Source organism: Denticeps clupeoides, chromosome 1 (assembly GCF_900700375.1).
Source record: "Denticeps clupeoides chromosome 1, fDenClu1.1, whole genome shotgun sequence".
Classification (NCBI taxonomy): domain Eukaryota; kingdom Metazoa; phylum Chordata; class Actinopteri; order Clupeiformes; family Denticipitidae; genus Denticeps; species Denticeps clupeoides.
The window spans coordinates 29284950-29356164 of record NC_041707.1 but is presented as its reverse complement, the minus strand read 5'-3'; the positions used below and the strand labels follow the sequence as shown (position 1 = coordinate 29356164).

At 40.4% G+C, this 71215-nt stretch overlaps 5 protein-coding genes across 8 annotated transcripts; 2 read left to right on the top strand and 3 right to left on the bottom strand.

Moving 5' to 3' along the window:
• The first annotated feature begins 34696 nt into the window (after positions 1-34696).
• chrm5a (cholinergic receptor, muscarinic 5a) lies at positions 34697-42006 on the top strand. The gene is made up of 2 exons (XM_028994367.1): positions 34697-35358; positions 39765-42006. Exon 2 carries the CDS (start codon positions 39840-39842, stop codon positions 41451-41453), a length of 1614 nt encoding a protein of 537 aa, XP_028850200.1. The 5' UTR covers positions 34697-35358; positions 39765-39839; the 3' UTR covers positions 41454-42006.
• Positions 42007-42076: 70 nt separating this feature from the next.
• On the bottom strand, positions 42077-44746 carry LOC114798571 (fibrinogen-like protein 1-like protein). The gene is made up of 3 exons (XM_028994377.1): positions 44591-44746; positions 44282-44443; positions 42077-43767 (listed from the first exon to the last, which is right to left on the bottom strand). The coding sequence occupies exons 1-3, from the start codon at positions 44610-44612 to the stop codon at positions 43073-43075; spliced, it is 879 nt and encodes a 292-aa protein (XP_028850210.1). The 5' UTR covers positions 44613-44746; the 3' UTR covers positions 42077-43072.
• Positions 44747-45408: 662 nt separating this feature from the next.
• LOC114787522 (ER membrane protein complex subunit 7-like) lies at positions 45409-47646 on the bottom strand. The gene is made up of 6 exons (XM_028975119.1): positions 47621-47646; positions 47310-47545; positions 46556-46675; positions 46303-46441; positions 46141-46221; positions 45409-46002 (listed from the first exon to the last, which is right to left on the bottom strand). The coding sequence occupies exons 2-6, from the start codon at positions 47531-47533 to the stop codon at positions 45850-45852; spliced, it is 717 nt and encodes a 238-aa protein (XP_028830952.1). The 5' UTR covers positions 47534-47545; positions 47621-47646; the 3' UTR covers positions 45409-45849.
• On the top strand, positions 47533-67946 carry rpap1 (RNA polymerase II associated protein 1). 4 transcript variants are annotated; one of them, XM_028975080.1, is made up of 25 exons: positions 47533-48291; positions 50872-51045; positions 51162-51310; positions 51406-51498; positions 51573-51738; positions 52061-52213; positions 54223-54450; positions 54576-54685; positions 54788-54886; positions 55158-55259; positions 55401-55568; positions 55929-56108; positions 56392-56526; positions 56815-56982; positions 57168-57325; positions 57785-57958; positions 58290-58479; positions 58591-58700; positions 58870-59065; positions 59924-60070; positions 60682-60824; positions 62694-63471; positions 65506-65682; positions 67229-67285; positions 67470-67946. In XM_028975080.1, exons 2-25 carry the CDS (start codon positions 50877-50879, stop codon positions 67638-67640), a joined length of 4221 nt encoding a protein of 1406 aa, XP_028830913.1. In that variant the 5' UTR covers positions 47533-48291; positions 50872-50876; the 3' UTR covers positions 67641-67946. The 4 variants fall into 4 exon arrangements, with proteins under 4 accessions (XP_028830913.1, XP_028830923.1, XP_028830904.1 ...); XM_028975071.1 differs by lacking the exon at positions 47533-48291 and adding an exon at positions 50619-50750; XM_028975090.1 differs by lacking the exon at positions 47533-48291 and having other exon boundaries at positions 50605-51045; positions 51209-51310.
• On the bottom strand, positions 47668-50406 carry LOC114787517 (KATNB1-like protein 1). The gene is made up of 10 exons (XM_028975108.1): positions 50250-50406; positions 50077-50167; positions 49868-49905; positions 49535-49790; positions 49340-49452; positions 49219-49269; positions 49017-49103; positions 48841-48936; positions 48636-48729; positions 47668-48532 (listed from the first exon to the last, which is right to left on the bottom strand). The coding sequence occupies exons 1-10, from the start codon at positions 50300-50302 to the stop codon at positions 48500-48502; spliced, it is 912 nt and encodes a 303-aa protein (XP_028830941.1). The 5' UTR covers positions 50303-50406; the 3' UTR covers positions 47668-48499.
• Positions 67947-71215: the final 3269 nt, after the last annotated feature.

Genomic DNA, 71215 nt, shown 5'->3' with positions numbered 1-71215 from the left:
CTCTACTGTAACAATGCATACTTATTCAGCATAGGAATAGTTTTCAGCTTTTACAAAAAGGACATCAACAAACTGCATGACTATGGTTATTAAACATAAATATCTTATTTAATCTTACTTTAATAAAATAATGACAAAATGCTAAACCATCAAAACTTTGTAATAATTAAATTATTGCTTGAAAATAGAGACCACGAATTCATGAAAAGGTAAGTAGAAGTACCCACACTACACACTGCAGACAGGAAAGGCTTTATTGATCCAACAGACATGACAGTATCTAAAAGAAGTTTTAAGCTTTGAATGAATTAAATGGCTTTCTCTCCCCGCATGACACAGAGTGTTCAGGGCGCTACATGGTCCAAAATATCTGCTGTTTATGGCGTGATTGTGAAGTTGTTTTGGATTTAGTGTAATAGCAGTGATTTTCTCTGGGGCTGTGCTGGGCTGATTGTAACTTTTCTGAGACTCCACGGGGCTTTGACCTCAAAGTGGCCTGCTGATTGGGCAGCAGGCAGTGCCTGTGGTGAGTCTTTCACACTCTTTGAGTCTGAAGAAGCCGGGGAGAAGCAACACACACTGTACAGGGAGCCAGGGGCCAACTGTTCAGTTCAGTCACTGGGGTGCTGTCTGTTATCACAGCACTGTTTCTCCAACTCCCTGGTCACATTTTACTCTGTCACTTCTATGATTACTTATTTTGATAATATAGATGCATATATGTAAATCTTTCTTTTCAGGCGGGCCAGAATATTCCTGTACTGCATTATCATAAAGGACCCAGTGGCAGTAAGCAGTACAGGAAAGAGGGGATAACCACTGCCTGCCAAAAAGTTAAATGAAAAAAAGGTGCTACTGAGGTGCCACTGAGCAAAGCACCGTCCCCACACACTGCTCCCCGGGAATCTGTCATGGCTGCCCACTGCTCACTCATTGTGATGGGTTAAATGCAGAGGACAAATTTCACTGTGTGCACCGTGTGCTGTGCTGCTGTGTATCACATGTGACAATCACTTCACTTTATTATTATTACAATATGTGACTATATGTACCAATGAATGATGTTGTGGGCAACCCGCGCCTCCTGTAATCTCTACTCACACACAAATCGGCACATGTAGATAAGAGGCTAGACGATAAGAGAATCATTTGAGAAAACGTTCTATATATTGAAGAAAACTACATGTATCAGTTATTGGCAAAAGTATCAGAAACTGGTATGAACTCCCCCATCCCCCACACATCCAGGAACAGCAACTGATGAATGTTGATCAGTCCTGTATACTGGATTAGAATAATTTTTTTGTGTGATTATACGTCTATTACTATTAGATTATGGTCAGAACCTTTTCTGCAAAATATTCAGATAATTCCACTTTGTGAGAACATCTTTTGTGCCTTGGGTTGTTGTCTTGCTGTGTGACCCACTTTCTGGACAGATGTCCTGACATTTTCCTTCAAAATTCGCTGATGGCAAACTGTCCTGCACCAGATGCTGCAAAACCAATCACAGATGCAATGTGGTCCTCATGGTGGTCTCCAAAAAAGCGTGCACTTCACATTTAAAATGAGGAGCTCTGTTTTGGTGCTCAAAACATCATTGTAGTGGTCTTCTGGCTGCATATGGAGGCTGTATATGGGGAGCTTGCAAGACTACACACCACACCACTTTACTGTTTTCATGATGATGAAGATGTATATCAGCCAATATGAAGAGAGATCTTTAGTTATTTACAAATTATTCTGAGATTCTTTGTCACTCTGTTAACTATTACACACCTTGTTTTTTTTTAACTCATTTTGTGAGCATGGCTATGTTTTGGCCATGCCATTTGTGCCACATTCTCTAAAATTGTGAAAATGTCATTATGAATGCAGCCTCATGAAATGAAAGTTTTATATAAATTATACTACTCATGAACTAAAGTTCAGATGTGAGGTTTTCAGGTGGTGCTAGAAGCAATGGAACAGACCATTGCTCTCCAACCTTGGAGGACACTAGGCCCTGATACACCACTTGATCCACCACACCGACTCAAAAACTTGGCGTTAACGGGAAGAATGTTGGAACCAGTTGTGTAAAACAAGGGTAAACCTGCTTATACTCGATTGCACTGATCACATTTCTTTTTACAATTTGTTTAGATATTTTATGTTCTGTAATTTAACTGTAATTGTATTTTATGTGATTTTTATCTATTCTTTGAATTGAATTCTGTACAGCACTTTGGTCGACTGTGTTGTTTTTAAAGTGCTTTAGTAATAAAATTGATTGATTGATGGATTGCTCACATTTACAGAAAATACCTTTTGCACCTCCACTGAAGGTAGCTGTCTTATGACACATGATTGCAAATTTAACTCAAAGATACATGGATGGACATCAGAGGTTGTGTTGCCCTTGTTAATCTGACTCCATAAATTTTTTTAGCAACGTATTTAAACTCATTTGGACATACAGAGGCATGGCACAATAGAAGTTTCTAATTTATTAACACAGGTAGATTACTATTACAGTTACATATAAATATTGTATGTAAAATGGTTTCAATGTTACAGAAAACCCCGAACTAAAGGGAAGAATAAAGAGAGCAGGGAGCCACCTTAGAGAAGCATGGAGAAAAGAAGATCCCAAAAACTAGTGTAGAAGCAACTAATCGGAACTCCCGATACAGGAATACAGTGGTAATCCACCCCCAATTTGCTGGTCTTTTGGCACCCTGGTGATACTCCTTGTTTAATAACTCATGAAAAGTCACAGACCTGGAATCTCCCATCTTTCACTGTTTTCAGTTTGCCATATTCCCTAAAGCCTTTAAGGCTTGTGCAGAGTACACTTTTTGTCGTCTCATAATCCTGTTATAGTTTGAGGCCCATTATGCTTTGGCTTTTATGTTGTATGGTTTATCAAATGACCTTGTCACTTAGATCTGCATCCTCCAGTTCCTTTGCATCAGGAAAGAGCACCATGCAGCACTGTGACTGTAATGTTGTGTACTTCACTGCAACACTTGTTATTTTGAGTTTACACTGAAAACGTGCAGTGAGTTCTTGAGTGGCCAGATGGTGCGTTCATAACTGTCAAAAATGTGAGTGTGAAATGCTGGACTTTCATTAACTTGAATGTTCAAGATCTTGATTATGTAGCCAAAAAGGGAAGCCATGTGACGACGAAGCTGCAGATGTCAGCTACACAGATTTTGTGTATTTTTTGTCATATCTTGTGATATTTTTCAGGTAATAATCATGGTAGAATATTTATTTCTGTTAAGTGTATAATTTTGACACAATACTGCTGGAAATATTCAATATTAATAATATGAGAGAAGATAGGGGTGCTGAGGAGACAGGGGGATGTAGACGTGTTTTCCAGCAGCTCCTCAGAAGGGTGACTTTTTATACAATTTTTACTTTTTAAGTGCACTTGATTTACCCTCTTTATCGCACCAGGTTAGTGCCAAAGCTGCTCGCCTATTTGTTTTTAGTGTATGGCACAATGGTTAACCGTGGAAAAACCGAGCAGTCTAAGTGAGGCCGCAGTAAACATCAGTCTTCTCCTGAGCTGGAAGTTACTCCACAGTCGAACGCTAACGAAAGTTTGTTGCTGAGTATGAGACGAATGATGGATCCTTGATAAATTTGATTCCATTATTTCAGAAACTGTCTGAAAGGAGATAACGGTGGCTTTGGAAGTTTTTTACGGCAGGCTAGCTGCACAAGGAAAGACAATTGCTAATCATGATGGAAAGCTAACCGAGGTCCAAGCTAATTTTAGCACGCTAACAGCACAGGTAGATTACCTGTCCAGGAAATGTGAAGACCTGGAAATTCGCTCCAGATTGAATAATGTTCGCTTGGTGGGAGGTTTAGAGGTTTAGAGGGCCCACAACCAACAGAGATTGTAGCTCAATTCCAGCAGGACCTACTTGGACTGGGTGAGAAACCTGTACTGGATTGTGCCCACCACACTTTACATCCCAGACCCAAAAGATGGCGAACCTCTGCATCCACTCATTATTAGAGTGAACATGTTCCAGGTCCGGAACCAGATCCTGCGAAGAGCTGGAGAAATGTCTCCTCTTCTCTACATGGGCAAGACGATTTCTATTTTCCCGTACTTTACAGAAAAGGAGCTCCACTGCTGCCTGAAGCTCCACTGCTGTCTTCTCTACACGGCTACACTGCGTATTACACTGGCCAACAGCCAGACCCACATATTGGAGGATGGTGGTTCCGGACTCCCTCTAGCTAATTAGCTAACTTGCCATTGTTGCTGCAAGTTTACATCGTTGATGCTAATGTTCCCGTTGTTGTACTCAAACTTTCTCACAAGGTGAGCTTTAATTTCTACTTTTAGAAGATCTGAGTATGTACTCTAATAGATCTGTGATGTCGATCTTCTTTTTTCCTTTGTTCTACCTTTAGAAATATAGGATTTTGATTTTGTGTGTAGATATTTTCTATGAAGATATAATGTGCCTCCTTTTAGGTATTGTGAATGTGAATTAATATGGCCGGTGTCTTCAAGCTGTAGGTTTATGTGTCCTTTACTAATCCGTTCTTCCTACTGAGGATTAATCTTAATATATTTATTTTTGTGCAAGGTTATTGTATTTACAATTTGTCACTCTTCATTAGGAACGTCTTGTAGTGGAACGTCTTATGACCAAGGCAAATTCTGTAGGTGGGGGCAACTTTTTATTCACTAGTCTCAATTAGAAGGGACTTAACAATCCTATAAAACGTAGTAAGATTTTTCATTATTTTTACAAGAAACACATCCTAAACTCCAATACTATGTCAAACTTAAGAAGGGTTGGATCAATCAAACCTACCACTCTTCCTTTCCAGGGAAAGCAAGAGGAGTGGCCATACTACTACATAAATCTGTTTTGTACATGTATGTTTAGAATGTGACCCTAATGGGAGATTTGTTATTGTTACTGGCAAAATTCATAATACTTGTGTGGCTCTAATTAATATATGCCCCCAATTACGACGATGAGTGTCCTGGACCTGACAGATTTCCTTGTGAATTCTATAGAAAGTTCTGGGATAAACTGGCCCCATTATTACTAGACATGTATAATGAATCTTTTGAATCTGGTACGTTCCTCAAACCCTTTCACAAGCCGCCATCTCACTGCTTTTAAAAAAGGGGCAAAGATCCTTTGGTTTGTTCATCCCACCACCCAATCAGCTTGTTGAATGCTGATTTTAAACTGTTATCAGAATTGTTGGCTTTAAGACTGGAATCTACCCTTCTGAGCATCATCTCTGCAGACCAAACAGGATTTATCCGAAATACTCTCTTTCTCTATCCTTAGATGTCTGTTTAACATAATTTATAACACTCAGTGGAATGGCCCTATCTTTTTCATATACTGGGGAGGTTTGGCTTTAAAACCAACCTCATTTCTTGGATTAAGATACTTTACTCCTCACCGCAAGCATTTGTTAGAACGAATAGTACTCAATCTGAATATTTCCCCCTCTATTGTTCAACTAGGCAGGGTTGCCCCTTAAGCCCATTATTATTTGCTCTTGCAGTTGAACCTCTTTCAAATGCACTTAGGTCTAACAATCAGATTACTGGAATTGTTAGGAATGGGTGGGAGGTGAGTGTCCCTTTATGCAGATGATCTCTTGTTATATATCTCTAACCTAACTGGTCTCAATCCCTGCTGGTCTTACTACCCTTCAATCATTCTCTCAGATTTCTGGTTATAAATTGAATTTGAATAAAAGTGAATTATTTCCCATTAGTACTGCTGCTAAGAATGTTCAGCCAAGATGGCGCCGGTGAGGTCGGCTGCCGTCGCGACTGCTCCGACCAAGTTTAGTTTGTTTTTGTTTTTTAAACCCTCTTTTAACAACCCTACACCGGCAAATCTACCACCATGCAACGCATTAAATACAGTAGAGACACTCTTGTTTCTATTAGTATACAATGCACTTACAATACGAAGACTTTGACTGCTTTTAAACACTGTAAAAACTGTAACTCATTTGCACACCTTCACCCTACCAGTTACACATATTTTATGTTAAAGACGTAAAAGTGTAATACTTGGTTATGTTTGCAATATTTGCATATTGGTTCACTGTTTACTTGCAACATTTGCAATACTGTGGTCTGTAGCAGTTGCAGAAAGCATTTCACTGCACATCATACCGTGTATGACTGTGTATGTGACAAATAAAATTTGAATTTGAATACCCTCTTTATAGCTTACCCTTCAAAATTGTCCATCATAACTTTACATATCTTGGTGTCTGTCAGGATGGGCAACAGGTGGAGAAATCACCTGTGCCCCATCAAGACAGGAAATAAAGGGTCTCTGCAGCGACGGCATTTTGGTGAACTCTGTTATGAACTTGACCTGGCAACTTTGTTTAGTTTTTGGAGTTCTGGCAATCACTACGCACCTGCTGGCAAGTTTGTGTTTTTCCCTATTTGCACTGTTTATGGCCATTGAGCCTGGTTTTGTTTCAGTTCCTTTATTGTTTTAAATAAAATCCCACAGTGTCTGTGTCACCACGAAATTGGAGGATCTTTTAAAGGCTAATTTCATATCCTTGATGTCTAATGTTCAAGAGGATTGTGAACGGTGGTCCATTCTTAATCTGCACGTGTTAATACGGTGAAAATGAATATTCTACCACATTTTTCTTACTTATTTCAATGCATACCAATATTTCTGCCTCAGTCATTTTTTCAGAAAGTTGACTCTGTGATCTCTGACTCTGTGAGTTTATTTGGAATAAGCAGGTTCCAAGACTACGCAGACAGTACTTACAAAGTGTCAGGATTGACAACAGCTGTGCTAATCACCGGTGGCCAATCCTGACAGCGCTTAAATACCCTAGTTTTCGTGGACTCTCTGCACGAACTTGACCTGGTTTTGTTTCATGTGTGTTTTGAGTTCTGGCAATCGCCACACGCCTGTGGGTTTGTTTAAGTTCTCCATTTAAGTTAAATCATTTTCGGCCACCGCGCCAGTCTTTATTTGTGTTTATTGTTTATTTAATAATAAAAAACCCTTCCCAGCATGTCAGACCTCTGCGCTTCCTTCCCCCGTAAGTCCGTAGTCGTGACACAAAGACCAAGAAAACTTGGTCGGTTAGCCTTACCAATTTTAGGTTTTATTATTGGGCATCTAATATTAAGATCCTCAAATACTGACTTCAGTCTGAAGCATCAGATGCTCAAATCAATTGGTTGGCAATAGAAGCAAATTCGGTCAAACCTGTATTTCGGATGTGCACTTTGTTTTAGATGAACTTCTTAATCCAACTCATCTCTGAAAGGTTCGGTTTCTTATATTTTAATTTATGTGCTAATTCACTAACCCCTCTGAAGACACTTTGGGAGGAGGATTTGGGACAGGAAATTCCTGATGAGATTTGGGAGGAGGTTCAGCTGCGAGTTCATAGATCATCTAGTTGCGCTAAACTTATTACACAAAGTCTGTGAATATTTGTTTACATGTAATTTCTCTCTTTTTTTTTTAATGAAACCTCAAGTAAATGTATTTCTTTTTGTCATTATAGGGTGTTGTGTTTAAAGATCTGAGGGAAAAATACACTTAATCAATTTTGGAATAGGCTGTAACATAACAAAATGTGGAAAAAGTGGTGCACAGTGTATACTGTAGATATAGCCAATTAGTGCATTCACCATAGCAAATACACTTATCAAATAAACATAGGCTCCTTTCATTCATTACAAATAAAATGAAACATTTATGTTTAGGACTCACTGAGCAAGGAGTGTTAAATTCTTCAACTGGCACCCACAAGATAGGTCAGTTTAAATCTGTTTATGTATATATACAGAAAATGCTGCAATTAAGGCAGCACTTTTTATACAGAAGTCTCAACAGAGACTAGCCATGGCTGTTGTGCTTGTGTTAATTCTGAAGCCCTCTGGCCATTTAGCAGCAAGGATAGCATTAGTTTGGAAACGGCTGCCTCACAAATCACATATTCTGAAGACTGCTGAAATACATGCACGGTCTCGGCCACCTGATCCAGCCGTGACAGCCCAATTACTCACGGCAAGCTTCACAAGCGGAGGTAACTCAGCAACCGAAGCAGTGACTCATTAAAGTGTAAACTGCTGCTTAACATTAACCTCATTTGGAAAGGGACAGTGCATGGGCTAAGGCTGTGGTACCAGTCTGCCCTGGGATATTAATGTGCGCTGTGCACGCAACTATGTGGCTGTGCTGATTCCCTGAAGTTTTGCGTGCCAAAGGTGGTCATAAAAATATGCATGGAAGATGTCACTCTCCTCACACTTTGCCAGTACCTTCAGGCAAGGTACAACAAGACTATTAGTGACACATGGTTCAACCAGGTCTTTGCCTTAAAGGTTCTTAAAACCCAATCTTCAGGACTGTGCTGTAAAAAAGTGAAAGTGATTAGTTGTTACACGTGACACACCACAGCACAGCACACAGTGAAATGTGGTCTCTGCATTTAACCCATCCCCTGAGAGAGCAGTGGGCAGCCATGAGAAGCACCTGGGGAGCAGTGTGTGGGGACAGTGCTTTGCTCAGTGGCACCTCAGTGGCACCTTGGCAGCTCGGCAAGCTTCTGATTATGGGTCAGTTTCCTTAGCCGTTAGGCCACCACTGCCCTGAGGTTTGAATGCCGTGTTTTTTGTCCATTAAAAAATAATATCGTATGTGTCCCATTAATGCCACCAAAAAAGCTCTGACACTGTACAACAAGACCTTTGAGAAATGAAATGTTACCAGTAGATCTGGTATAAGTTTAGTAAGTTGCACTTGGTCCACATTTCTAAAATAATTCCTGAGCTAGGTGGATTTTCCAACTACAACCCCAAATCCAATGAAGTTGGGACGTTGTGTAAAATGTAAATAAAAACAGAATACAATGAAACATCCCTCTTCTAACCTGTTTTACATCACCTTTCATTTACAGCATTTATCAGATGCCCTTATCCAGAGCGACCTACAATCAGTAGTTACAGGGACAGTCCCCATGGAGCAATTTAGAGTTAAGTGTCTTGCTCAGGGACACAAAGGTAGTAAGTGGGATTTGAACCTGGGTCTTCTGGTTCATAGGCGAGTGTGTTACCCACTAGGCTACTACCACCTTTCGTTTTAACAACACTCAATAAGCATTTGGGAACTGAGGACACTAATTCTTTCCCATGTTTGCTTGTTGTACAACTTCAGTTGCTCAACAGTCCAGGGTCTCCATTGTCATCCGTTCCCTTCATAATGCGCCAAACATTTGGCCTCTCATTGTCTTGCTGAAATAAGCAGGAACGTCCCTGAAAAAGATGTTGCTTGGATGGCACGTACCTTTACCTGTACCTACCTGTACGTACCTTTCAGGATTAAAATTGCCTTGATAGATGTGCAAGTTACTTATACCATCAGCACAAACAAACCCATATATCATCACAGATCTTGGTTTTGAACCCTGGGAACACAACATCCATGATTTCCAAAAACAATTTGAAATGTGGACTTGTCAGCCCAAAGCACAATTTTCCAGTTTGCATCAGTCCATCTCAGATGATTATTGATATATGGCTTATGCTTTGCATGGTAGAGTTTTAACTTGCACTTGTAGATTGTCACGACAGCAAGTTGATGGGGGTGGGAAGCGCAGAGGCGGGACATAATGGGAAACAAGGATTTATTATTGAACACAAATAAACGCGGTGCGATGGCCGAAAGCAGTTAAACAAAAGATGAAAACACAAACTAGCCCGCAGGCATGTGGCGGTTGCCAGAACTCAAAAGGTTGACAGGTACAAAACGAAGGTCAAGTTCATGACAGCGTTCACTAAACTCAGTTTAGTGAACACATTGTTGATGTTTTGGATGTCATATGTGCCATTCGAGAGTTCTCAGGAACCAAAAAAAAATTCTTACTTGTGACTATAGTCATTCATTCCAACTAATTACAGCTGTTAACAGTTATATAAAATAAACTTCATACGCCATTAATTAACAAACTATATCTACATTATTGTGTATATGCCCATTGCTCGTATCAGTTCTTTTTTTAAAAATGTCAGGCAGACTGATTTGTTTTGAACATGAACTATGGATTTAATAAACTGTGTGTCAGGATTGACGGCAGCTGTGCTCAACACCGGTGGCCAATCCTGACGGCGCATAAATGCCGGATATTTCCGCCCCTTCCAGGTCTCCGGCATTTTCGTGAACTTCATTTGGCAACAGTGTGTATGTTTGTAATTTGAGTTCTGGCAATCGCCACACGCCTACGGGTTAGTTTATGTTCTTTATTTAAGTTAAATCCTTTTTGGCCACCGTGCCATTGTTTCTTTGTGTTTATTGTTTGTGTAGTAATAAAAACCCCTTTCCAACATGTCAAACCTCTGCGCTTCCTTCCCCCGTAAGTCCGTAGTCGTGACACTGTGAAAGTGAGAGAAAGAAGTGAGGCACAGTGGCACCTGGCACTTTCTGCAGTGTATTCGTGTTTTCACCCTATGGATGCTGAATCCTGTCAGTGCTTGGCAGAGAGCTGGGGATAGAAAATGCAGAATTTTATTCTTATACATTATAAAAAACTAATTAGTTAATTAGTTATACATTAATGATAAATGTTTATGTTCTATAGTAGTTAATTTTAGCAACATAATTACCAACCCAATTAAGATGCATTTGAATATCTCAACAATTAGACAAGAGAACCATGTGGTGCACTATCACAGCCTGAGTCATTTACTGGCCTGGAGGCAGTAGAAGTTTGAATACTGATTTTAAAAATTATTCTGGGCAAGCTGTGCCTATAAGACCTGCATTTCTGAATGACCTCTATAAGGCCAGGATTGGTGCATTATCTCTACAATAAGCAAGTGTTCTCAAAGTTCTCTTAGAGGTATGCAATATTTTGACTGGGACTATCTGAGGACATTCTGCTTAGAGATCTGTTACATTTTCAAAGAAAAATGTGAATAATCCATTTTGCTGGAGATAATTTACATGAACATGCCAGACTACATAAAAAGATTTTTAAATTGATTATTCAAATTTTAGTTTTCTAAATAATATATAAACAATTTATTATCTATAGTTTAGTCATATGTAATCTGGACAGTTTGTTGGGGCAGTGGTGGCCTAGAGGTTAAGAAAGTGGCCCTGTAATCGATTTGATTCCTGATCCACTAAGGTGCCACTGAGCAAAGCACCCCAAGGTGATGGTTAAAAGCAGAGGACACATTTCATTAGGTGCTTTAAGTGCTGTGCTGCAGTGTATCACAATGACAATCACTTCACTTTCACTTTATGTTGATTTAGTACATTAAACCATAAAAACTTTGTGTGACAAAATGATGGTAATGGTAGTAGCCTAACACACTTGTTTATGAACCAGAAGACCCAGGTTCAAACTGTGGCTCAACTCCAGAGATTCTCCCTGATTACTGAGCTCCTTATCCTGTCGAGAAAAGTAATTATTGATAGGATGATTCTTTTGGCCATTACCACAGATTCATGATCATAGGTGAAGACAGGGACATTGATTGACTGGTAAATTGAGAGCATTTATTATGTTTCTTGACTCTCTCCTCACTACAACAGACAAGAAGCACCCATGGTGAAGTTCATTGCTTACATTGGTTCTGCATTCATGCAGGCACTGTGCCCCAGGAACCCTGCATTCCTGCAGAACCTCCCCAAGCACATGCTGAGGGACAAGGGGGCATTGTCTATGATGTCTGATTCTAAACATGTCTGATGTCTAAAACATTTAGATTGTCTTTCATCGGAAGCAAAGGGCTTGGATCACAACCTGAAATTGGTCCCAGACTGTTAATCATCCTCCACTGAGCTTCACAGTAGGCCCAGTGAAGTTAGGTAAGGTTCTCCTAGCATTCGTCAAACCCAGACTTGCCCATCTGACTGCCATGGAACAGAAGTCATTCATGTTGTCATTCCTGTTGAAGATACTACTAAATGGAACAGTAAATGCGGTCAGAGGTATCAGATGCAGAGAGAGAATATTGTTACATATGTCAGTACTCAATCTATGACAAAGTTTAGCACATTTCAGAACATATCAGCAAAAATCAGGTCCTCATATTTAAACTGACCGGTTTGAACAAGTCATCATCAGTCCAACAATTATATTTAAAATGGATTTGGTTCTAGAACTTACCTGTTGTGCACCAGGCTTTCAATAAAATTGCAAGCAACCACAGCCACTTCTGTCCTGTCAGAAGTAGAACAATGGCAGTCAGACTGATTTGTTTTTACAACATGAAAAATGGATTTAATAAACTGTGAAAAAAAAAAAAAAACAGATTAGAGTAACAAATGGCTTGTTTGTTTTATCTATTGTCCTCCTGTCACCCATGCCTGGCTTTTGCCCACCTGCTCCCACAATTTAAACAAGGAGAGTTTGTTCCATGTCAAACATCTTTGCGCTGCTTCCCATTGTTTTGAAGACCTTTATTATACCACCATTCTATGAGCCAAAAGTGTATCTCTAATGAGTGTGCATGTTTTGTGTCTTTTCAGAAAGAATCCATGTTTTAAAGGAACAGGTGGAGATATACACTAGCTCTCCTTTACAAGAAACACTGGTTAATTGTCATTTCCTGCTGCAGAATCACTGCATTCAGCATGCCTTGGGCAATGCCTCCGGCACTCACCTTCTGCACCTAATAAATATGTAAAAGAAAACCTGTTAGCACCAGAACTCAGACATGTTCACTTGATGGCCTCTTTCACAACTTCCTAACTGAGAATCTCACAATCAAGTGCCGCCAGTTTCGAACGACACAGAATTTGGCTGCAGACAAAGGAACTACATCATACTTATTTACATCATAATCCATTAGCATTTGTCATGGCCTTGTCCTGGTCTGTGCAGTCTTTGTGTGTGCTTTTGTCTCATCTCTTCCTATTAGGCATTGGATGAACTAGGTGGAGACTAAAAAAGTTGCTTTCCCGACTGCCCTTCCCACAGCAAAGACTGTAATACACTTGACACTGACAGCTGATCTTTAACTTTTATAAATACCTTTCTTATCCACACATGCTCTGCCATCCTTTGATGATCTAGGCTTGTAACATTTTTTTAACATGCTGTAAATAGTAAGAATAACCGTGTCGAATAATGTTCTGTGTTTTGGGGTTTTTTGCAATTTACAAGATTTTGCTGTGACCCTCACTTTCACCCACACTCCCTCTGTGGCTTTGGATTTTAAAGCATGTATACACTTTGAATGGAAACCTGAGGGAAACAGTGAGCTGCAGTGTAAGCTTCTACAATGATGAAGTGATTTGATGTATTTGGCAATAATAAGTTACATATAAGAAAAATTGCTGCTAGTTACAGATAAAAATCTGCATAAATTAACTATATGACTTCAGAACTTATACAGACATTAATTAATGTCTGTTCAAAGCCCATGAAACTTAATAAAAGCCAATTATTTTCATAAAAGCAACTTTTAAATTCAATTTATTAAAAATGTATTTAAATAAAAATCATGTTTCCCCTGATCACCATCTTCTGAACCAGAAAAAAAAGAACTAATATTCATTCCAGTAGATTCTTCCCCACAGCTCTCTCCTTCTACAACAGCCCGCAACCTTGGAGTAACAATAGACAACCATCCGTCCTTATCTGTCAACACAGGCCACCCAGTTACTGGTTCTGTCCTTTGTAATCTCATGACTGGATTACTGTAACTCCCTTCTAGCTGGTCTACCTCTTGCTAACAATTATAAATTATTGAAAAATATTTCACTGAACAATGCTTGAAAAATTAACACATTTGTAATGCTGTTGTAGAATCTTTTTTGCCATTTCCAGAGGTAGATGCCTCTGAACTTTAACTTGTGATAAATCAAATGGCTCCATTATGTTGTTGTTTGTTCAACATGGTGCTGCTCAATAATGCATGATCTTTAAAAGGCCATGAAGGCAAGAGATGCCTTTGAACACTCATTCATTCAGCTCACATTCAATTCATGAGACATTGGTGCCGTTGTAGTGCAGCCTTGAATGAAGTCCCTCCCATGGCTGGGTTGAAATGCCAGTTAAATGAACCCTGTAAAAGTTGTTTTTTCCACTTATCAACAAATTCAGGATGGGCTAAATGTACTGGTGTAACCTCAGATATGATCCCAATGGCTTTCCTGCTGAAATCTTTGTGCTTGCTGCTCTTTAGAAGAATTTGATATCAACTTTGAAAAGAAACCCCCAGAGAACAAAACAACCTATGGACAGTAATCTAGATTTAAAGTGCAAAAAAAATGTTATTGGTACGGAAGAGAGAGATAGAGAAAATCCAAGCCTTTCTTCTTGTGTGATCATCTGTTACAGATGCATACATTTAGAATGAAAATTACACTTAAGCCATAACAAAAACAAATTAATCAGTCATTCATTCAGTCATCAATCACTGGGAAAAAAAAGTATTTTAATGAGTACAATTGTCAGGATTGACTGCAGCTGTGCTTATCACCGGTGGCCAATCCTGACGGCGCATAAAGGCCGGACCTTTCCGCCCCTTCAGAAGGGACGGCATTTTCGTGGACTCTACACGAACTTGACTTTATGTGTTATGTTGTGAGTTCTGGCAATCGCCACACGCCTGTGGATTTGTTTAAGCTTATTCCCCTTTATTTCCCGTTTTGGCGCCGTTCTTTATTTGTGTTTATTGTTTAATAATAAAAACCCTTCCCAGCATGTCAAACCTCTGCGCTTCCTTCCCCCGTAAGTCCGTAGGCGTGACAACAATATCATACTGAAGGTAAAAAATATTTAAAATCACCGTTAACTCAACAGAGAAATACTGTTTGTAAAAATACAGGATAATTTCATACATTTAACTTAAATTCGAATTGTCATAAATGCAGAAACCTGGCAAATTAAAGTTAGATTAACGATAATTGCTAAAGAGTAAGTCTACATATTATTTGCAGAAAAAGGATCTAAAACAACCTACAGTTCAAAACATTAAATTATTTACATGTATTATATTGTATAAATGACTCTTAAAAGCTATCATTTGGTAAACATATTTGCACCGTGTAAATTAACGTGTATTACTATTAAGCAAAATTTTTTTGCAAGTATAAAATTTCATTCATGCATTATTAGCAGTCAAGTTCCGCATTTATAAAATAACTAAATCATAAAATGTATGGAATAATCCTGTAGTTTAAACACAGTATATCACTATTGGTTTAAACACTATTTCACAATTAAAAACACAGTGCAGTACCATAATAATAGTACCATCATTCTTTGTACATACTACAAGCACTAGACTAAGAGGGAAAGTAAATTGGATGTTAATAGTTGAACGTTGCATCATGAGCTGTTTGTTACATGTTGAAACGTGTGTTAGATGGGACATTAAATACAGTTTAATGTAGATGGATGGTTAGGTTTCATCACCGTTGTACAGTGCTAAAGAATATGAGCAACAGTGGTCTTGCTAGTGTTACGTCCTGGTGATTTTGGCGTGTTTTTTTATGTGGTTGTGTTGTGAGGCAGGATGCCTGCTGATTGTAAAGCCCACCTGTTCCTGCTGTAGACAGCTGGTATAAAATTGGCTCAGTTTTTCTTTTTTTGTACTTGCCGTGCCATCCACCCCACCCGCCTTGCTAGCCTTTTCTGATTGTTTATTTTTGTCTTTTTTTCCAGTTTTTGTTTGTCGTTATTCATTGTATTTCATTGTTTCATAGTTAATCATTGTAACTCAATGTATATTGTATATTGTGGTGTTAAGTGTACAGAATATAACTATATACCATGGTTATAAATGTATGTTTAACAATTATTACATGTGTAGAGGACACTAATAATTTATAATTGCTTTAGTTGTATGGCCATTGTTACTTACAACATGATTGGCGGCGCGGGAAAAGAACGGAAGTAGAATGGTAGTGTAGGCTGAGGCAGTGTTTCCAGATAATTATCGTATTTGTACAAAATTTTTACCCGCTGTACAATGTACAATCAATAATTACAAGTTACTATTGTAAATTATTATTACCCTATTATAATTTTTTCTCTTCGTTCTTCATTTATTTCATTAGCACCACCACAGATCTCGGTCTTCATCTGGACATACCTACATTTACATTTACATTTATGGTATTTGGCAGACGCCCTTATCCAGAGCGACTTACAACGTGCTTAAGTTACCATCGATGAAGAGATCAATTCTGGTTCACTAGGACCCCAACAATGAACACATCTATTTTATTCACTCTGTTGTAGTTTCTGAGGAAGGTCTTGAGCTGTCGTTTGAAGGTGCTCAGTGACTGAGCTGTTCTGACCTCGAGGGGAAGTTCATTCCACCACCGAGGGGCCAAGACGGAGAAGAGTCTAGATTAATGATTTCCTTTTACCTTCAGAGATGGAGGGACCAGGCGAGAAGTACTGGAGGCTCGGAGTAAACGAGGTGCAGTGCGAGGTGTAATAAGGGCTGTGAGGTAGGATGGTGCTACTCCATGTTTGGCTTTGTAGGCCAGCATCAGTATTTTGAACCTAATGCGTGCAGCTACTGGGAGCCAGTGGAGGGAGCGTAGCAGAGGGGTGGTGTGGGAGAATTTGGGAAGGTTGAAGATTAGTCGTGCTGCTGCATTTTGTATTAGTTGTAGAGGTCGGATGGTACACAGTGGTAGACCAGCTAGAAGGGAGTTACAGTAGTCCAGTCGTGAGATTACTAAGGACTGAACCAGTAGTTGGGTGGCCTGGGTTGACAGATAAGGGTGGATTTGTCTAATATTGTAGAGAAGGAATCTACATGAGCAGGAAAGATTGCTGATGTGAGTTGAGAAGGAGAGTTGGTTGTCTATTGTTACACCAAGGTTGCGGGCTGTTGCAGAAGGAGAGAGCTGCGAATTGTCCAGGTAAATAGCAAGATCCTGATGTGGTGAAGAATCTGCTGGAATTAATATTAGTTCAGTTTTGGTGGGATTGAGTTGGAGTGATGGGCTGCCATCCAAGACGAGATGTCGGTTAGACATGCAGAGATTTCGGAAGCAGCATTTAGGTCAGAGGGAGGAAAGGAGAAGAGGAGTTGTGTGTCGTCAGCATAGCAGTGGTAGGTCACTTGGCTTGGTCATCACATTATGGCCAATCAATGCATGTAACAAGTGGTGATGCAAGTAAACAACAATGAGTAGTTTAACACGGATTTGCATGGTGGAGTTGCAATTATGAAAGAGTAAGCACTCACAACATTGCCATCAGATTTATAGAAATGAATGAGAGAAAGACCCCAGTTTTACTGGGGGGGTTAAAACCTGTAGCTATCGCTAACAACAAAGCTTTCTGTCGTTATCATAACATGCAAATGATAACAAAAACTGGAAATTGCGTATGTATGATAATGGATGATCTGGCAAACTGGACAATAGCTGCTCTCTGTAATTCGATTGGTGCACTTCTCCATCATTTCCTTCTGAGGCACCCTGGGAGACATGGAACACATATGTTTTTCCCATGCCTTGTGTTTCTAAACATAAAAATGAACAACTGCCTTTAGAAAAAGTAGTTAAGTAAAAAGTACAATTTAAGTGTACTGGAATCAATTTTTTATCTTATTTTTTGTGCTGCTATTACCTCTGTTTTTTTCTGCTATTACCTTCTGCCTCTATCCACTTTCTGCCGTGACAAGTGCTGTGGGACTAATAAAGGTTGATCTTATCTTATCTTAAAAGTCTCCACAAAAGTGTTGTGAATACAGAGGGCCCTACTGATCTAATCTAGTACCACTGCCACTACTGTTTTAAAAATTTTATTATGCTGGGGAGGTCCAAGGTCCTAACTAATGATGAAGTGCTTCAAGAATCTGGTCATGAAACACATAAAAACCCTGGTGCCTACTGCAATTCATCTATCCAGACTGCTCCACGGACGATGCCATCGCCACCACCCTGCATCTTACCCTTTCCCATCTGGACAATATGGACACATACGCACAAATGCTGTTCATAGACTTCAGTTCAACACCAACATTCAACACCATCATTCCTCAGCACCTGGTTTGCGAAGCTGATTATGCTGGGCCTGAACACTTCCCTCTGCAACTGGATCTTGGACTTCCTGACTGAGACACTTTGGTTTGTCCAGATCGGGAACAGCATCCCCAGCACCACCACATGGGAGCACTGAAGCTCCTCAGGGATGTGTACTCAGTCCAATGCTGTTTACCCTGCTGACCCATGACTATGCAGCGATGCACAGCTCCAACCACATCATCAAGTTCGCAATGACACAACTGTGGTGGATCTCATCACAAGAACGATGAGTCAGTGTACAGAGAGGAGGTGCAATGACTGACAGACTGGAGTAAGGTCAACATGCTATTCCTGAACGTGGAGAAAATGAAGGAGATGATTGTTGACCTCAGAAGACAATGGAGGGACCACTCTCCAGTCAACACCAGTTCAACAGCTAAGAAAGCCCAGCACCATCCTGTCTCCTACCACCCATCCTCACCACCTTCTATAGAGGGACCATTCTAACCAGCTGCATCACTGTCTGGTTTGGGAACTGCACGTTATTGGAAAGCAAGACCCTACAGCAGATAGTGAGGACAGCTGAGAAGATTGTCTGAGTCTCTCTTCCCTCCATATTGAACATTTACCACACACAGTGTAACAGGAAAGCCTACAGCCTCTACACACCCCTGACATGCACTCTTCACCATCTGGAAAAAGGTAATGAAGCATTCGGGCCCTTACAACCAGACTACAACCGGACTCATGTAAGACAATATATTGGAGTTTACAATTTAGACATGGTGTAGTTAGGACTCGAAGGATTCGTGACTCATGAGTCATTTAAAGGATCTGGGCAATTAACCCGGGTGAGTCATGAATCGCACAGCTCTAGAAATGACCACATCATGTGTCGTGGAAACATGGATGCAGCTATGAAGCTGCCGAGTTTGCTTCAGGGAAAATGTATTTTTAAGATTAATCTAGATTGCTATAGATTAATCTAGATTAAGAAAATTAATCTATGCCCACCTCTACTTTTTAAGCAATTTGGTATACACCAAAAGGTTAATATAAGACACAGCAATTTAAAAATTGAATCACCCACACATTCCTAGCTCACACTGCAACCTCCATTGATGCTTCTGCTTGGGCTCCGTGGATCTAGCCCATGGAGGGGGGCTCTCTCATGGCTGGGTGAAGATGAGGCCACAACCTGGCAGCAGACTGATGCTACTGCATTAATGTGGACTCTAAACCTTATCTTGTGTATGTTTTCAGTTCCTGGTAATTGCCATATGCCTGCGGGTTAGTTTATGTCTGTTCCTTTTTTGGCCCTGTTCCTGTTTTGGCCCGTGTACCATTTTTCCTTTGTTGTTATTAATAAATTCCTTTTACCCAGATGTCCCATCTTTTTACTTCCCTCCCCGTCAGCCTGTGGTTGGGACAAATAAAGGCTAGTCCAGACAGGAAAGCAAGGCTAGAAACAAAAGCAATATAGACATTAATACAATGAAGCTTGAGTAAAGCAAATTAGATTTTCTGAAAATTTTGTGGATCCACTGGAATATTTTTGACCTTTAAATTCACTTCCCATGCATGAATTAAAATCGATGTCTAATTGGATTAACTATTTTTCAATACATTCACTGTTGAATGTTACAATGCAATAACTACACTGCAAACTTTGTTAAATCTCACTGCATTCATGTAAGTACTCTTGTACACAAAACACAAGAAAATACTACAAATATGATATTGCAGAGGATGGGTGCAACAGGAAGAAATAGAAGCAATTTACTCACAATACACGAGACAATAATAACTCACATATGTATACATGTATTCTCATAGTCTTATATCGCCCTCCAGGGCCACTTGGGCCCTTTATAAATGAATTGGACACTCTCCTCAGCACTTTCTCTTTAGAAACCCCTCTCTTTAGAAACTCTCCTTGGTGACTTCAACCTTCCATCAGCCCAGCTCCAATCATCCTGCCTTCTTCCCCTTCTCCACTCTTTTTCCTTGACCAACAGCAACATCTCTCCCACACACAAAGGAGGGAATGTCTTGGACCTGGTTTTCAGTCGTCCTTCTCCAACTTCTGACCTTTCTTCCACTCCCCTTCACATCTCTCACCACCACTTCCTGACCTTTACACTCACTGTACCTACAGGATCCACAACTGTCCCCCATCCATCCTTCATTAGACAAAACCTTCACACTGTCTCACCTTCATCTGTATCTTCCTGCATTCTTTCACATCTCCCAACCTCTGACTCATTCCTCCCCTTACCACTAGAGACCGCTACTAACTCTCTCCTCACCTCACTTTCCCTTTCCATTGATCAACTCTGTCCTCTATCAACTAAACCCAAAAGGACTTCTCTCCCTGCGCCCTGGCTCTCCGATACATTGCGTAGCAATCGAAGAGTTCTTTGAGCAGCGGAGAGAAAATACAAGAAATCTCAACTTGACTCAGACCTACTGTATTACCAGAATCTTATGCGCAAATTTTCCACTAACCTCACTGCTGCTAAACTGCTTTCTACAAAGCAAAACTAGAAGCCTCTGCCCACAACCCTCAAAAACTCCACAACATCTTCTTATCCCTACTCAACCCTCCGAATCCCCCTGCCCCAACTTCCTTAACAGCTGATGATTTTGCCAACTTCTTCACAGGGAAGATTGAAAAAATCTGTGAGACATTCCCCACCACTAATCCTACTCTTCCTTCTGAAAATTCGACAACTACTCTAAATCAATTTTCTAAGCTCACATCTGATGAAATCATTCAGATTATATCCACAGGCAACCCAACCACCTGTCCACTAGATCCAATACCTTCTGCAATGTTTCAAACTATCTCCCCTGACCTCATCCCTTTCATTTCTTATATCATAAACAGCTCAATCTCATCTGGCCACGTACCATCCGCCTTTAAAACAGCCAGGGTTCTTCCAATCCTAAAGAAACCCACTGCTGATCCTACAGACATTAACAATTACAGACCAGTTTCCCTCCTTTCATTTCTATCCAAAATCCTTGAGCGCTGTGTCTACAACCAGCTATCACTCCATTTATCACAGAACAACCTCCTGGATCCTAACCAGTCTGGCTTCAGAACAGCTCATTCCACCGAGACTGCCCTTTTGGCGGTTACCGAGCAGCTACATGCAGCCAGATTGGCAAAATTGTCATCAGTTCTTATTCTCCTCGACCTATCTGCTGCATTTGACATCTGCATTGACAGACTGATAACCACAAGACTCTCTTGTCAATCCTGAAGAGGCTTGGAATTCGGGGCTCAGCATGGCAGTGGTTTGCTTCCTACCTTGATGAGCGATCTTAGCAAGTGACTTGGAAAGGATCCACCTCTACCTCACGTAGACTCTCCACTGGTGTCCCTCAAGGCTCGGTGCTAGGTCCTCTCCTTTTCTCCCTCTACACGAGATCACTTGGTGAGGTCATTTCCTCACATGGATTATCCTACCACTGCTATGCTGACGACACACAACTCCTCTTCTCCTTTCCTCCCTCTGATCTACATGCTACTTCCAAAATCTCTGCATGTCTAACCGACATCTCGTTTTGGATGGCACCAAAACTGAACTAATATTCATTCCAGCAGATTCTTCACCACATCAAGATCTTGCTATTTACCTAGACAACTCGCAGCTCTCTGCTTCTGCAACAGCCCGCAACCTTGGCGTAACAATAGACAACCAACTCTCCTTCTCAACTCACATCAGCAATCTTTCCCGCTCATGTAGATTCCTTCTCTACAATATCAGACGAATCCGCCCTTATCTGTCAACCCAGGCCACCCAACTACTGGTTCAGTCCTTAGTAATCTCACGACTGGACTACTGTAACTCCCTTCTAGCTGGTCTACCATTATGTACCATCCGACCTCTACAACTACTATAAAATGCAGCAGCATGACTAATCTTCAACCTTCACAAATTCTCCCACACCACCCCTCTGCTACGCTCCCTCCACTGGCTCCCAGTAGCTGCACGCATCAGGTTCAAAATACTGATGCTGGCCTACAAAGCCAAACATGGAGTAGCACCATCCTACCTCACAGCCCTTATTACACCTCGCACTGCACCTTGTTTACTCCGAGCCTCCAGTACTGCTCACCTGGTCCCTCCATCTCTGAAGGTAAAAGGAAATCATTAATCTAGACTCTTCTCCGTCTTGGCCCCTCGGTGGTGGAATGAACTTCCCCTCGAGGTCAGAACAGCTCAGTCACTGAGCACCTTCAAACGACAGCTCAAGACCTTCCTCTTTAAAGAATATTTAGATTAAATTGTAATTTTCTTGTTGTCAAACTTTGTGTACAGAATCTACAACAGAGTGAATAAAACAGATGTATTCATAGTTGGGGTCCTAGTGAACCGGAATTGATCTCTTCATCGATGGTAACTTAAGCACGTTGTAAATCGCTCTGGATAAGGGCGTCTGCCAAATGCCGTAAATGTAATGTAAATGTATACAAGACACAGATACAAAAAAGCACAGTTACCAGCTGGGGACAGGACACAAAAAGGATACACATTTTCTAAACATAACACGTGTACACAACAGGAAATTAGGAAGGCACACACTGATCTCTGGCTGGATGTACTATGCTCCTTTCCATAGATGCAAATCCACAGTTATGAATCAGGTATGTGTGACTCTGTAATTCAAATTACAAGTAGAACACGCTTCTACCACCAGAAACAATGTGAACAAATCAAGATAGTTATTAAAGCCCCACTATTATCAAAATTTCACTTTGTGATTTTATATAACATTAATTCTCCACTAGCCTATGTCACAACCATTTGGCATGTGAACTGAGATGATGATGAGATGACAAGGAAGAAGCACGCATTTGCACGACGTCACGAAACCGCGTTGCTGTCTTCTTCCTCCTCACTGCTCACCTGTTCACAGACCCGGAAAGGACTTTTTGCACATGGTTGGTCTTGACAAACAATTTTAAAGTGTACCCCCCTCCCCTGTAAATACTGATTGTAAGTCGCTCTGGATAAGGGCATCTGATAAAAAAAAAAAAAAAGTGAAGTGATTGTCACATGTGATACACATGCACACAGTGAAATTTGTCCTCTGCATTTATCCCATCACCCTGAGTGAGCAGTGGGCAGCCATGACAGGCGTCCGGGGAGCAGTGTGTGGGGACGGTGCTTTGCTCAGTGGCACCTCAGTGGCACCTTGGCGGATAGGGATTCGAACCTGCAACCTTCTGATTACGGGGCCGCTTCCTTAAACGCTAGGCCACCACTGCCCCTAGGCACGACACCCGCCAATGCAGTCCACGAAGGGGGGAAGGAAGTCCATACACAGAGTCTTTATGAATAGAGTGGACGATGAGATGAGTAGAGTTGAGTCAAGAAGACATAAGAAGAGATGAACAGCTGAGATGAATGGTAAATGAATGATGACTGGTCCGGTATTCATGATGGGCGGTAGTCCTGAGCAGACGGCTTCAGGCCAGTTTGGTACCGGCACCTTGTCCTCAGGCGCCCGCCGCTTCAGTCAATTTCTGGCTCGCCCCACTGAAAGGCCGCTTCTCACCTTCAACACCACCAGACGGGGGACTGTGAGGCAGGGGTCAAGAGCCTGCGGAAGATGAAGCCAAGGCTGGTCAGGGACAATGCGGTCGGGTCTTTCTGTCACAACCATTTGGCATGACAAGGTGAACGGAGATGATGATGAGATGACGAGGAAGAAGGACGCATTCGCACGACGTCACGAAACCGGGATTAAATTGGAATAAACAGGACAGGGGAGACATCCGATAACATTTTGAACATGTAACAAAACAAAGACCTGACGGCGATCAGAAACAAACAGGGCAGCTTTATACATTAGACACAGGTGAAAACGATTAGGGAACATTACACATGACAAACATGAAACTCCGGTCCGGATCATGACAGCCTGTCTATGGTACTGCAGTGGATAGAAATGGTGATATGTATAAAGAGTGGTTATTCTGCTTCGCCATTCAGAAAGTGGCAGCTTTGACGGTCTGATTTGGATTGTCTCCTCTTATATCATCATAAGGGGAAAGGTTACCTCCCCTTTCTCCACTGACTGCAATGGCTTGCAAACAAGCAAAGCATTGTGTTTGCTCGGTGATTGGATGAAAAAATAGCACAAATGTATTTGTTCAGTGGTAGTAGCCTAGTGGGTAACACATTATGAACCAGAAGACCCAGGTTCAAATCCCGCTTACTACCATTGTGTCCCTGAGTAAGATACTTAACCTAAGTTGCTCCAGGGGGACTGTCCCCTGTAAATACTGATTGTAAGTCGCTCTGGATAAGGGCATCTGATAAATGCCATAAATGTAAATGTTCAGTTTCGTCATGTAAGCCTCTGAAGAACCAGTGGGTTATATTTTATATAAAAAAAACAGTGGGTTATGTTATATAAAACACTGACACGACTTTCTGTTTGCACAAAACATTGTGGTTGATGAATGGTGTTGATGTCATTTCCGGGAATGCCTGCTTACTCCTATGGGCTGCTCACCTCCTAGTCCTGTCTCTCTCATCCTTATTTGCAAAAAGTTTTGAGAATGACACAAATTATAGTTTTCACAAAGTTTACTGCTTCCATTTTTATTATGACAATTTGCATGGACTCCAGAATGTATGTGTTTGAAAATAAAGTTAATCCCCAAAAAAACATTTCCCCTACATTTCAGCTCTGCCACAAAAGGACCTGCTTACATCCTTTCAGTAATCCTCTTTTTAACACAAGTGTTATTGTTGACAAGCACAAGACATTCTGATCATTCTGTCATGCTGATTGAGTTAGAAGGCTTCAGGATGCCCAAGAAAGTCCAGCAAGTGTCAGGACCGTCTTCAAAGGGTGATTCAGCTGTGGGATCGGGGTGCCACCAGTGCAGAGCTTGCTTAGGAATGGCAGCTGGCAGGTGTGAGGTGAAGACTTTTGAAGGATTGCCTTGTGTCAAGAAGGGCAGCAAATAAGCCACTTCTCTCCAAGAAAAATATCTTAGACAGACTGATATTCTGCAAAATGTACAGGGATTGGACTGTTGAGGACTTGGATAAAGTCATTTTCTCTGATGAAGCCCCTTTCTGATTGTTTGGGGCATCTGGAAAATGATTGTCCAGAGAAGAAAAGGTGAATGCTACCATCGGTCTTGTCTTGTGCCAACAGTAAAGCATCCTGAGACCATTCATGTGTGGGGCTACTGGTCATCCAAGGGAGTGGGCTCACTCACAATTCTGCCTAAGAACACAGCCAAGAATAAAGAATTGTACCAAAACATCCTCCAACAGCAACTTCTCCAAACCATCCAAGAACAGTTTGGTGAAGAACAATGACTTTTCCAGCATAATGGAGCACCGTGCCATAAGGCCAAAGTGATAAATAAGTAGCTCAGGGAACAAAACATTGACATTTTGGGTCCATGACCAGGAAACTCAATTGAGAATTAGGACCTCAAAAGGCAGTTGGACAAACTAAATCCCCAAAATAGGGGACCTTTAAAAAAAAAAAAAGACCAAGTTCCACAGACATTTTCTTGTGAAGTAAGGCATTGTGTTTGTGTAACAAGACACAAACAAAATAATGACTTGTGGAAGAGGAATCCTGTGCAGTACATGAATCTGATGTCAAGTTAGGAGGACTTGGGTTAATCAAAAAAGGCAAAGAAAATAAATTATAAATTGGGTCAACAGACTTTCTGAAATCCCTTTCCATCAAGAAACACACAAAAAAAACAATACTTTATTAGTGCGGCCTCAGGCCTTTGCAGGCCTTTGAGATGTGTTTATTGTTGGAGGTTTCTCTAGGGAGTCACTTAAAAGTCTTGCTTTGTGAAGTTGGGTCCCTAGTGCAGGGATAAGCTGCTGTAATTTGTGGGCTCTGTGGACTGTGTCGATGCTGCCTCACTGTTTCGGATGTCCTTTTATACACTGAACACAGGAAAGTAATGAGTCACATTCATTCACAATCACACGCATATACTTGCTAACAGACACACACAAACCCCTGAGCTACAGCACTTGTTTGCTGTACCTCAAATACATGCACAATAAAACAGTAAAACTAAATAATATGTGTTATTGCACTAGGGATTGCTAGATTTTCTTTCACTGATTTTCTTTTTGATCTGATACCAAGTAAAATTCTGGTTGGTATGGGCAATACTGATACCTCATACAAAACCTAAATGTGTTTGGAAAATCTAAATAATCTTGTGGCATTTTCGAAGAGGGCGAGGGGTCAGCTGCTCTCTGTGTGCATCTGCAAGAAAGTGAGGACTTTCTTGAATACTAGCCATGACAAATGCCAATGTATTGGTGTATTTAAATGTAGTGTAGTTAATATTGCAATACAGTTGATATATTAATATCCTCATCAAACGTTAATAAATAATTAGGAATAAAAAAGGTAAAAACTCTCCATTATAATGGCTGTATTCAGAAATCCAAATATTTTGGAGGCGATACTCATGCTCTACCTGTGTTGTTGAAGGTTTCCAAAGGCCTGAACATAGACAAATTGGCAACTGCCCGTAGGTGTGAGGTGTGTGTGCTGTTCAGGAATCTTTCTATTGTAATGATTCAGTGAACATAATAATTTCATTAGAGTGTAATTAATACTGGCCTCATATCTGTGCTTTAATCCTAACATCATCCTCTATGGTGATCTCCTTCAGCTCCAAAATCATGCATTTTTGGTGAATTTGTAATGGTAAATTGCATTTCAGATTTGTCTGCCCACTAGTGACTCTTACTTCCTTGTGCAAAAAAAGTTCCTGGCTTATAAATGGTTGTATAGAGTTGGACAGATGGATGCATTCAAGGATTCAAAGCATTTATTGTCATGTATACGGATGAAATTGCGTTTCTCTGTACAATTAAATTTTTTCTTTGCTGTACAAATGCAGAGTTAGGTTAAGTTTAATATAAATAAAATAAAATAAGTTGGTGAGGACTAAAGTGTTGTGCAGATATAAATAAATATTAACTTTAATACAGTGATAAGGAAATTACAGTATGATGTGAAGATGTGCAAGAAATGGAAGGTTTGTGTAAATTTGAATTATGTCAACACAAATAAGTTTTCAGTATTTTTTCGCTTGTAATGCTTAAGATGTTTCATAAACACGTTTAATCTTTTGCAACATGCAAAACCTGTCCAAGAATCTACTCTTTGATTTTTTGATAATATATATTGTGTATGTATAAGTAAGAGACCTGGTATGTAAGAGTTTAGAGGTCTTGTTACGAATGTAAATATGTATTTATTATACATATGTTTTTACCCTAGGTCTTCAGAAAGGTATGAAAGCTCACATGTTTGTGTGAACAAGGGAACAGCAGATGTGATGTACTCTGACAGCTCAGCTGCAGCGTTGCTGGATCACAAATGTCAAGAGCCAGGCTCCACATGCAGGGGATGAGGGAGAGAGAAGAAGAGTAAGGGGAGGTGTTTGGATGAAAGGCACTTCATTGAGTGCTCCATCGTACCATGTGTTAACATCCCTGTAGCATTTTGAGGAGCAGTGGTCAGGGATGTTCTAAGCACTCTGGCACTGACACACTCAGTCCCCAGGTACGTGCCTGGAACATGGGCACTTTTAAATGGCTGTCACTCAAAGGAATTTGGCTTGTGTAGACGACCCTTGAGTCAATCTGCCATTAGATGATGTTTTGGTGATGCTGAGGATATGAAAGATTTCAGAGAATCCCAACCTAAATAAATAGAAAAACACATATTCCACAAACTTTTTCCTGAACTCAAAGTCAAACTCTGTAACTTTGACTCATTCACAGTCACACCAATGGACAATTCAAAGCCACCAATTCATGATCATAGTGTACATGTCTTTGGATGCAGGGAGGAAAACCTGGACAACCACAGGGAGAGCATGCAAACTCCACGCATACATGCTAGAGGTGTGAGGCCATGTTGCTAATAGTCACGCATGTTTGCTCAAATTGAATATTCAAACATGGGCAAAATAGAAGTGCAGTTGTATTGTTTACAACATATATTGCCATCTTTGCAACTTACCTTTGATTAAGGGAATGAAACGTATCATAGGGATTTTGAGTCCATGCCAATCATACAATTCTACACATTCTACACATAAATGTTTGGAACCTCTTCTTACAGTTTGTGGATTGAAATCCAGGGAATGCATTGGTGATTGAACTGGTGAAGGTAAACATTATACTCTAGCAATGTCCACACATAGTGTAAATCAAGTTTAGAGCTCGAATAATAAAATATGATTGTAAAAGTATGAATATAATCTAATTTGCTAACTGTCAGTAATTTCTTAATCCACATCATGGTCCACATCATGGCCACAACGGACACATCATGGTCACACAGAGACCATGTCCACGCCAGGGTCATAGAGCAAATAGTTGATATAAAATATACACGCACATACAGAATACATAAAGTAAGTTTCACCAAGTATATACAAATGCATGCTTTGTTGTACTCTTTGTATTGTACTATGCAGAGTGGTTCTATAATCATTTGTGTCATTCATGTCAGCTAATTCATCATTTGTGGCCCTTCTCCCCTGACCTCCCGCATTAGCGAGAGTGGATGCTTACAAGATGCAAATGACCTCACCTACCACACTCATTCCACTCTGTACAGCTTAGACATCTTAGAAATAATGGATTTTCATGACTGAGTTCTATCTGCAGACTCCCATTCCATGCCTTTGGTTCATGTTATTAATGATGAGCTGTTCATGGTGTTTTTAATGGAGTTGTGAAGAAGCTCTGTGTGTGATTCACTTTGACTGCAGTCACCAGTAGTGGTGTATAACATTAAAAGACCTCAGACTCACACTAAAGTGTTTTTTCCTCAGAGATTAGCCGTTGTGAGGAAAATGGATTTGCAGTGTTTATTATTCATGTTGGAGTCACAATGGGAACGATAGTCCATGGGCCGGAGTTGAAGGCTTATGGCGCAATGAGCTCTGCACTCTGTACAGACAATTAGAGAGAGACATCTGTCTCACCATTATTTTCCTGGGTGTGTGGCGACTTAACCCTGATGAGATTTAGGCTACTGGATTTGCTGTGATAAGCAATGACAGAGACAGAGCGTGATCAATCTGTCTGTCTATCATAAGGCTGTGTTGGTTATTAAGATTATTGAGTTAATGTGACAAAGTGAATGGGTCAGACAATGAGGGAGAGAGTGACAGCAGCAGAGGGAGAAACCAAGTAAAAAAAGCAAACACGTTTCAGTGCAGCTGATGAGTAATTTTAGAGGTCTGCGGTTTCTAAATTAAAAATGGCCAAAAGGCAGCCGAAACAGTCAGGCAAGGCTATTTTAGGTTGCAATGAGAAGAACTCTGCCTTTACTCTGGAGGTTGGCCTGCTCTGTACTTGTACTTGTCAGTGCTCTCTGTGTTCTTTAAAAATCAGTGACATTTTTATTTTAGCCAAGGGCAAAATAAAAATGTCACCAAAAAAAAAAATTTGCCAATCGTTTACATATATCATGCTAAATACACATGGTAACTTGTGTTTATTGCATTGCATTTCAAATGTTCTGTTCCAATTTCTTCTCCTGTTTCTGTATTCAAATAAACTGTCAGCCAACATATGGTACAATATGTTGCATCTTTGCATGAACCACATATCAGTATGCCTTCCTATTCCTTATCAAAATGTATCAAATGTGTGAAATGTCTGCATATGTATTTGTCATTTGATTGACTGTGAGATTGAGTGACTCCTGGCAACACCATATGCTCTTGACTTCACATTTCTTTGGTGAAATATGTGGTTTACATAATTAATTGCCTTGAATACATTTGAAAATAACTGATATGACGTCCATGAGGTCTTGTAAAGGTCTTGTACAGCAGATCTGGAGCCAGCACATATCCTGTGTGAAACGTACAGGGGGTCTCTGTTGCCAAAATGTACTCATCTTGCCTGTCAAGCATTTTATAATGCTTTCATAACCAGGCATATGATGTACAACTGCCAATATCCAATGATGTGTCCTGTGAATGATTTGGGGTTTTTCCAAAACCCGCAGCAAACCCAGAAGAGGGTCATGTCATGCCTTACATGTTTTCAGAATGAAAAATTATGTAGCATAGTAAACCAGGGCATGCAGAAAACATAATGCTATTTTTGGAAATATTTTGCTTGAAATCAACTGCTTGAAAGGGAACGTTTTTGTATCACCATAGTTCCGACTGCTAACCCTAACAATTCCTATGGAATTTATATATGTATTAATATGGAAAGGTTATGCAATGTTCTGGAAATGTTCAATGGTTAGAGGCAGAACAAGCAGATGGAAGAGCCCTGTGGGCGGTCCAATTACCCAGACGGGACCGGCGTTCGAACGCAAAGGCTAACTGACTCAGCCACCATTATCAAGTTCTCAAATAAGATACATTTGGAATCTTATGTAACATAGCTTACTCTGTGGAAGGTGTGTAGAAGCAATTGCAGAGACTATCCAAAGCCCCTGCCACAGTGTGGGAGCCATAATTCAGACAGATGCTGGGTGGACAGAAGTTTAAAAACCACAATGCTGAATGTGTTGCCACTGATTGCATGCAGTTCTGGATAGTCACATGCCCTGGATTAAAACAAGACTTCATTGTTATTATTTTATCCTTCTTTACCTGCTGAGCTTATAGATTATGAAATTCACCAAGTACCAAGCTGGGAATAGAAAGTATGGCTATGCTGAGAGACAGGCACCCGTCATGAGTGCAAGTACAAGCCTATATCCTGCATCTCCTTCTTCAATCTCCCTCTGTATCCCACAGCATCTAACGAACAATTCATTTAAATCATTTATGAATGTGCATATATGTAAAATAACTGGGACTTAGCACAAACATTTTAAATCTACAGCTAAACTTAGATAACATATAGCAACTTGGCTTTTAAAAAACAAGCACACATTGTCTTCAAGGTCAGAACAGTGGTGTCCGGTGTCCTCTGAGCAAAGCTCTGCTCTAATCACAGTCCGCCCTGATCCAATATCTTTTGTCAGGTGTTCATCAAAGTTTCATTGGTGTCGTGGGAGAGGGGGTGTATGCTGTCTGGACAAGTGGATGCATACTTAAGGCTTGTTGAGTTATGGCACCATGCTGTATTTGAGACTGTTAGCATGACAAAAAAATGCACAAACCTTACTATCTTCATTTTATATGTACAAAATATTCTACATATACTATGATTAATAGATTATTTTTTTTCTCCAATCATTTATTTAGAAGTGGTGGGTGAGTTTTTTACAATGACCCAAAGGGAAAGCTTGTTTGCTAATTTAAGGTTAAAAGTGACCTCAGAATGAAATTAATAGATAAAACAAGAACACGATCTTTAATGATATTTGCACATATCTCTCATAAAGCATCATTATAGATTTGCTTCTGGAATAAATAAATAAATACATGTCAACAAAAAAGATTGGTTAATTTCTCTTCTTCAAGATTCAGATAACTACAAACTACTACCTCAAAAAGCAGGCACCAGTCTGAAAATTGTGCCCTATATATCTAATTATTGTAAGTCACTCTGATTATGAGTTTCATTTATGTTGTTTGGATAAATTCTAAATGAACATAACATAACAAAATGTCATGATAGCACTTGTTCAAGATTGTGAGATTTGGAAGAATATATTATCTTCAGTGATGGATTTATTCAGGCAGCAAGATTTGCCCTTCAGCAAAAAAAGTGCAGAAATTAGCTAACCAGGAACAGTCTGTTTCTTGCTCATCACTTTTTAAAGATAAAGTGCTTCAACTTTTTGGTGAATCACTGACCCACATGACATTAATAATAAATCAATTTATCCAAACACAGAATTTTTACCCTTTTCATTAATATTTAAAACCCAGTATGAAATTCTCTAGGTCACTCCAATGTTTACTGTGGCCCTGAGTTAAAAAAAAAAAAAAAAGTGAAGTGATTGTCACATGTGATACACAGCACACGGTGCACACAGTGAAATTTGTCCTCTGCATTTAACCCATGACCCTGAGTGAACAGTGGGCAGCCATGAGAGGCGCCCGGGGAGCAGTGTGTGGGGGCGGTGCTTTGCACAGTGGCACCTCAGTGGCACCTTGGCGGATCGGGATTCGAACCGGCAGCCTTCTGATTATGGGGTCGCTTCATTAACCGCTAGGCCACCACTGCCCCAGTTAGTTTTCCTATTGGATCTACATATCAGATGATCAAAGAGGTAAAATTATTTAGAATAAAATCAATGGCATATAAATCGATCTGTTTGTCATAAATTTACCTTTTAAGCAAGGTCTGTGTATGTCCGTGTATTTTAAGGGTATTTTTCCTTTTTAAGAATATTGCCTTTAATTTGTAGAACCATTACTATAAATTATTTGTTTTACAATGTACATTTGATAGCCATAACATTAAAACCAGTCATAGGTGAAGTGAATAATATTGGTCAAGGTGTGTGTTATAATAAGCAGTGAGTGAACTAACTGTCAAGGACCAAGTATGATGCTCAGACCATCTCCAAAACAAACAGCTTGAGTGGTATTCGTGTTATGCAGTTGTTAGCACTCTGAGATGAAGTCAGAGTGATGTAGATGTTACTTGCCCCATTCCACCTTTTGATTTTATGGCAGTTCCTTCTTTGAAAGTTTATATTTTTTGTGTCCAGTAGACTAGGAAATGCACAGTGTGAGATTGAGACAGAGTCAATGAGGTTAGGTTTAAATTATAATATAATTTAATAATATATCTTACTCCTTGAGCATCTTAAAATACCTGCTGCTAACCATATACTAGAGGTCAGAGCAGTTTCATTTGCACTAGGGGAACATTCTAACACCGGGCAGATTTTATTGGACATTCTTTAATTATCTTGAACATTAATTTGTTACAGCAGTTTTCCAAAAGAGCCAAAACATTCGCCTCTTAAACATTTTGCTGTTTTCTTCACTACATAGTCACAAATAGAAATAATCAGAAAAGAGCCAGGAGTCAGCATGTGTGTTGAAACTTTTGGCTTGTAGCACAGTTCTGAAAACATTCTCTGTTCGATGTCTGAGCCCAATTGCAAACTCACATAACAGAGATATGTCCCCCTCCATCAGAAGGTGTGTTCTGAGTCACTGCCTTGGGGTCCAATCTCCTCAACCTGACTCACAAGTGCCTTTTTGGCATGACCATTGATCCGTCCTGCATTTATTGGCAAAGTTAATAAAGCATTTGACACTGATATGCAATGGATGGTGGTGGTGGGAGCCCATGGCGGTTAACTGTCAGGCCACCTGAAACTGATCAGATGTTACAGAGTCTTCTACAGATGGCAAACAGAGGTCAGGACTGAGAAAGGGAACACAGGGTCGGGGGAAAGCCAATTGGCTGTCCCAGTGCCATGCTGGGCATGTGCTGGGGTATTAGTGGACAATGGAGACAAGGGATTTTGGAGGAGACCAGATGTGCAGGTTCAGTCTGTCATTCCTCCCTGGACGGGCTTACTCGGATCTGAGAGTGCCGGACGGATTAATGCGCTAATTATGTCCTCCCATGGACCCCCTCACCCGCCTGGTTGCCAGCAGGCTGGGTGCTGGCAGTAGGCGGTTTGGATGAAATCAGGTCTGTCATTGGGGGGTTTCTCTGTCTGAGCCACTGGCATACTGTGACTTCACACAGAGCACTTCACATATTTTTGTCTCTGTGGGGAACAGGCACCACGTGGTTTGAAGCGTTAGCCCAGGCAATGTCCCACTTTGCTTAAAATGGTCATGTGATTATTAAGATTAAGCCCAAAACCATGTACTTTTTTATGTGTCTTGCAAACACTGAACTGAATGAATGACAAGAGTGCTTTACCAGCACTTCAATCAATTCACTTTCATTTGTGTAGCATTATTTACAATGTACATTGGCACAAAGCAGCTCACATTTAAAATCCGTGCCGAACCGTGCATAGTGAGTCAAGTCGTACTGTTTGCCTCATCCACTCTGCAATATCTAGTAAGCTTCAGCCATTGAGGTAAAATGAGAATGGATTCTGATTTTGTGCATCCACTAATACAGATACACCTGCTGCAAATCTGTGAACAACAATCAAATAGCAACCTATACTTTTTTTTTAAATAATTAAACGAACACTTAATTCAAAATATATGAAGTATGAAGTGAAATAACATGTAAATAAATACATGAAAATAAAAGTAAAATAAAAAAGACAAATAGCTGTTCAGGTTTTGCTTGAAAGGTTTGTTTTATTTTGCCAGTAGATGTAATATCCCCATCCGCTGATTCATCCGGGCGAAAGATCAGCTGCCATCATCTGGATTAGAGACGTAAGGGGTTTACTGCGATAAAACCCTCACAACAGCCCTCCACGCTAATGGCCCATAAACATTTACAGCAGGGGCCACATCTTGGCCCTTATCGTGCAGGGCCAGGTCAAACAGCCTCTCTTCACCGGACCACTGATGTGCAGTCAAGCACAAAGATACCACAGTGGTTTGCCCAAAGCTGTTCAAATATGTGGATATTAATCAGCCTCGGCTGACGAGCTCTGTCTCTGAAGACATGGGTACAATGGTGGCTCAGCGGGAAAGGTAATTAAAATGTTTTTTTAGACAGAGAAGGTGTCAACTCACCAAAACACTGCCAAGCATAGTGGCCAGCCTGCCTCCCGTCCTCTTCCCCTGTCCCAGCCCTCCTTCTCTCTCTGTCTCTCCTCTATCCCTCCTGTTCTTCCTCCCTCCCTCCCTTTCTGCGAGCTCGCTGTCCTGAAACGTGATGAGGCGTGCAGCCCTATGGGAATTTCCTCCTCTCCAGCGTCAGCTACATCTGTGTCTGTCAGATGAGGCAGCGGATGCAGCACGAGAGCTGTGGCAGTGGTTGGGGATCGCAGGGCTCTGGCTCGCTGTTCTCCTCCCCCCTCCCGTGGGCTGTGAGGGTCGGCTGCATCACTCTGAAACCAGGCCAGAAGGGGGAAAGTTCTACAGTCACTCCAGTGCTGAACATCACAACCTGTATTTTCACTTGGAAGCTTGTGGATAATTCTATGGGTTTTTTTTTTCAAACAAAAGTCTAGATGTCCATTGCTTCATAAAAGGACCCCATTGTTTTTCCAGGACCTGCTTGACTTGCTTGTTCATGGCTTGTTTCTGAGGAAGATGGAATTGAAATCTACTGAACATATGGATTCTGGAATTTCCAGCCACACCTGCTAAGACTCCGAATTGTACTTTTTTTAAAATCACAGAAGTCCAATGGGAAAAGTAATGGATCTACCCGAGCCCCCTACACTCTGCAGAGTGATTCTGTGTGTGCACAGAAGCTGGACCTTTTCTTTTGGAGCGTAATCTGTGAGTATGCGTCTCACTTCGACACAATCATGCTGTCTCTGCTGGGAGATGGCGCTTCACACGATGTACATGATGGTGACCTGGATTTGGCCACATTCACCTTGCTCCATTCCTGCAATACGATGTGTCTGAGAGGTCTGGACATGTATATTTAATACCGACCTTTTAAATTAGTGAGCAGAAGGCTTCTAAAATGCTTAAGGAAGGCAAAAGAGGGAAGAGTTGCCATAGTATTGTTTTTATTTTTATTCAGACATTATATACATTTTCCTTCTGAGATTTTTATTTCCTCACAAAGTGTAATTCTAATTTTTTTTCTTTCAGCCTTTACAGAGCCTCATTACACTCTCATGTGTAAGTTAGTTATTTAAGTTCCCAATGGCACCTTTATTCTTCACTGGTTCTGTTTTCCTTCATTCTTACTTGATTATTTTTCTGTTATTTCTCAGATTATTCTCTCTGTAACTGATTTTGTCTCCCCAAAGCAACAGTGCCTCAGGGCTTGTACAATATGCATGACATGATCCTGTCTTTCTCCAAGGCTCCCCTGCCCCTGTAGAGTGAAAATGGGGTTATGGGGACTTCCACTACCTCAGACAGCCATGACCTTTTTCACACTTCCAGAGTCTTTGGGCTAGGATGCATTTGGTCCAGTCAGAAATATACATCAGACTGTTTTCTATAATGGGTCAGGAGCTTTCTTCTTATAATTTTTTTTTTCTTTTTGAGAATGGGTTAATATTTAACACTAAAATCCAAACGATTGTGCAAATATGTGATCACCGTAGAATAAGGACAGGCAATGGTCTTTTCTGCCATGGCATAACGGTGTTTGTCCCATTGAAAGCCATTTTTAAAATGTGTGTCGCTCCTACTCAAAACGCTAAATTTGTATCTGATGATGTTGATTTAAAACGAGACAACCAGACTCGAACGACTCGGAAAAGTCTGCAGTGGCTACCGATCAGAGGCCAGCCACCCCAGCCGGGGCTCTGGCACAAATCTGGGGCTTGAATTTAACATCTGACTGCACCTCACCCATGATTCCCACATCAGTTTAATAGGGTCAGCGGAGGCAAGGGTGGAGTGTGTGGAACATTTCAGATGTCCATTTGAATCTGTCGGCTTAATGCTGAGTGTGAAATGTGGGACCAACAAAACAGGGCCAAGACACAAAGAAGACTTCTTATTCTCTGTGTTTGCTATCTAGCTCAGGTTCGGACAGTTTAATCCACATCAGGGAGGCAGAAGGGATGGTGGGCACATCAGCCTAAATTGGATGTGTTTCAGTTCTTGCAAATTTGTTCATTTGCTCAGCACAGTAACTTGCATCATTTTCATGAAATAGCAGTAGGTCACTGTCATTATATGCTGCAAATATAATGAAATACAAAACCTCATGCTGATCCTCCCACTGATGGCTCCCCAGAAGCTCAAAATGTTGTCTCCATCAGGAGCTACAACAGACTATTATCACTGTCATTAATCTGATTGGAATATTTCCCATCAGAAAAGACCCTTTATGGTACTTATGGTACTTCTTAAATAAAGTTACATATATACACTTAATAAGAAAAAATATGATCCTTCAGGTCGAGTAATTAGCCCAAGGGGGTAGATTCTTCTAGATTGTAGAGTTTTACTCTTATTACTAAAAGTGAATTACTTATTACTGTAATAATTTTTTTTTAATGAACAGACCCTGGTACTTTTAAAAAACATTTTAAACTTAAAAAATCATTCACAGAACTGTGAATTTGAGACCCAAAGATCCAAAGACCCATTCTTCACTCAAACTGAATGATATAGGTGCGGAAATGTGTGTAATGTCTGAAACTGAATGATATAGGTTCATAAACCACACGCTCTGTGTCCATTAGCTGAACTCTTACTGCACACACAAGCAGAGCTACCATGATGTTCACCCACTATCTGCATCACACTCATTGCTATCATTCCAAGCAGGTTTTGGGATGACTGGATCATTACTGCTGGGAAAGGCGGTAATATACAGCAGCTGAAATGTAATCTTCGCAATAGTCTTTAATTTTCCAAGATCCCTGCTGTTTAATGGCAAATAATTCTTGATAATAGGCTGTTCATTATGTGGTGACATTTTCACTTTTATCTCTGAGATACATCAATGGAAATCAATAGGAACCTTTTGTACACTGGTAGGTAAGATTTATAATGAGTATTTGCAGCTACTGATTCACTCTTCTGCTATCAAGGATTTAGAAAAAAAAAATGTCACCAAATAGGCAGAAGTAAAAAATAAAAAAAAGATTGATATAAACAAAGGGCAAAGTTTGCTCATGTGGTGCCAAGGGAGGTGAACGTAGAGGGAGAGGATGAGCATAATCTGTGGTGATGGATGAAAAGATGAAAAGGAAAAGGGACTGGACAGCTGTGTAAGTGTATGTCTGTGTGTATGCGGTACAGGTTCTGGTGACTCACATCAATAGAATACCTCATTACTTGTCATGGGTCAGGGCCGGACAGTCATCATTAATTCATTTCCTTCCTAAATTGCTGCACACGGCCCACAGCGCATACGGCACTTTCAGAGCTTATGGGAGCAGTCCAACTTCTGCAATTAAGCATCATGGAAAAACATTCTAATATTCTTTGACAAAGATATTAAAGAATATTAAAGTAATAAAAAAAAAAGTCATCTTAAAATCTGTTCTTCTTCACAGCCAACAATTTAAAACCACAAGATATGATTATTTTTTTTCAAGAAAATAAAACAGTTCAGGTTCCACGAATCAGTGCAATAGTCCATTAAAAGAACAGAGAAATGTACAGTGTGGTTGTGGTTGTGAACAGTGTCATGACATCCAGTCTCAAAAGTCAGCTCACCCGTCAAACAAACCAAAAGCTATAAAATTGCTTCCATAGATACAAAAGACTTTTTAAAGCTTATAATGAGGGAGAGGGGTAAAATGGGGGAAAGAAAGAGATTGCGGAAAGGGAGAGAACTGCATCAAGCCCTACCTGTACTCAATGGTCTTCTGCAGCTGATTTAGCTGCTTATCAAAAATGTCATGGAGATCAGTTGAAGGTCAGTGCTGACAGTACCTTTTTGTTGCCCCCATTGTATTGTTTTTGCTTGGGCCATGCAAAGTCTCAGAATGTAAATGATACATATGTTTGATGTCCTGAAAAAGCCATTAGTCTGAAGAGGTGATCACAGATGAGTCTATCAGCATGGACAGCACAACAGTGACTCAGTGGATTATGGAGAAAATCCAAAACAAGTAAACATCAGACACACAATAATAATAATAATTATTATTCTATTAAATACATGCATCAGTATTAAACACACATACCTGCAAAAAGACTAAGCATAAGTAAAAAAAAAATGTTGGTGGTAGTTAATTTAGTCTCATTGAAAATCAGTTCTGTCTGGGAACATTGAGTACTCTGTGGAAAACATTGATTTAAAGTGGTTATGCCTGTCAGGTTTTAGGATTTGGTGCACCTTTATCTTACTTTGTACCAAAACAAAAATCTGTTCATGTATCAGATGAGTCATTTTCCATAGTCACACACCTGTTCAGCTGTGTGGGGTACAGTTCAAAGATGACACAGCCACCTTTATGTTTGTGTGCTTTTATTTATTTAGAATTTTCTGAAATTTTCCTTTTCCCCACATATGACATCTTCACTTCTCATTCTACTGGCAGTCACTCGGCTGTCTCCCTGGAAACAAAGGGCCACGGAGACTATTTTGTACCATGACTGTTCTCCTCTATACACACATAGCTTTCACATGTCTCATGTCAGAATGTAACGGGCAGTGAAATGGAGCAGCAGGAGAGGAAATTAGCTTGTCCACTCAGCAGCCATGGAAACGTTATGCTTCTTGGTTACTCAAAAATGTAATATTAAGGCAGAGATACAATTTTAGAAAAATGATAGTTCTGAAGAAAAATTATGGAGAGAGAAAGATTATTTGTCATTACAAAGTAAACCAATTTAGATTTTGGGAACCCCACTGATTACAGAATGTGTATGACAAAAATGCCTTTTATTTTAGTTTAATTTTTAGGTTACAAAAATAAACTTTGCAGATTAGGTACCCCATAGGAGTAAGACCCCCTCAAAATATTTAGTATTAAATATTATCACAACATATGATACCCCTGTAAACATTATTTAGAATGTAAAAATTAGATTATATTTGATGTTCTTCCAAACTGGCCTCATTCGCTGGATAAATCCAAGGGGTTTTCTGTAAATAATTCTTTGCAGACCCCTTGCCCCTGTCGTAGAGCCACCACTTTTTTGCTTTACCATTGCAACATTGATCAATGGCGCCCTCTTGTGGCAGACATAGACAATAATTTAATGAATTATAAATTTCTTTCTTCCCTTTTTTCTTCCATTCTTTCTTTCAGGAAAAAAACAACAAAATGGACGACAACACACAACACATCCTGCGATGAGTCTTTCAAAAATAAAACACTGATAACATGGAGGCCAGTAATATTGGAAACTCCTCCAGTGGTAATGCATCTGACATCCACCTGGTCACACACAGTTTGTGGGAAGTCATCACCATAGCAACAGTGTCGGCCATTGTAAGCCTGATAACTATCATTGGGAATGTTCTTGTTATGTTGTCATTTAAAGTCAACAGTCAGCTGAAGACAGTGAATAACTACTACTTGCTCAGTCTGGCTTTTGCTGACCTCATCATTGGGGTGTTTTCAATGAATTTATACACGTCCTACATACTCATGGGCTACTGGTCACTGGGGAGTCTGGCTTGTGACTTGTGGTTAGCACTGGACTATGTGGCTAGTAATGCATCAGTGATGAACCTTCTGGTCATCAGCTTCGACAGGTACTTCTCCATTACGCGACCCTTGACCTACAGAGCAAAACGAACACCCAGACGGGCAGGGATTATGATTGGCCTGGCTTGGCTGGTGTCCTTCATACTATGGGCACCCCCCATCCTTTGCTGGCAGTATTTTGTTGGTAAAAGGACGGTGCCAGAAAGACAATGTCAGATCCAGTTCTTTTCTGAACCAGTGATCACATTTGGTACAGCAATTGCAGCATTCTACATCCCTGTCTCAGTCATGACCATCCTCTACTGCCGCATCTACAAGGAAACTGAGCGACGTACCAAGGACCTGGCTGAACTCCAGGGCATGAACTATTCAACAGAATCTGGAAACAGCACCAAGACACAAAAGACCTCAATCAGGTCCTGCTTTAGCTGTAAGCAGCACAACAGCACAAACAGAGACAGAACCCAAGTGTCCTGGTCCTCCTCAAATCGCAGCAATGCCAACAAATCAGCAGCCACTTCAAATGATGAGTGGTCCAAAACTGACCAGCAGACCACCTTCAATAGCTACGCCTCATCAGAGGATGAGGAGCAACCGGTTTCACCAAGTGTGTTCCAGTCTACATACAGAAACCAGGCCTGCGCTGAGGTCAAAACCTCAGGGGCCACAGACAATGAGCATCTCAGCAGCTGTGAGGATGAAAACTTCTTCCCCCTTCCATTCAAAAGCAGCTCCCAAAAGACCAAAAAATGCGTCTCCTACAAGTTCAAGCATGTTGCCAAAGACAGTGAGACTAGTGCTGGCAGCATTGATAGCAGCCCCCAGCAGCTGCAAAACAAAAATGGGGACACCAAGATGGCAGCATCTACATTCTCCTCCGCTGAATCCATGAGTGTCCCTTCCACCTCCTCCTCTTCCAAACCAATGGACTCCACACTGAAAATTCAGATAACCAAGAGGAAGAGGATGGTGCTGATCAAGGAACGGAAGGCTGCCCAAACACTCAGTGCCATTCTGCTGGCGTTCATTCTCACATGGACACCATACAACATCATGGTGCTCATCTCCACGTTCTGCTCCGACTGCATCCCTCTCTCCCTCTGGCATTTGGGCTATTGGCTATGCTACGTCAACAGCACCGTCAACCCCATGTGCTACGCGCTCTGCAACAAGACCTTCCAGAAGACCTTCCGTATGCTGCTGCTTTGCCAGTGGAGGAAGAAGAGGGTTGAAGAAAAGCTCTACTGGTGCGGCCAGAACCCTGCGATAGGCACAAAGCTGACATGAACAAACATCCCTAATCCAGAATGAAAGAAACATTTCTTGTAAAAGAGAATGAAATCATTCTAGTAATGAACATACCTTAACCACTGGAAGTCAGGAATGCACAATACATTTTTAAAATGTAAAGGGATATTGGTCATGTGTGAAATTTGTAAAACACAAATGTATTGTTGGTGCTCTCCACAGTAGATTCAATTTCCCATGATTTTGAACAACAGGATCAACCACACTATTCATGGTTCACCTTATTCATGGTCTTCATCAGCTATGGTTCAAGGGCTACCATGTGCGTACATAGTTTAAAACATCCAGCTGATCATATGATTGTAGAGACTCATTTAAGGCCTTCTGCAACTGTGCCATTCTCAGCACTGAGCAAGAAAAAGAGGAGAAGATAGGAGAGATTCCTCATGCCATCTCACAAAAGAGATAAATGAAACAAAAGATGTCAGTATTTAATGTGTAGAATGTGTGTGTTGGTTATGAAGATTATGCTGTGTACCTTTTAAAAAATGTGAATTAAATTATTAATTTCAGTTCCATCAGACTAGGTTAATACCACCTTGTCCTGTCCTGATACACACACACACACACACACACACATGCATATATACGTGTGTGTGCGTGTGTATGTGTGTGTGTGTGTGTGTGTGTGTCTGAGTGTGTGAGTGTGTGTGTTTGTATATATATTAGGACATCCGATCAAACTTTATAATCAGGGATTAAAAAAAAATGTTTTTCATTGCATTTTGTTCAGAAAAGAAGCGGTTGGGCTATTTCACCCAACAGATATTGACATCATACCAGCAAAATATCATACAACTTTTTGAATGTCTGTCAAACTGTATAGTATTTTTTTTAGACATTTTATTTATTTATATTTTAACCATTGAAGCAGTCGTGTTTTGTTTTTCCTTCAACCCTAATATTTAAATATAAATCCTGGGCATGCTCAGTAGGTTATTTCTCAAAAAACTTTATAATAAGGAAAAAGTAAGGATAGGTAATGTTAGATAGACAATCTATTTTACCACTTCAGGGTTGTGTTTTCCTGGTTGTTTTTATTACATTATCAATAAAAAAATATCAATAATATTTGAAAAATTAATTGGCATTAACACTAAAGGTAATTGTTGATTATCTAGAATTTAACATTTATTTCACCCCACAATAAAAATCATTTATGTCCCAAAATGTTCTAATTTTATGGTTCTTGTTTTTGTTATTTGAACCATTTTTAATCCCTGGTTACAATTAATTTAACTAAAGTCCATTCTGGACAGTCCCCTTTGCTTAGAAAAAGAAACACATCCCTGTGATTTTAATATACAGTTGTTGAATGTTTTTGTTCGTTTAATTTTGTTCTTATAAGAACAGATAATAATAAAAAAAAATATCTGCAAAGCAAGAGATCTTCAGTCTCATATAAAGTACTAATGCCTTCTAACTGAAGATTTCAATCAAAAGGAACATTCCACTCAAATTTTCCATCACAGCAGGATTGCGGAATTAAGCGAAATGAAATCAGCATCACTTAACTCTGGTGCATGGTCTGGCCACAGCCAACTGATCTGCTCTCGTGATTAGATTTGATTCAGACAGCTTCAGCTGATGTGAAGCGCTCACAGCTCGTCCCTGTTACAATTCCCAGTGCGAATGACTTTCACCAACTCCGACGGTTTCACCATCATCCAGGCATATTTACACAAGTGCTCCTTATTGCAGTCCTTTTGCCAGTAGATAACATTTCGTCGGTTCAGGTTGGCGCCTGCACACGCGTCATACCACCAGCCTCCACCTGCCACACCCTGGAACTCCAGTTTGGCACAGTTCTGGAAGTAGTTGTCATTGTCACGGTCCCTGGTAGTGAACTTCTGGTTGTCGTGGAGGTAGTTTTCGGTATCTTGTGTGAGGGCATCCCCAGCAGAACCCTCATACAGACCCAGTCTCAGACGATATTGAGATTCCTCTCCTTCCACCAGGACAGGATCGTACTCGCCGAACTTTGTCACTGCATCTTTGTCCACCAGTTTGATCCCGAGCTTGAAGCGACTGGCCCCTCGTGTCAGCTGGTGCATGTATTCATTGCCCAGCCAGTGATTGTCTGTGACTAAACCAAACCCTTTTTTATATTCCTCCCATGTCTGGTCGAAGTTCACACTACTGTTGACTGTGATGTGCTGAACAACAGTCCAACCACCTTCCTGCATGGCACAGTACACCACTATGGGCGAGGGGCCAGGCTGGATCAGATACACTCCATCCCTCGCCTGACCTCCAGAGCTCGCCCACAAAGTATGGCAGTCTCTGGGCAGCACTGCAGAGAAAACCAATCATAGAACTGGTCAGCACATTTTATGTCAGTTATTAAAATGTCATAATTGGCAGGGATAAGGAACTTTGACAGATATCTATGGAACATAAGTGAAGTTAAGCTTACTGCATGGGATGATTTCTATTTGCAGCATTCACCAGCAGACAACATTATTCAGTAAGTAATGGGAAGGTCAGCCGTTTCAAAATATGATGATTAATTTCCATAGTTTCATCTAAGGTTCATTTCCAAATATTAATTTAAGCTAAATTAACTTAAACTAAATTAATTTAAATGAAAAAGATATATGCTCTTCTGGGTCAATGAAAGGGTGTGTTGGATTCTAACTAATTAAGCTGATAATTTTACGGAATCCTTTTACAAGAATGAAGAATATTTACAGCTTATTGAGTGTTCAGGTATTATTTCATTTGGCAGTGAAATCAAATGCATGCGAACAGCATGTCTTGGAACAAGAATAAAACCACTGAGACCTCCTTGAGTTCTTGTGACTTACCTTTTTGACCCAGGTTGAGAATGACCTTGTGTCCCTCTGAAGAGAGCAGATGGACGTTCTCAGCGGGGACTGAGTCAGATAGTCCTGTGCCTACATAGAGTCCACACACCCCAACTAGCAGCAGCCTGAGCTGCAAACACTGCATTTTCCTTGGGATCATTCCTTTGCCAGGTTAGCAGAAGAAACACATGAAATAAGGCAAAAAAAAACCTTCTCTCTGTTAATAAGCAATAGATCAATATGTTACAAGCCACTCCATTCAATAACAATTATATGCATTTACATGTAGAGACAGTTTCTCGTGTTTACCTCCGTCTGTTCCTGGCTGCATGTAGGAGCCGATGCCTGCTGGGGTGAGAGCACACAGCCAGAGATACACAGTCAGGCTCTCAGGTGCCGCCACATGGCCCACAGACCTCTATCAGTCCTGGACTTCAGACCCTAGCGTCACGTCATTAAGGGACACATCAGGGGTTAAAGCTGCTTCATCTGAAAGGGACAAGAGTCCCCTGTGTGTCTCCTTTTATTGGACACGCTTTTCCTTGGTTCTGGGCAGAGTGTCAGACCTTTGCCTTTGTGAAGCAATACATTTTATTGTTTTTGGACACCATGTACTGGATATGCTTAGACGTTTCATTCAAATATGTGTGAAGTCTGAGGTAAGTGTTTATTCTCTAGACATTCTCGTCCAATCTACTTAGAATATTTAGAATATAAAATCACATCCTGTAAGTGCAAACATATATACTGTAAATGTATATATTTTTTCATGTACCTCATACAAGTGTAAATTTTGGAAATCAAACCAGTGGTTTTCCACAAATCCATATATGACATAGATTCAGTCATAGCGGTAGTGGACTATTACATTGTCTTTGGCATACATTTCAATGTTTTATCACAAATGTTGATTGACCTTTGTCTTGCATGGTGCCTCATATAACATACCTGCACTGGCAAAACGATTGTGTATTATCCTGAGAGATAATGTCTGAATCTCAAAAAGGGTATCAATAGCAAAACTGCAGCAGGTATATAGTTACTTTCCTAATATGTAAGTTGACTTGTTGAATTGGCTGTAAATCGTGGCTGAACAACAGAACATGAACAACAGAAGACACCCCATGCATAATTTGAATAATTTATTAAGCATTAGAATTAAAATATGTTACCTGGCATCAGAGCACAGTATCAATAAATAAAGGTTTTTGCCACCTGCAAAGCATGAAAAAGGCACAAGTAGTGTTCAACTGAGCCACAACATTAATTCACACAAAAAAAAGCAAAAATACCTTCATTCCATCAATTGGCTGACCATACAGACTGAGTAATCGTGATGAGTTTAGACTCAGTACAGGTGCAAATAAGGAATAAAAGGCATCATTTGAAATTATTGTATTTCACAAATCAAGGTCACCCCAAATGATATGCAGCACAACAGTGAAAGATGTCTACATATACACACATGTGATACAGGTGTGGACAGGAAGCTCATGTTTCATCAGCAATCTACAACCAGAGGTCTGGTGTTCATCTCTGTGACCTGGAGAAGGAGTGGGATGCTTCTGCTACCTCCTTTTCATTGCAGCCCCCCTTGGACCACGCCCGACACTACCTCCATGCTTGGGTGAAGGCTTGGAGGAGAAGAGTTTGGTCATGAACTCAGATACGTCTGGCAACTCATGGTTGGGGTTCAGCATGTGCATTGACTGCTCCATTTCCTGAAATAAATGTAATCATAATCAGTGTTAATTTTGCAAAGCACAATTGCATATGTTTACACTTTTTTTTCAGAAATCCTACTTTTATTCATTTCAATATGCAGAGCATACGTCAGACAAATAAGTTGGTAAACTTACCCTTCTCGTTTCTGGACCGTTTGTGTTGATAACTTTAGGCAAAAGCAAAATTACCACTAAAGGAAGCACCATAAACAAAACCTGCAAACGCACAAAAATACGCCAATAAACCTTAGTATGCACTGCTACCATAAGCTAATCATCAATAAAAGTGTCATTTACCATAGGGTTCATCAGAAAGTCAGCCCAGCCCCAACTCTGTCGTATTGTAAAGTACAAGTGGTGCCCTGTAGACTTCATCTGGAGAGGGTAAGGCAGACATTCAACCACTGCTGTCTTTATGTAATTGACCACACGTGCTCTGTACAAAACAACATACAAAGACTTCATTATATAATGACAGTTCTATTAATGTAAGAAGTATGTTAAGAAGTCCGCCTTTGAATTTAGACTTTACATTTACATCAGTCCTTACCTCATTTTACCTTTCGATGTAATATCCACACGAATGGGTTCAAACCTGTAGGACGGCGACACTATCTGTATCACGTACGATCCTGAAGGGATGTCATTTACCACAAAGCTTCCATCAGTTCTGCAAGAGAACCCATTTAATACCAAGGGGTGACCAGGCGGAGGTTCTATCAAACTGAATTTTATGGAGTGCTGCCACCTGAACATGTGACACATACGGAAGCGCCAGGTAGAAAGAGAATTGTGAAAATTGTCTTGCTCATTTATGTGCAATGCAATATAATAGTGCTTCCTTGTAATAATCTATTTAACAAAATGCAGGCTGTTAAAAATTACTGTTGTTTTTCCATAGTTTTTTATTACTTTTTTAGACATTGTATGACTGTCCATGTAACAGGAATGAATAACTATGCATAACTACGTATAACTATAACTATGCATAACCCTCATATTTCATTTGAAGAAAAAATTATATTCTTTGTATACATTATGCATTTTTGTTACTTGCTTATTTTTATACATCTGTGTTTAAAAATTAATTCATGTGTGGTAGCGGCTAGTGCATTCTGTGTAGATTATATCCAAATATAATCGATTAAATCCATATTTAAGAGTATTTTTCTTTTAGCAACTTAACGTAAATCAGTCTGTTATTTTCAGGGTTTGCAAGATTTGCGATGAGGCAACTTCCTAAAAGGGGACCAGCGATGAAAACCTCTAGACAGACAGACCGGAACACTACGCCCTGACTTCACCTAAAAAATCCGATGTGCTCCTCCCCATCGACCAGGACCCGGGCTGCAGAGATCCAGTCGTGAGGCTGCACCGCAGGCACCACCGCGCGGCCCTCGATCCTAAAGCTGTCCCTGTCTGTCTGCGTCTCGGGGTCCGTGTCGCTGAAAGCGGCGCACGCTGCAAACCAGACGGTGCAAAGCTGCCACCATGATAGGACACGTTCCGTCGAAGTCATATTAACCATCGACAGGTTGTTCTAAAATGTATAAAATGTAAATTAGCAATATATAAGGCTTATTTATTAAGAAATGGCAATAAAATTATATCCGACCGACACCGCAGCGCGGACGCCCAGTAATGACGTCAGACGACAACAAGTGAGGCAAATAAAAACTTTATTGACGCCTTTCACAAAGTACAGAATCTGCATTTAACACACGGAATAAGTCAACGTAAAATGTTTACTTGTTTGTTAATCATCCTTATTTGAGATTGTATTTGTACAATAAATAATAATAATGACAAAAGAATAACAGACAGACTCTTAAGGTTTAGCTAGTAACCTATTGTAAGCCTTTTCCTGTTGAATCTTTTAAATATTATGATTGATATTAATTTTTTGTTCACTCTAAAGTATATTTAATGAAATGAGAACAACTGAAATGTCATAAAATGTCATGGTAGTAACAGGTCTCTCAAGTTCTGAAGTTTGTTTTACGTGAGATTATTGGCGGCGGGGGAAGAGCAACGCATGCGCGGTGGTGGCAGCGCGGAGTGCGCATGCGGCTAAGAACCTCTGGCTGCAGCCACTGTAAGGTTGTGGCTCCATGACGCCAGGCTTGACATCAGCCTAACCCTAACCATGGATAGAGCTCGCTTATGGTGGAGATAACGTGTTTCCGCCTACTGTGGAGCTCCACACCACACAGTACACAGCAGCTGCAGCCAGACCGCAGAGGGGGGAGTGCGCATGCGCGCCGACAAGAGAGTCCATTCCCTCCGGTACGCAATCATGGAACGCGTTCTTGAAGGTTTCAGAAACACGCTGTAGAAGTTTATAATTTGTGTGAACGTGTTGAAATCCGTGGAAGCCCTGTAGTAATCATGGTTTTAAAAAGTGTGTACTCTTTCTTGTCTCTTCGTTGGATCATTTTGGAGAAATTACTTCAGCCTCAATCCACAGGGTGTGACATATATTATCCATTTTGTGTTACTGAAGCTGAATCAAACAGGACTCTATACACTGAAAAAAAGGTTAATTGGTAAGAAGTAGTAAGACTTAGATCAGAATCAGAAATCTTCAGTATATAAACAATACATTTGGTATGTGTATTGGAACAGGTTACCTTTGTTATTTCAGATGTGCTTTCTAGAAGAAAACAAAACTGAGGCACTTGTTCCCACATATCTTGAAGCTGATGCTTTAAAATTAGTAGATTTCTGTAAAGTTACAATTTAGTGAGACATGACAGAATATCTGACTGCTGACTTAAAATATAAAAAAATAACCCTATTTTTATTTCATTTGTCTTATTAGCCTAAGAGGTATACCTATCAGGTAAATAATGGCATTCCTCATTTCCAGTGAACTGAGGCCACCATTTCTTCAGAACTGACTGCATCCAGCGCAAAGCAACGCACAGGTAGCTGAAAGGTGATGCGTGGATTGGTTTTAACTTCTTCATTGAATATTTTAATTCTGTACTATTGCAGATACTGGTACTTACTCTTCAAATGTGCTCTTGAAAAGATTCTGTACCAGTGGCACGAGATCTACGCAAAATCCAATGGTTATGTTTGAAGTCTCTTCAAGACTAAAACAAATAAACACCTAGATAAATCGATTGATAGACTGATATCTCTTTGCTTGTGTATGTGTGTGTGTGTGTGTGTGTGGGGGGGGGGGGCAATACACAGGAATTTGATTACCTTTTGGTTATCACAGGTAGACAGTCCACTAGCAAGCTTGTGTCCTGCATTCTACAAAAGAGTCAACCATTAATGAATCTATTTAACAACTTGCAAAACATTCTATATGTAAGTAACATGCCTGATGTACTTGAGCAGTTCTCCCACAGTTCTTTTCCACAGGGTCAGTGCTATTTTCAGTCTAAGATGTCTCCCTGAAAGCACTTGAATCATCAGCCTGTGATCTCTGGAAACCTGGATAAATGTAACAAAACAACGAATACCTTAAATAGCAACAGCAGAGATAGCTTTAATTCTTGTTTGTATTACATGTCACCTCTTCAGTGTGGTCAGTGTTTTTGCCACCCATCTGTCCAACGTTATTGTTACTCGGTGAAAAACTTGAGCTGTTACTGTCGAACATGTCCGACGTGAATAGTTGGTTTTCCACCCCGGTCAATTCACAGGTTTTAGTAATAAGGGCTGGTCTCCTCCGACCCCCAAAACTGACAGTCAAGTGACGGGTCTTCCTCTTGCTTGACAACACCCGTTTCACCTTGCCAGGGTTGTTCCCCCGACAACTTGCTGGATTTCTAAAGGAGAAATTAAGCCCTCTTTTCTGTTTGTGAAACTGTCTTCTGTTTTCTTAGCTTAGTATTGTGATAGTTACCTCTTCTTAATTATTTCCTCTTGATTGCATAATGCTCCCTTGAAATTGAAAGTTCAAAAAAGTACATTTGATTCTTTTAGACTTTTTCAACATTTGAATAGTTTAATAACAAAAGTACATTAAGTGATATTTCAATGCATTATATAAATATTGAAACTTAATCTGCATAAACATTTCTTTCCGTATTTTTGGCAGGAAATTTATTTTACCAAACAGCAATGATCTTCAACTGTTAAGGTTTCTTCAGAACTGTTATAGTTGAGTTCATCATCGTGGTCTCCAGAAAACATAATAGGCAGACTAAAACACAGTATAGCAATGTTAATGAAATATTATCAATGTAGAAAGTTAGAATACTGCATATATGATCAAAAGTTTTTACCTGATATCCTCTCCCTGAACGTGCACAGGACTTGTAATGGGTTCTTTAAACATCTGAAAAATTGCCCTAGTACAAAAAGCCACAGAAGTAAATTTGTTTTTTTAGGTCACTGGACTTGCTGCACTTATTTTCTGTCCTGCCTGTTTAGTGGCTTATCCTGCGTTCACAGAACAATGATCACATTAAGCATGGATTAGATTTTTTTTTTTTTTAACCATTAAGAATTAGTAGGCCAGACGATGTTTTTTTAAACATCAGTTTCAGTTATATTAAAGACAAAGATTAATTGTTGCAATTACTATATAGTAATTGCATATATATATAAAAATTACAAAAATTAGAAACTTTTCCCGTAATAATTCTTCTCTCGAAGGACTTTTGGTTTGAAAAGACCTTTATTGTGACTTACAAATTAAACCGGAAGTAATTATCTGCCGTCAACACGCTTCGGAAGTGTCGTACGTTCAGTAGTTTCATGAAGCTCTCGTGTTTTCAGTGAAGGTAACTGTAGTAATGCGTCATGTAATAAAGTGATTTTATTGAGTGAGTTACACGTGTAGCGTGTTTGTAACCTTTTTCCTGCGACCACCGCTGTTCCCGTCGCTCTCATCGCACCTGACAGGTGGGATGCTGCGACGCCCTAAACCGACTGACTCGGAGGAGGACCTCCTCCGCGAGCAGCAGCGCTTTCTTTCGTCCAGTGCGCTGAAGAGACCGGACAAGCGCAGAGGCGAGGAGGGGACCGGCGACCATGAAGACCCCCAGGAGGACCCAAGAGATGTGGTCAAAATGTCAGGTAATGACGCAAACAGTACCAACGTTTTATAATATAACTTGACTAATCAGGCTGCAGTAAAAAGCGAAACTTGCGCACAACAGAAATGTTTTGAGTGTCTTGAGGTTTTTCTGAAGATCTTCCAGATGAAATTCCTTCCCTAACCCCTGCACCTCCCAAAAAGTCCCGTTTTAAGAAGGAGCATGTGCGTTTTGAGGATGATGACCCTGAGGATCATTTGAACAGACATGACATGCACATTAGTGCTGTTCTCTCCAGGATCATTGTGAGTGACATCTGCTTCACCTTTCAATGATCTCTCCCTGTCCCAATGTCTCTCTTTCCCTTTTCACACCGGTCTGACATTTAATCCCTCTGTAGGAGAGGGACACAAGTACAGTACCTGTCTGTCTTCCTGTGCTCACCGGGACTGCCTTCCCTAAAGTAATGCGCCGTTCTCATGCAGCTGAGCAGGTATCTGAGAAATATATACAGATCTTACCAAATAAGCTCTTTGGCTGAGATGCTGAATGGGAATTTGTGTTTAGGAAAAAGATTCCAGTTCAGGAAGCAAGAAGAGTATTTTTGCTCGTCAGATTGAAGCACAGAGAGTCAAAGCCGGGCTATCGTCTTTACAGACTGTCCAAAAAAACATAGCTTTTGCTTCAGCTGCCAAAACATCCTCCATCACAAATCAGCCTTCTGGTTTGAGAAGTAAGTAATCCAATATTGTATTCTTGAGGAGAGTATTTACACATAATATCTATATGAGATATTTATATTTTGTTTAAGTCATGCATTACACTATTTCAAGGTGTTCAGTATTTCATATGGGTCTTTCGTTCCATTTAAATATATCTCTATATTAGGTACATCTCCATGCGCAGTTTAGTCCAGGTATAGCTATTGTTTGTCAATTGATTGATTGACTGCTGTATGTCTGATTCAGCTATGATAGATGCAATTTCATGTTGTTGGGCTTTTTCCAATGTCACATAAACAAAGTGACTCCAACCATTGTGTTTTTTTTTTATAGTGGGTGGTCCTCTGCTGGTCTCAGGTCAGGGCCTGGGTAGCAGTGATGCTGCGCAAGAGACGATGAAGATCCACCAGGAGAACCAGGCCCGACTGCAGGAGATGAGCCAAGAGGAAATCCTAGAGGAACAGAGAAAACTGCTGCACCAGCTCGGTAAACAACAGTGGTTCACTCTGTAGACACAGACACAGAAATCACAGGAACAGTAAAAGCATAGGACCGTTAAAGCCAGTATACAGCTATAGAGGATTTGTAGAAATTGCATTTATCAAACAAAAAGAATCCATTAGTCCATCATTTATTATGTTAAACATTACGTACAAGATTTTTTCACATTAAATGGGCAGATATTGACTCAGATATTGACTTGGATTAGTCCAGTGTCTATACCATACAGGGAGTGCAGAATTATTAGGCAAATGAGTATTTTGTTTACATCATCCTCTTCATGCATGTTGTCTTACTCCAAGCTGTATAGGCTCGAAAGCCTACCAATTAAGCATATTAGGTGATGTGCATCTCTGGAATGAGAAGGGGTGTGGTCTAATGACATCAACACCCTATATCAGGTGTGCATAATTATTAGGCAACTTCCTTTCCTTTGGCAAAATGGGTCAAAAGAAGGACTTGACAGGCTCAGAAAAGTCAAAAATAGTGAGATCTTGCAGAGGGATGCAGCACTCTTAAAATTGCAAAGCTTCTGAAGCGTGATCATCGAACATTCAAGCGTTTCATTCAAAATAGTCAACAGGGTCGCAAGAAGCGTGTGGAAAAACCAAGGCACAAAATAACTGCCCATGAACTGAGAAAAGTCAAGCGTGCAGCTGCCAAGATGCCACTTGCCACCAGTTTGGCCATATTTCAGAGCTGCAACATCACTGGAGTGCCCAAAAGCACAAGGTGTGCAATACTCAGAGACATGGCCAAGGTAAGAAAGGCTGAAAGACGACCACCACTGAACAAGACACACAAGCTGAAACGTCAAGACTGGGCCAAGAAATATCTCAAGACTGATTTTTCTAAGGTTTTATGGACTGATGAAATGAGAGTGAGACTTGATGGGCCAGATGGATGGGCCCGTGGCTGGATTGGTAAAGGGCAGAGAGCTCCGGTCCGACTCAGACGCCAGCAAGGTGGAGGTGGAGTACTAGTTTGGGCTGGTATCATCAAAGATGAGCTTGTGGGGCCTTATCGGGTTGAGGATGGAGTCAAGCTCAACTCCCAGTCATACTGCCAGTTTCTGGAAGACACCTTCTTCAAGCAGTGGTACAGGAAGAAGTCTGCATCCTTCAAGAAAAACATGATTTTCATGCAGGACAATGCTCCATCACACGCGTCCAAGTACTCCACAGCGTGGCTGGCAAGAAAGGGTATAAAAGAAGAAAAACGAATGACATGGCCTCCTTGTTCACCTGATCTGAACCCCATTGAGAACCTGTGGTCCATCATCAAATGTGAGATTTACAAGGAGGGAAAACAGTACACCTCTCTGAACAGTGTCTGGGAGGCTGTGGTTGCTGCTGCACGCAATGTTGATGGTGAACAGATCAAAACACTGACAGAATCCATGGATGGCAGGCTTTTGAGTGTCCTTACAAAGAAAGGTGGCTATATTTGTCGCTGATTTGTTTTTTTGTTTTGTTTTTGAATGTCAGAAATGTATATTTGTGAATGTGGAGATGTTATATTGGTTTCACTGGTAAAAATAAATAATTGAAAAGGGTATATATTTGTTTTTTGTTAAGTTGCCTAATAATTATGCACTGTAATAGTCACCTGCACACACAGATATCCCCCTAAAATAGCTAAAAATATAAACAAACTAAAAACTACTTCTAAAAACATTCAGCTTTGATACGAATGAGTTTTTTGGGTTCATTGAGAACATGGTTGTTGTTCAATAATAAAATTATTCCTCAAAAATACAACTTGCCTAATAATTCTGCACTCCCTGTATTTGTTAGGAGCTGCAGCGGGTTGTATAGTTTTCCTCAGCTGCAGTATCTTCTAGGTTCATTTCCTGCCATGTATGAGTTGCCAGTTTTGAATATTTTTGATTGACTTAATCTGAATAGGACAACATTTTGTCCATTTGTATTTTCACAACAGTCTATTGAGTGTCATTAAGACTTTTTGTGCTATTAAGTCTTTTTGTGATTCAGACCCCATGTTGGTGGACTTTGTGAGGTCACAAAAGACCAGGAAACTCTGTGGGTCTCCAGCTGGGTCTTCTAGCACACGTAACAGGAGAGTTGAAGATCAGGGTGCCTCCCAAAAAAATGCTGCGCATGACCAGTGTGCGGTAGACACAGCACCTGTAGAAAAGGAAATGGACGTGGACATGGAGGAAGATGTGGAGACTGAAGAGACCACACCTCAGCTAATTACAGGTCAACACACTTCTCACATGTACAACATGTTTACAGCATTGCATAAGTTTATTTAGCAATATGGTGAATTCTTGAGTTACAGCGACTGTTGAGCGTAGGGTATAATGTATGATTCCCTCTCCCAGATCCAAATCTGCCTATTAAAGTAGAAAAGAAATGGGTGCATATGGACAAGTTAGAGCCTGATAAACTGGAGTGGACCAGAGACCTTCCCAGACGGAAAGGTGCAAAGAAGGTGAGGGATTGAGGAAATGCTAGAGGTGAGAATAATGCATGGCAATATTTCTTAACACTTCATACATGTGTGTGTTTGTGTTTGCGCACACGTGTGAGATAGACCATGCAGGCTCGTTTTGGCTTTGATGGCACCCTCATCCCACCATCTGAAGACCTGCCCACACATTTAGGTCTACATCATCATGGTGAGGATCCTGAGGTGGGTGAAGTGTTTACTCTCATGTACATTATGTTTTATTAAAAGACCAGGAAACAAGTGCATGATTTTACACACACAGTATATTACAATTAAGAGTAAACTTATAGTTGCTGATTGTATTTTATTTCAACCTAAGTACCTTTAAGACACTTCTCTCAAAAGATTTTGTACCTGGTTCATCATGTGTATTGTGCCCAGGCCTCATTGTTTGGTTAGGATTAAGGATCTAATAGTTCAGGATGAGAACAGTGAGAGTTTCTCTCCCTCTCAGCTGGCAGGGTATTCGTTGCAGGAGCTCTTCTTGCTCTCTCGCAGTCAGGTGACCCAGCAGCGTGTCCTGGCCCTCAGCATTCTGGCCAACATCATCACAAAGGTCAGTACCTATGACTAAGGATTCACACTGCTATTTCGTAATCTTTTATGTTGAACGGTGAACACTTCACATAAGGTCTTTACCCCAAGTCATATCTTCAGTTTGAAACCATATAAAATATGGTCTTCACTCACATTCCAGGCACATGCAGGGGCCTTTGCATCAGATCTTAAAGGGAGCATCCTGCTGACTCTGCTAGATGCCGGACTGCTCTTCTTGCTGCGTTTTTCTCTGGATGACTCTGTGGAGGGGGTCATGTCAGCTGCTATCCAGGCCATGCGAGCCTTGCTGGTGTCACCTGGAGATGAGGTGAGAGTTTCAGGGGAGTATTTTTGATCTGGCACTATGTACTAAGCATGGGGCTCGTCTGCTAGTTGGAAATAGCTTGGAAAATGTTACACTGTATAAAAGTTTTTGCTGGTGTGTAATTATTTCTGTCAATGAGAACACAATATTCAATGATGCTTTTAAACAGTCTAAAATGAGAGTAGCCTGATGATTGACAGGTCTCAAGAAATGACCTAAGGGCAAGAAGACATTTTTGAGCATAAAACTAATCCAGGTCTAACAGCTAGAGTGAAGTGAAGTGATTGTCACTTACGTAGAGTAACGTAGAGCCTGAGTTGTGTTGGCTCTAGATTAATCTGGGCTTTACTTTGTGCTGCTCAGGATGCTCTGAACACCACCTTTCCATGGTTTCTGGGGATGTACTGCTTTCCTCTGTTGCCCACTACAAAAGAGGAGGAGGATGAGGAGGATGAAGGGATTGGAGAGTTTACGAAGGAAACGGCAAATGAGAAAGAAGAGAGAAAGTCTGATCATGATGTAGCTCGGCAGGATATGGTGAAGGTGACCCCTGCCTCATTTTATTGTCTTGCACTGTTTTTCACATTCTGTTTCCCCTTTTTCTCCATGTTTGTGCTGAAATGTGTGTGGCCATAATATAAAAGGCGGCAGACTGATGTCCAGTCATCTATCTCGGACTGACGTCATACTTCCTCTCAAATTGTCTACAGACGCAGCCAATAACTGTGGCCACTTTGAACATTTTGAACCTCCTTTTTTTCTATTTTGGATTTTATTATATGTGATATTATCCTTGTTAAAGTTTGTATTTCTCTGTGACTTTCAGGGCCTATTGAAGATGAAGTTGCTGCCACGATTACGCTACATCCTGGAGGTCGTGCGTCCTTCTCCACGTGTGGTGTTGGACATGCTGGAATTGCTGGTTCGCATTGCTCGCCACTCCACCTCAACAGCCACACAGGTACACACACACCTCCCAGCAGACAGGGAAGCACACACTTATTGCATTTACTAGGGTGGTAGTAGGTTAGTGGGTAACACACTCGCCTATGAACCAGAAGACCCAGGTTCAAATCCCACTTACTACCATTGTGTCCCTGAGCAAGACACTTAACCCTAAATTGCTCCAGGGGGACTGTCCCTGTAACTACTGATTATAAGATGCTCTGGATAAGGGCGTCTGATAAATGCTGTAAAATGTAAACTGTAAAATGTAAATGTGATTCTTTGATATGTGGGTTACACTTAGATCCTCGACTGCCCAGGCTTGATGGAGACAGTGATGGCAGAATTCCTGCCTATCAGTTGGGCTCCACCCTCATCTGCTGTACCTTCTCTGTATGAGCGGCCCGTTGCCATGGCGATTAAGCTTCTCCGAGTGCTGGGTACAGCAGGGCGGCACATTTGTGCACGACTGGTGCGTATGCCACTACTGTTTCACAATGATTGTGACATATGTCCTCATACAAGTACAGTCTGTACTGTTTGCTTTTTGTATTTGTATAACATTTTATGAAGTACAGTAAAATATTCATACTTTTGTCTTAGTTGCCAGTAAATAAGTAAAAAAAATAAAATAATTTGACTTGTCTCTGGTCTTAGCTTAACTCCCTTGGTGGTAAGGAACGCTTGTCCCGCCTGCTTGTGGTGGAACCTCAGGAACTGATGCTGGAAACAGAGGAAGCTTTTCAGTGCAGCACAGAGGCCTTTCGGCTGTGGGCTGTGGCAGCCAGTTATGGTCAGTCCTGCAGCCTTTATGGGTGAGCATGTGCAAAGTTCTAAAGAAATTTTTTTTCTCGTTGTTCCTTCACAGCTCAGATTGGGAAACTTCATCTCTGCTAGACATTATAGAGTCAACAGAACACTGAACACAAGAGAAACTGCCATGCATGTAAACTGAAGTCACAGATTTGCTGTATTAACGTTGTCAGTGCTCTGTAGACCTCATAATTGAGTTAGCAGAGAGATTATAACGGGAGCCTCAAGGAATTGGCTTTCATGGCTGAGCTGCTACAATAAAACCTTAATTCAGCCTCCGCAATGTACTAATGAAGCAGAATGCATCTATTGTTTCCTTAAGCTTGAAGTGAATAATTATTTTTTGTCATTGGGGAAAAGGAGATAAAATAAAATCTAGTGAAATTTCATGATGTAAAATTGAATCTAATACCATGTTGTGCTTGATGCTATCTCTTCTTCTCACCTACATCTTTATTTAGAGACCTGTACCCAGTTCTGGTGAATGCTCTGCAGTCTGTTAACCAATCCCAGATGTCAACAGACCATGCCCTACTCTCCCTGATGCTCCAGCGGGCTCAGGCTATTCTGGTTCTGCTCACTCAGGTCACACACACTGCTGGCTGCCATGAGGAGCTGCAGGCTGGCCTGGTCAGGTGAGACTGCAGGAGTCTCTTTTCTGTCAACCTGACAGGAGGGAGGGTCTGATGCTGCCAGTCTCTTATGGTGTTTCATATTCACTCCATCCTGTGCCTAACGTGGCTGGATAAGGTGATTTTGTCAGATGCAACATGACTCTGAATTGGTCCATTTTGGGACAATATAGCCACCACAATATACCAGAATAATGTGTGTATTTGTCCTTCATTATTAGGTATATTACATTATTTCCAACCTTTCTAACCTTTGATTTGCTCCTGTAGAATTAATGGGTAATTTTCATATATATATATATATATATTTTTTTTTATTTATACCTCAATGTAGGTCTCAGGGAGCTGAGTCCCTTCCACCTCCTCCAGTGACGTGGGCTCATGTGGCGGGGCTGCAGCCCACTGTAAAAGGTCTGCTGAAGGCATCACAAAAGAGGCTTGGTGATGCAGGGCAGACAGAGGCATCCATACTGCCCTCATACCTGCTATACCTGGGAGCATTTTACTCGCAGCTTTATGTGCAGGTAGTCATGGCAGCAATGATATAAAAAGTGTGTTGTTGGCGAAATTAGCATCAAACATTGAGATACTTGGTATTTTTTGGACTTTTGACTCAGCGCTGTTCTTTGTCTCAGAGCTCATTTAAGCCAATTGAATGTCTGCAAGAACTGGAGTCTCTAACATCAGAGGTGCTCCTACCACTGCAGTCCCATCAGGTTGTGCAAAAAATGATGTACAGCCTCAGGTATGGTGTGAATATTAGTCAGCATTCCTGTATCTATTGTTATAAAATACAAATTCATTTGATGAATATTGATCATGGGTCAGGCTATGCTTATTTTTTCTTAAATGAATCTGGGGACATGCAGGAAATCTGTCAGCTCTGGGTTCTCACATTCCTGATTTGTCTGCAGGACATACTCGGCTATATGTAACTCTCATTCGTGCATTCCTGGGTCAGAGTTGGTGCCCAGTCTTCCTGGGTTGGGATTCTTTGGGGAGAAGACTCATCCGAGCCTGTCTGACCCAGCCTCTCCATTCCCCCTTCTGACAGCCCTGTGTTACCTGCTCAACTCTGTCATTGCCATCCACAGAGGCCTAATCACTAAGGTACTCTGCTTTACACTATGGTTGCAGTTTAAATTGATCATTAGGCTTTGTTGCAGGAATAAGGAGTAAAGTAAAATTTTTAATAATTAATTCCAACAGTCCCACACAGGGTGGTAGTAGCCTAGTGGGTAACACACTCGCCTATGAACCAGAAGACCCGGGTTCGAATCCCACTTACTACCATTGTGTCCCTGAGCAAGACACTTAACCCTAAGTTGCTCCAGGGAGACTGTCCCTGTAACTACTGATTGTAAGTCGCTCTGGATAAGGGCGTCTGCTAAATGTAAATGTAGGTATAAGTGTTGTTGATCAACACGTCCTGTTTGCCATAAACTGGAAGTCGTGTCACTGTTTTTCCAGGAAAAAATTTAATTAACTTACTGGTTCTCGCATGACTGAACTAAAAAATAAATTTGTGCTCATTTTCACATCTAATCTCTGAGCAACTTTACACGTTAATGCTTTACACGTTTGGATGCCATAATGGTCAGCTGAGTACCTTTTTTAGGGGAGGGGTGGGGAATATAAAAAATATTTACGTACAAACAGTTTTTTGGTCATTCCGCTTCCCCGTTCAGAGGGTGGCAGCTCAGACGGTCGGATCTGGAATTTGGCCCCTTATGTTATCACAAGGGGGAAGGTTACCTCCCATTTCTCATGCTTTGTCTGCCCAGATAATTCCCCACCCCTCCCCTAAAAAAGGAGATTAGATGTGAAAATGAGCATAAATTAATTTTTTAGTTCTCTCTCTCTCTCTCTCTCTCTCTATATATATATATATTTTTTTTTTTTTTTTTCAATTCTGTTGACAAGACAGGATGAATGGAAATGAAAGATTGCTATGGTCACCTTTTCCAGTTTACTCCCCTGCTGATGTCTGAGTCTCTGGTGAGGTACATGCAGGCGTGTGCGCAGTCCAGGCCAACCCTCTCCCACTGCAGCCCCTTGCAGCTGAGACATGAGCATCATCTCCTCTACTTGCTCCTGAGACTCGCCCATAGAATGGTAAACTTGTTTTCGTATTCACCAATTCTTCACTGAATCTCTGTATAGCCCTTGTGTAACAAGGGCTATACAATCTAATGTTTGTTGCAACATGGCCAAAAGGGTGAGGTCTACTGCATAAACGCTGCATGAAATCAAACATATTAGTGGGAAAGACTACATGCAATCAGACGTGTAACAATAAAATGTATTTCTTATTTAGCTCAAAATCACAGTAAAAAAAACGCTTGTCCCAATGGGCTTTGTTAGAACCCACAGTTGACACCCCCCAGTATTTGATTCTTTCTGCACAAAAAACAAAACACTCTTGGAGGGGAAAAAGAGTGAGTCAGAGAGGGACCCCCTTCCAGGGTAGATTGAATGTGCAATAGGTGCCAGAGCAGGGTTGAAATGGATTTGTCCAAGAAAACAGTGCAATTGGTGTAATAACAAGGTTGATAATAATTAGTCCAACATGGTGCATTGGAGGTGGTTCTACTGGACAAAGTAAATTGGTGTTCTATAAATTAGAGACGAGTCCTGGTCCTCTGCCTTTGGTGACAGCAGTCTTGTTCTATATTTGTTCAATATTTATATGTGTTGTATGAATTATGTTTATCTAACACTTTTAGGTTCCTGTTGACCCAGATGTAGCCAAATATGCCTCTCTGTTCCATCAAGTTGCCTTAGTGATGCTCCCATCATTACAGCCAGGAAGTGAATATATGGCCCATGAGCTGATGTCTGTCATTATCTTCAACCAGGACTTCATACCGTGAGTTTCTCAGGACAGAACTGGGTGTTTAGGGTTGATCTTTTTGTTTAGTTCACCTTCTTAGGATTTGGAATGCCAGTCTTTACCAGATAGGGCTACCATAGGGTTGTGCAGACTTCAGGAAAATACATTTTTTTATGTATTCTTGCAGAATGGAACACACACAAAGAACATACACATTTTGTACAGAAACTTTGGGGTTATATGACACTTAATGAAAAATACAAGTGGTCTTTAAGTTGTGTGTGATTAAGTCTCTGTACAAAGGTTTGTAGTTGCTTTGTAGCAAATACAAGAACTTGGCACATATTGAATACAAAAATGTTTTTATAGGTAATTAATTACATGAATGTTTTACAAATAATGTTTTAACATACACCAGTTTTTTTTATCTGATAACTCTTCAGATTGACAGAAATTTCCACGTACACTTGCAGAAACATCTTTTGTTTAACTATTTTTTAATAATATTTATGTATCAAGCCAATAATTAAGTTATGTTGAGTTTACGTAAGTGTTTTAATACATATATATATATATATATACACACACACACACACACACACACACACACACACCTCTTAATATATTAAGGTTGCTTTGGGGCAGTGGTGGCCTAGTGGTTAAGGAAGGTTGCCAGTTCCAATCCCGATCCGCCAAGGTATTACTAAGGTGCCACTGAGCAAAGTACCATCCCCACACACTGCTCCCCAGGCGCCTGTCATAGCTGCCCACTGCTCACTAAGGGTGATTGGTTAAAAGCAGAGAACAAATTTTGTGACAATGACAATCACTTCACTTTCACTAAAGTGCTTCACTGAGCTGAAATCTTATTCCATAATGGATTTTTTTTTTCCTCAGAATTTTACACACAACACCCCACAATGACAATGTGAAAAAAGTTGCCAAATCTATTAAAAGAATTTTTCTCAGTTTCTCACAGTGGGCTGAATTCAGAGGAAAAGGATGTAATAAGGATGTGGAATATGGATGTGACATGAAAAATTGATACTCTGTGAATACTGATTACACTGTACATAAGGCTAGGGAGAATTGTTGGTTCCTCCACCTTTACTTGAAACACTACAGATGTCCCAATGACCACTTTTTTTTTTGACAATCTGACCAAGATTGGTCATTTTTTCCCACCCAAGATGGCATTCATTCTGTGGCAGTATTCTGCAAACCCTGCTGTGTCTGTTTTTAGGGAAGGCAGATCGTTTTTATGGACCATATTTTCGTGCATGCTGTGTATGTCTACTGGATTTGCTGAAATAATAATATAGAAACATGTAAGAACCAGTTTACTATTTGGCACCCAGTCCTTGTTTTGTTTCTAATTTTTTCCAGATCCCAAAAGAATCTTAGTGGTCTTTTCTAAACAAGTTTCAAAATGGAGGAGACCATAGGGATGATTGACAGCTGTACTTCCTCATTCTAGATGGTTTAAAATTGAGGCATTTTCAAACCACTGAAAATTATAAGTCTTATATTCAGTCTCATGTTGAAAATAAAAAATCATTCCAATCATAAGACCTGTCATAGTTATTACACGATTGCCTGGTTGCGGTGATTTCAGCTGTGGAAAGACAACCGCAGCTACAATTCCTTTTCAGCAATTGGCTGCTGCTCAGGCATTTAGCAGGCTGACTAAATTTAAGGTTAAATCTTTGGTTATGCAGACAGCCTATCTATTATTGTATAATATTATATAATGACAATATTTCAAATGATGTAATATGTACTTTCAGATTCAGAAATTCTTGTTACTATGGCAAGGATAAGTAATGAATTTTTACCAACTGTATTGTCAGAATATGTGTATTAAAATGTAGTATTTCTTTATTTGCTTCTCTCCTCTCTGTTAAGTGAATGCATCAGTGGTGGTCCAGAGGCAGCTGCACTGGCTGAGCTTCGTTTGCAAGAGGGGTTCAGCACTCCACAAGCCCCTCCTTTGGCCCCTCTCCTCCGGGAGGTGTGTTTGCAGCTTTCATCTGTACGGGGCTGCTACCTCACTCACCTGGCCTACTGCAAGCCTGCAGTCCTCTCCTCTCGAGATACTCACCTTGGCAGGACCCCCTGGGTGCAGTCACTGCTCCTTCCTAACCTCTCGTTGGGCCCTGCTCTTCCCTCTGATTGGCCCTTCCTACCACTCATTAGCCTCTATGAGCGAATGGGCCGCTCAGATGGTGGTGGAGTCCAGACTGATTCCCTGCCAGCCGGTTCACTGGTATCTGTCATTTACTGCCTACAGTGGCATCTCCTTCTGGAGAGTTGGCGGGAGGGCTCTCTGGCCATGGTACCCCCTGTGGCCAAACTGGCTCGACTGGCCTGCATTTTCCTTTCCTCCAGTGACCTCTTCCTGGAACCCCCAGTGCAACGGCTGATGTGGGCCCTGTTTGGGGGCCTGACAAGGCCAGCCAAGCTCGCTGGCCTGGACTTGACCACCCCCCCACCTGGACTGGCCTCCTTCCATGACCTATATTCTGCTTTGCTGGACCAGTTTGAGGCGGTGTCATTTGGGGATGAGCTTTTCGGCTGCTTCCTGCTGCTGCCCCTACAGAGGCGTCACAGTGTCACCATGCGTCTGGCTGTGTTTGGAGAGCATGTTGGCCTGCTGCGCTCTCTGGGTGTCTCAGTGCAAAAGGTATCCACATTTTTTCTTTCTCTCCTAAAAACTCTCCCCTGGGGATAGACAACTTCAGATGACACATATCCCAAGTGACAATACTAACAGACCGATGTGTCTTTGTCATTGGCAAATGCTCTACTGACAAGCTGAACACATCTCATTAACACCCTTGCTTAGTCAGATTTATTTTCATTATGTTTGTAATTATCCATGGTTTAACAAGTAGAACCATTTGGGCCACATTACTACATGAGAGATATGAAGATGAAGATGCTCTCATTTTATGTACATTTGAAAAGCAGATTAATTATGTATGCCAGCAATATTCTTGACTAAATTACCTCTCATGTATATTATCCCATATCGTATAATTTTGGTCTGCTTGGATTGTTCAATTTTAGTTTTATATTTTGCAAAAATCTAGTACTAGTTTATCTAGCTTACCACATGGTGGCACTCATTTACTCACTAACTTGCTAAAGTTCAGTTAACCTTAATTTGCAGCCCATCATGTTTTTTAGAGCTTTTCTTCACATATGATTCACATTTTTCATTTCACTCATTGTGGAATTATTCTTATAGCCCAAAAGACATCTTTTAATCTTCATCTGAAATCCTCATGAAAATATAAACGGTATTTTACATTGAATTTAGCTTCATTGAAAGACAGAAACTATTGGAATCTGATATCAGTTGTAGTCTCAGTGATTTTTGTGCTTGCACGTACATCCTTATAGATGTGTAGTTTATGTGTAGTTCTGTGCAAAAGGTTTAGGAAGTAGTAAAACAAATTACAGATAAACTAATTATAATCCTAACAGTAATTGCTGAAGAATGAACAGCCTGAAAAAGTAAAACGCACAAATAAAATAGTGAACGTGGCCATTTAATTGGATTAGTATTTTTTGTGGATAAGTATTTTTTTAAGTTTTGGTACGGCATGATATCGGTGTTAATTTTGGCTTTAAATTTGTTTGTGCTGGATGCAGCATCCAGATGTTGGTTTCAAACAATTATGCTATATAATCTGTCCATTGTGGACCAGAACCAAGGGGGAAAAAAAACACATCACACAAAATGCGCAAAAGCTTGTTCTCACAAATAACCCCTTGTGACCCAGCAACAGGTGAACCTGCAGCGCATCAGTCCGTCTTACAAATAAGGATGCATAAACAAGTGTAGTCAGGTCAGGGGCCGCTGATGTTTGTTGGTGTACCGAATGGTTTGTAGGTGTAATATGGTAGAAATCTCATCGTCAGTAGTGCTGGGTCCGTTCTCCAGGTACAAAATATGATGTTGTGTGTAGTTTATTTAATGCCACAGGATGTGGCATTCTGGATGTACCGTTGAACATTTCCACCTACTTCTCATCTGACTTCAGTGAACACACTATGAGCACTAGTTTTGAACTGGTGGTAAGCAAGGCACTGCATGCTAAGTATGAGATCAAAGAGCATTGTGAGGATTTAAAAGTGCATTGTTATTTGTAAAGCACCTAAAATATGGAAGTAGTGTACATGGGAGCTGTTGGCCAAATGATTGTTTTTTATATGACCAAGAAAATTACACTAATAAAGAGAATGGTTGTTTTCTCTTCTTCAAAATAACTACTTGGAAAAAACAGCGCTCTATTATTTTTTATTTAGTGGCATGAAAATACAGGTAGTTTCACGGAATAACATAGTTGCTTTATGATGCCAATTTGATAAACCTAATGCCCTTTGCTCAGTGTCTTTTCAGAGCAAGCAACCTTTACACAGGCATCTCTGGAAAAAATTGCTTTTTAAAAAATAAATAAATAAATATTTTAAAAAAAGGAAGGTAAAATCTGTCCATAGTCTGTGATGAATTAATACACTGTGAAGTGATTGTTCATGTAAGATTTGCTTATGTAAAAACATTTAAAGAATTTAAATTAAGTCTAGTGTTACAGAATTAAGGAGTCCCTGTTCTGTACACATTACACTCTACACTTTTTTTCTTGAAACTAGCAACTGCATCCCATATGCTGGTTGGTCGTTGATTGGTGTCGTTTTCACTCCTATTCAGCTTCCTATTCCTCTGGAGAACTACATCCTGCCTCCAGAGGACTCCCTTCCCCTGCTGTGGCTTTATTTCCGTACCCTGGTGATGAAGTCTCTACGGAGGGCTTGGTGCCCAGTGCTGTATTCGGTTGCTGTGGCGCACGTCAATGCTTTCATTTTCTCACAGGACCCGGCACCTCAGGTGTGTATTACATTCGCTACACAGGACTGCAGAAGCAATAACTGTGATTGACTACTTGCCTGTTGCAGTTTATCATAATTGTAGCGAATTGGCTTCCGTAGTCCCACTGGCTAATTTTAGGATTCTTCCTAATTAAAAAAATTAAGTTCATCATAATTGCATATATCCAACACATTGTGCAGCCCTGCTTCATAAACATACAATTTATACACAGACTATGCCATGCCAGGTCAGATTAAAGAACACAAACACATAGAAATAATTAACCCTCTACAGATGCATGCCAGATCAGATCAGACTGGCCTGAGATCAGTAGCATTACCCTGTATGTTTTCTGGTCCGGACTAATGGTAAGGGATTGTCTATTTTTTGTTGAGCGTGGGTTTGTTTGGCCACAGCTTTAAGTAGGTATTTAAAAGAAAGTTTATTAAATGCAAAAACACAGCTTTTTTTGTTCTGGAGCTTCTAGCACATTGCTGCCACACTACAACTGCAATTACACACTTAAATAAATAATATATAATTACTGCTATTGTTTACGGCACTGTTATTTCTAAGCGATGTCACAATCACCTATGATCCATCAACTAAGGCTTTTCAATGAAGATCCCATAAAATACCTATGTGATGAATATTCATCACCACATTATGTTTATATATTTGTATTTAAGGCATCAATGTACATCCTCATTGTTCACCAGCACAGTTAAGGCCTTACAATTGTGTCAGGAAAGTTCCTTGATCTCCTGTGTACTGTCTGTTTGGTTTGTAGAATAATCCTGCAGAGCTTTACATCTGGAATGAATTTCAGTTTGGATTATAACACCAAGAACCTGACTCAAATTCACTGTCAGAATTCTGAAAATCACTTCTTATAATTAATCCCTTACAGTAAATTTTAACTTTACTTACCTGTTCATGTGTACTATTACTGTTCTGACATGCTGTCATCCTCAGTACGTACAGATTGGTTATTTTTTGTTTTGTTTTTTTTATGTAGCCAATAAATGTGGTATGGTTGTTCACACTTTAATTGCTCTTAATGGGTTTTATATAAAGATACAAAATTTCAATTGCTACCACAATGTGAATAAATCACACTTTGTATGTTATTAAAAAAATCTGTTTTGCTGAAACACTTACACACAAACCATCTCAGAGCTGCGGTATTTCATGTCTCGAAATACCACTGTCTACCTCAAGAACCAAGAGTGAATTGCTGTAATGCACACAGTCCTGCCTGTGCTTAAAAAACACGTTCTGATTACTGTGAGAATCTAACATGTTCATAGTTATACTGAACACAGCTGACCTAAGATAGCAGAGAAAACCACTGCTGGTATGTGTTCACCAGTATTGCAGCCCCTACACTCACATAATGACTTTCAAATAATTGTTAATTTCCTTGTTTATTACAAAAGGGCATGGACACTGCAGATTTTGATTGCGTTTTAATTCTCTGTATGGAAAAAAATATTGTTCCTCTAAATAGTTTTTGCTGTGAGTCATGTACCTGATGCTCATCCCTCTTTTCTGTTTGGCATAGGAGGTAGAGGCAGCTCGTCAGAGCATGCTGAGGAAGACGTACTACCTAACAGATGAGGTTAAGAACCTTCCATCTCTTTCATTTAGTCCCTGCAGCATCTTTATTGTTCTTGTTCACACATCATTCAACCATGCCTCCATTTATCTTTTTTTTTCTTTGAGCTCTGTATCGGTCTCAGGTTTCTCATTTTTACACCCTCACTCTTACTTTGTTGTTCTGACATCTGTTTCTTCTTTTTCAGGTCCTGAGAGCCCACCTGCTGCTCTATAAACTTCCCCAGCAGCACAGTGATCTGGGCTTCATCACCTACGAGGAGCTCCCGCCCATCCGGTCTTGTTGGCTTGAGAAAACACTGTGTATTAAGGAGGTACAGGAGGCCAAAGCAGACAAGCCTGAGGCCTGTGAAACATGAGCGCTTGAACAGGACTGATCTCAGGGGTCCTGCAGGCCCTCAGTCTAGAATGGCAGAGACTGAAACTCCACTCTAACTAAGATCCATGGTTCATGTGGATGCCTCAGTAAAATTGTTCGCTAATGTCCTGCTCAGACTGGAGAATGATTATTTTCTAAGTAAAAATATTTCATAACAGTTGTGTGTGTGTGTGTGTGTGTGTGTGTGCCTATACAGTATTGATTTCTGATTTTAGAGCAATTTGTAAAAAAAATGTTGCAGTTTTAGTTTAATGAAAATAAAGGAGCAATTAAAATGGCAAAATTATACATATTTTGTAGAAATCATTAAATTCAACACCTGTTAAAATGAATGAAACATCAGGCACAACACAGCTGGTTGTGCCTGGATAGCAGAATACAAGTTGGTATAGTCTTTTAACAGTTTACCTGTAGAATCTTATGGTTATGACAGGCCTGTCCACGACTAGTTTTTTAACTTGTAGCATGACTGCATTCACCTTCTCATTTAAAAAAAAATTATTTTTTTTTTACAAACTTTAAAAGAAATGTTAAAATATGACTAACACAAGTTAATGTGAGTATGTCTGCGTGGAATTAAACAACATACAAAAGCATCTTCGACTACTTTACAAACAGAAGTAAAGAATTGTGTTTTGCAAAGTTCTGCTTTTGGGTGCTGCCTAATTACAAATTCTAAGTGGTTGAACATTGTTGTACTTAGCACTTCAATGCTTGATCGAGCACATGAACAAGTCATAATTACTTTTTACGAAAAGGCAAGTAGTATCTTTTAACAAGCACATAAAGGCAGCTTAGCTTTAGGCTTAGCGTTTTCTGTCTGGGTCTGCTATGATTAGTGAAACTTATGACAGGTCATTTGGGGAGAGTTTGTAGCAACTACAAAATCACAAGGGTACACAGAATTTACATTAGTTGTTCTGAAATCGTGGAGGAGCTTCCTATATTGCATAATGCTATATAAGTATTTAAAAAATGTCTTTGAGTGGTCCTGATGACTTTGTATAATGTGTTGGGATGGTGGGGTGTTTTCAAGATGATTAACTTAGTACAACCTGGACATAATTTCCCTTCTAAACAAAAATTACCTATACAATTTTTTTAAAGCAATTGTGAATTTTTTGAAGGGTCAATGAACCTATGCCTATGAACAAGAAGACCCGGGTTCAAATCCCGCTTACTACCATTGTGTCCCTGAGCAAGACACTTAACCCTAAGTTGCTCCAGGGAGACTGTCCCTGTAATACTGATTGTAAGCCGCTCTGGATAAGGGCGTCTGATAAATGCTGTAAATGTAAAAAAATAAAACAGGTCACATTTTTACTTTGTCAGTTTCCTGCGCTGAGAATCACAGAGGAAACATTCCGCTACCTTTTAACAGATTCTCTTCCATTAGTCTCCAGACCAGGGGTCTGAGCCCAGTGCCTGTGCAAAATCAAATTTGGAAAATGCCCACAGGCTGTGAGAGACAAAAGGAGGTCTTTTCTCCACAATGCCGTGGTTTGACAGGCTATGAATGGTCTAGGGGCATGATCTTATTTATTATTATTTTTATAATAACCAAGGCCATGGCCACCACCCTATGTGTGTCTGTTTCTCCATAATTCCAGATGTTTTATCGTATTGATCAGTGAATTGACTACTTGCTTTTGTGTGTGCATACATCTCATTTGTGGTGTTGAATTTGATATCTCCCAATATGTCATAAGATGACACATTTTTTTTTTTTTTTCATTCTGGCTTTGATTTGTACCCGCAGGAATGTTGCATTTTTATGCTTGCCAGTGTGAGAGGACAACAAAGCCTCCTGTGAATTTAATACTGGTCACGTGGTTTGGTTGACATCTGGACTGCATTGTTTCTCATGCAGGAGGCAGTGACTTGCACTGTGGCTCGCAGACCAAGAGCTTGGGTTTCATTCATTGTTAATTTATCTATTTGCTTTCGAGTGAACCCATCTCAAACCGTGTGTACTTTAAAATGTAATTATGCTTGAGCCCCATGATCAAGATGAGGCAAAATAAATACAGTGTTTATTTGGCCAGCTAGCCTGGGCAATGTGTAACAATAAAGCCCCAAAGTGAAATGATTGTCACAGCACACAGTGACACATCAAAATGTGTCCTCTGCTTTTAACCATCAATCTTGGTGAGCAGTGGGCAGCCATGACAGGCCCTCCCGGGAGCAGTGTGTGGGGATGGCGCTTTGCGCAGTGGCACATTGGCGGGTCAGAATTCAAACAGACAACCGTCTGATTCCTGCTAGGCCACCACTGCCCCATCCATTTGCAGACTGCTAGCCCACTGGCCCGCTTAGCCTCCAAAGCCACCCCGGTTTTGTCAACCGCCAACGAAGGGACGAAGAAACGTCTCACTGTGGAGATTGTTGATGAGCTTTGCATGGCTCGTCATAATACATCATAATACCACCACCAGGTTTCCCAGATGGGATAAACGGCTTAAGATGTAAGTCCATATTATTAACTAATCCACATATATGCCACTCACAGATATGTAAAATTCAATCATTTTCCTCAATAAATAAAATCAACAATCACTGCATATAAATAAGCCTGTGTAATTTCATTGGTTTGTTTAAAGCATTTAAGATCTTTTTTGCACTTTCCTCAAAAGATTTCCTTCCATGCAATGATTTGTGCATGCATATGTTGTCTTTTAAGAGTTATGTTGATAGAAAATGGAGCTACAGAGGCAGCCCACTGTGTTTCAGTGTTGTGATTGTGACAGAACATTATTCTGTAAATTCTCCACTTTTTTCAAACATCTTGGAAGTCTGAATTTTGCTCTGGACACCCTGTACCTTTTCCGATCAGCCATGCATAATGTTTAGTTTGAGGAGTGTCACGTCTTAACCCAAATCTTTATTTCCCTCCTACCCTTACATCTGGCCTAGGGAGGCTTCAACAAGCTGTCTGACCTGACATAGCTTTCCAAATGGAAGACATTTGCTGTCATTGATTTGCTACACTTGTCTCACTAGTCCCTTTATTGTCAAAGAATGCTGTGTTTATGATTTGGAATACCTTACTCTGGAAGGAAATGCTTATCTGACACAATATTTTTTGTATTGGGTAAGTGTGCTCAATAACTTCTTTATAAGCTATTGAGAGCTCTTGTAAAGGTTTTTCACAATATTAATCTTTTTCTGACTCATTTTTCTCAGCATTCGCTCTGCTTAAAGACAGTAAACAATTCAATTGTAATGCTGCTTAGGATTTTTAGACCAAACTAGAAATAACTACATACCAGTTTTCTGCATCTTGAAGAAAAACTACAATTTTATTGGTATGTAATTATTACCAAGAACACTATTTAAACAACAATTTCACACGTGCAATCATCATTAACGATTATGTTTTTACAGGGCATGCTGCATACACTCAATAAAAAAAAAAAACGGTTTAAGTAGAATAATAAGTTTATTTCAATTACAGCTACAGAAATTCTTGATGCCAATTTGTTGAGGTAATTCTTATAACCAATGGAGCTTTTCACATTACAGACTTAATACATTAGTAAACACAGCAATCCATTG

Coding starts and splice junctions, on each gene's coding strand:
- chrm5a (XM_028994367.1), top strand. CDS start 39,840: ATGGAGGCCAGTAATATTGGAAACTCCTCCAGTGGTAATGCATCTGAC.
- LOC114798571 (XM_028994377.1), bottom strand. CDS start 44,612: ATGCAGCCAGGAACAGACGGAG. Junction 44,444..44,590: donor GCAGCCAGGAACAGACGGAG/GTAAACACGAGA, acceptor AACCTGGCAAAG/GAATGATCCCAAGGAAAATG. Junction 43,768..44,281: donor TCTCAACCTGGGTCAAAAAG/GTAAGTCACAAG, acceptor TTTTCTCTGCAG/TGCTGCCCAGAGACTGCCAT.
- LOC114787522 (XM_028975119.1), bottom strand. CDS start 47,533: ATGGTTAATATGACTTCGACGGAACGTGTCCTATCATGGTGGCAGCTT. Junction 46,676..47,309: donor GAGCACATCGGATTTTTTAG/GTGAAGTCAGGG, acceptor GTTCTCTTGCAG/AACTGATGGAAGCTTTGTGG. Junction 46,003..46,140: donor ACGGTCCAGAAACGAGAAGG/GTAAGTTTACCA, acceptor CATTTATTTCAG/GAAATGGAGCAGTCAATGCA.
- LOC114787517 (XM_028975108.1), bottom strand. CDS start 50,302: ATGTTTAAAGAACCCATTACAAGTCCTGTGCACGTTCAGGGAGAGGAT. Junction 49,270..49,339: donor GAACTGCTCAAGTACATCAG/GCATGTTACTTA, acceptor ACTCTTTTGTAG/AATGCAGGACACAAGCTTGC. Junction 49,104..49,218: donor CTACCTGTGATAACCAAAAG/GTAATCAAATTC, acceptor TATTTGTTTTAG/TCTTGAAGAGACTTCAAACA.
- rpap1 (XM_028975080.1), top strand. CDS start 50,877: ATGCTGCGACGCCCTAAACCGACTGACTCGGAGGAGGACCTCCTCCGC. Junction 51,311..51,405: donor CTGTTCTCTCCAGGATCATT/GTGAGTGACATC, acceptor ATCCCTCTGTAG/GAGAGGGACACAAGTACAGT. Junction 67,286..67,469: donor CGTACTACCTAACAGATGAG/GTTAAGAACCTT, acceptor CTTCTTTTTCAG/GTCCTGAGAGCCCACCTGCT.